This window comes from Macaca fascicularis, chromosome 5, assembly GCF_037993035.2.
Source record: "Macaca fascicularis isolate 582-1 chromosome 5, T2T-MFA8v1.1".
Classification (NCBI taxonomy): Eukaryota; Metazoa; Chordata; class Mammalia; order Primates; family Cercopithecidae; genus Macaca; species Macaca fascicularis.
This window is the reverse complement of record NC_088379.1, coordinates 148,970,475-149,042,563: the sequence shown is the minus strand read 5'-3', so window position 1 is coordinate 149,042,563 and position 72,089 is coordinate 148,970,475. Positions and strand designations below refer to the sequence as shown.

At 38.1% G+C, this 72,089-nt stretch overlaps 1 protein-coding gene across 7 annotated transcripts; it reads left to right on the top strand.

Annotated features, from left to right (window-relative positions):
- The first annotated feature begins 20,041 nt into the window (after positions 1-20,041).
- Positions 20,042-58,951, top strand: GYPA (glycophorin A (MNS blood group)). Of its 7 annotated transcripts, none has more exons than XM_005555994.5 (8): positions 20,042-20,130; positions 38,064-38,187; positions 41,758-41,856; positions 42,560-42,655; positions 43,586-43,624; positions 45,414-45,499; positions 47,577-47,655; positions 57,660-58,951. In XM_005555994.5, the coding sequence occupies exons 2-8, from the start codon at positions 38,178-38,180 to the stop codon at positions 57,710-57,712; spliced, it is 462 nt and encodes a 153-aa protein (XP_005556051.2). In that variant the 5' UTR covers positions 20,042-20,130; positions 38,064-38,177; the 3' UTR covers positions 57,713-58,951. The 7 variants fall into 7 exon arrangements, with proteins under 7 accessions (XP_005556051.2, XP_045248845.1, XP_005556050.2 ...); XM_045392910.3 differs by lacking the exon at positions 38,064-38,187 and adding an exon at positions 32,772-32,866; XM_005555993.5 differs by lacking the exon at positions 38,064-38,187 and having other exon boundaries at positions 57,660-58,889.
- The last annotated feature ends 13,138 nt before the right edge of the window (positions 58,952-72,089 follow it).

Below are 72,089 nucleotides of genomic sequence, written 5' to 3'. Positions count from 1 at the left end.
TCAATGGTATTCCTATCAAACAATAAGTGACATTCTTCACAGAACTAAAAAAAGGATGTATTTTGAAATTCATGTGAAACTACAAAAGAGCCCAAATAGTCAGGGCAATCCTAAGCAAAATGAACAAAGCTGGAGACATCATGCTACCTAACTTCAAACTATACTACAGGGCAACAGTAGTCAAAACAGCATGGTACTGGTACAAAAACAAATGTATAGACCAATGGAACAGTAAAGAGAAGATGGTACTGGTACAAAACAAATGTATAGATCAATGGAACACAAAAGAACAGTGTGGTACTGGTACAAAAACAAATATATAGACCAATGGAACACAGAAATAAGGCTGCACACCCACAACCATCTGATCTTTGACTAAGCTGACAAAAACAAGCAATGGGAAAAGGACACCCTATTGAATAAATAGAGCTGGGATAACTGGCTAGCTGTATGCTGAAGATTAAAACTAGACCCCTTCCTTACACCATATATAAAAATCAACTCAAGATACATTAAAGACTTAAATGTTAAACCCAAAACTATAAAAACCCTGGAAGAAAACCTAGGCAATACCATTCTGAACATAGAAATGGGCAAAGATTTCATTCCAAAAGCAATTGCAACAAATGCAAAAATTGACAAATGGGATCTAATTACACTAAAGAGCTTCTTCACAGCAAAAGGCACTATCAACATAGGGAACAGACAACCTACAGAACGGAAGAAAATTTTACAAGCTATGCATCTGACAAAGGTCTAATATCTAGTACCTACAAGAAACGTAAACAAATTTACAAGAAAAATACAAGTAACCCCATTAAAAAGTGGGCAAAGAACATGACCAGACACTTTTCAAAAGAAGACATACATGTGGCCAACAGGCACATGAAAAGAAAACTGAACATCACTGATTATTAGAGAAATGCAAATAAAAAACACAATGAGATACCATCTCATATCAGTCAGAATGGCTATAATTAAAAAGTCAGCCAGGCACGGTAGTTCATGCCTATAATCCCAGCCCTTTGGGAGGCTGAGGCAGGTGGATCACGAGGTCAGAAGATCGAGACTATCCTGGCTAACATAGTGAAACCCTGTCTACTAAAACTACAAAAAATTAGCCTGGCGCAGTGGTGGGCACCTGTAGCCCCAGCTACTCGGGAGGCTGAGGTATGAGAATGGTGTGAACCCGGGAGGCGGAACTTGCAGTGAGCTGAGATTGCACCACTGCACTCCAGCCTGGGGGACAAAGCGAGACACTGTCTCAAAAAAAACAAAAAAAAAAAAAAAAAGAAAAGAAAAAAAAAGTCAAAAAATAACATGATGGCAAGGTTGTGGAGAAAAGGGAACACTTACACACTGTTAGTGGGAATGTAAATTAGTTCAACCATTGTGGAAGGCAGTGTGGTGATTCTTCAAAAAACTATAAAAATAACTACCATTCAACCCAGCAATCCTATTACTGGGTATATACCCAGAGGAATATAAATCATTCTACCATGAAGATGCATGCACATGGCCAGGCATGGTGACTCACGCCTGTAATCTCAGCACTTTGGGAGGCCGAGGCAGGTGGATCACGAGGTCAGGAGTTCAAGACCAGCCTGACAACATGGTGAAACCCTGTCTCTACTAAAAATACGAAAAAAAAAAAAAAAATTAGCTGGGTGTGGTGGTTTGTGCCTGTAATCTCAGCTACTCAGGAGGCTGAAGCTGGAGAATTGCTTGAACCCAGGAGGCGGAGGTTGCAATGAGCCAAGATTGTGCCATTTTACTCCAGCCTGGGCGACAGAGACTCCATCTCAAAAAATAAAAATAAAAAAGGAATACATGCACATGTATGTTCATTGCAGTACTACTCACAATAGCAAAGACATGGAATCAACCAAAATACCCATTGATGTTGGACTGGATAAAGAAAATTCCATATACACCATGGAATACTATTCAACCATAAAAAAGAACAAGATTGTGTCCTTTGCAGGGACATGGATGTAGCTGGAGGCCATTATCCTTAGCAAACTAATGCAGGAACAGAAAACCAAATAGCACATGTTCTGACTTAAAAGTGGGAGTTAAATGATGAGAACTCATGAACACAAAGAAGGGAACAACACACACTGGGGTCTTCTTGTGGGTGGAGGGTGGGAGGAGGAGAGGAGCAGAAAAGATAACTATTGGGTACTGGGATTAGTACCTGTGTGGCAAAATAATCTGTACAACAAACCCCTGTGACATGACAGGGGTTTGTTATGTGTGACATAAACCTGCACATGTACCCCTGAACCTAAAATAAAAGTTTTTTTTTTTAAAAAAGAAATAGATTATTTAATCAGATCCCATTTGTTTATTTTGGCTTTTGTTGTCATTGCTTTTGGTGTTTTAGTCATGAAGTCTGCCCATGCCAGTGTCCTGAATGGTGTTGCCTAGGTTTTCTTCTAGGGTTTTTATGGTTTTAGGTCTTATGTTTAAGTCTTTAATCCATCTTGTGTTAATTTTTGTATAAAGTGTAAGGAAGGGATCCAGTTTCAGCTTTCTGTATATGGCTAGCCAGTTTTCCCAACACCATTTATTAAATAGATAATCCTTTCCCCATTGCTTGTTTTTGTCAGGTTTGTCAAAGATCAGATGGTTGTAGATGTGTGGCATTATTTCTGAGGCCTCTGTTCTGTTCCATTGGTCTATATATCTGTTTTGGTACCAGTACCATGCTGTTTTGGTTACCGTAGCCTTGTAGTGTAGTTTAAAGTCAGGTAGCCTGATGCCTCCACCTTTGTTCTTTCTGCTTAGGATTGTCTTGGCTACACAGACTCTTTTTTGGTTCCATATGAAATTTAAAGTAGTTTTTTTTCCAATTCTGTGAGGAAAGTCAATGGTAGCTTGATCAGCATAGCATTAAATCTATAAATTACTTTGGGCAGTATGGCCATTTTGATGATACTGATTCTTCCTATCCATGAGCATGGAATATTTTTCCATTTGTTTGTGTCCTGTCTTATTTCCTTGAGCAGTGGTTTGTAGTTCTCCTTGAAGAGGTCCTTCACATCCCTTGTAAGTTGTATTTCTAGGTATTTTATTCTTTTTGTAGGAATTGTGAATGTGAGTTCACTCATGATTTGACTCTCTGTTTGTCTGTTATTGGTGTATAGTAATGCTTGTGATTTTTGCACATTGATTTTGTATCCTGAGACTTTGCTAAAGTTGCTGATCAGCTTAAGGAGATTTTAGGATCAGACAATGGGGTTTTCTAAATATAAAATCACATCACGTCATCTGCAAACAGAGATAATTTGACTTCCTCTTTTCCTACCTGAATACCCTTTATTTCTTTCTCTTTCCTGATTGTCCTGACCAGAACTTCCAATACTATGCACAGCAAAAGAAACTATCATCAGAGTGGACAGGCAACCTACAGAGTGGGAGAAAAATTTAGAAAATCTATCAATCTGACAAAGGACTAATATCCAGCATCTACAAAGAACTTAAACAGATTTACAAGAATAAAACAACCCCATCAAAATATAGGTGAAGGATATGAACAGACACTTCTCAAAAGAAAACATTTATGCAGCCAACAAACATATGAAAAAAAGCTCATCATCACTGATCATTAGAGAAATGCAAATCAAACCACAATGAGATACCATCTCATGCCAGTTAGAATAGCAATCATTAAAAAGTCAGAAAAAAGCAGATGCTGGAGAGAATGTAGAGAAATAGGAACGCTTTTACACCATTGGTGGGAGTGTAAATTAGTTCAACCATTGTGGAAGACAGTGTGGCGATTCCTCAAGGATCTAGAACTAGAAATGCTATTTGACCCAGCAATACCATTACTGGGTATATACCCAAAGGATTATAAATCACTCTATTATGAAGACCTATGCACATGTGTGTTTATTGTGGCACTCTTCACAACAGCAAAGACTTGGAAGAAGCCCAAATGCCCATCAATGATAGATAAAGAAAATGTGGCACATATACACCATGGAATACTATGCAGCCATATAAAAAGGATGAGTTCATGTCCTTTGCAGCAACATGGATGATGCTGGAAACCATCATTCTCAATAAACTAACTCAAGAACAGAAAACCAAACACCGCATGTTCTCACTCATAAGTGGGAGTTGAACAATGAGAACATATGGACACAGGGAGGGGAACATCACACACTCGGGCCTGTCAGGGAGCAGAGGGGGAGGGAAAGGATAGCATTAGGAGAAACACCTAATGTAGATGACGGGTTGATGGGTGCAGCAAACCACCATGGCACATATATACTTACGTAACCTGCACATTCTGCACATGTACCCCAGAACTTAAAGTAAAATTAAAAAAAAAAAAGAAAATTGAATTGTACTTTGATAAAGAAGTTATATCTGTGAAATCCAGTTGAATCCATTATTTAAATAAATTAAAACATTTCTTACAAAGAAAACTTCAGGTCTGAATGATTTTCTTGTAAAGTTTTTCAACATTTAAGAAATAATTAATTTCAATCTTACACAAACTCAGATTATTGAAAAAGCTTTCTATTTATGAATATAATGAAACCTTGCTAACAAAACCTGAAAAGAGTGTAAAAAAGAGAAATAGTCCCAGCGCGGTGGCTCACGCCTGTAAACCCAGCACTTTGGGAGGCTGAGGAGGGCAGATCACGAGGTCAGGAGATGGAGACCATCCTGGCTAACATGATGAAACCCTGTCTCTACCAAAAATACAAAAACAAAATTAGCCAGGCATGGTGGCGGGCGCCTGTAGTCCCAGCTCCTCTGGAGGCTGAGGCAAGAGAATAGCGTGAACCCGGGAGGCAGAGCTTGCAGTGAGCAGAGACCATGCCACTGTACTCCAGCCTGGGCGACAGAGCGAGACTCCATCTCAAAAAAAAAAAAAAAAAAAGAGAGAAATAACAGAGCATTAGATCTTATACATGTAAATTCATAAATCTTAAAATATATGCGTACTGAATCTGACTATATATAAAAACTGATACCTTATGTCTAAATTGGCTTTACTCTAGAATAAAATGTCATTTTAAAATCAAAAATACCTCATCTTAATCTTTTCCAGAAAAAAATAAAAAACAGAACTCAAAAATAGAAGTATGTAAATAATAACATTTATTGATAAAAAGAGGAAAATGATATGATACTTGCAATAGCAGCAGGAAAAGCACTTGATAAAATTTAACAACCTATACCACACATCTACAGCAATCTGATCTTTGACAAACCTGAGAGAAACAAGAAATGGGGAAAGGATTCCTTATTTAATAAATGGTGCTGGGAAAATTGGCTAGCCATAAGTAGAAAGCTGAAACTGGATCCTTTCCTTACTCCTTATACGAAAATTAATTCAAGATGGATTAGAGACTTAAATGTTAGACCTAATACCATAAAAACCCTAGAGGAAAACCTAGGTAGTACCATTCAGGACATAGGCATGGGCAAAGACTTCATGTCTAAAACACCAAAAGCAACGGCAGCAAAAGCCAAAATTGACAAATGGGATCTTATTAAACTAAAGAGCTTCTGCACAGCAAAAGAAACTACCATCAGAGTGAACAGGCAACCTACAGAATGGGAGAAAATTTTTGCAATCTACTCATCTGACAAAGGGCTAATATCCAGAACCTACAAAGAACTCAAACAAATTTACAAGAAAAAAACAAACAGCCCCATCAAAAAGTGGGCAAAGGATATGAACAGACATTTCTCAAAAGAAGACATTCATACAGCCAACAGACACATGAAAAAATGCTCATCATCACTGGCCATCAGAGAAATGCAAATCAAAACCACAATGAGATACCATCTCATATCAGTTAGAATGGCGATCATTAAAAAGTCAGGAAACAACAGGTGCTGGAGAGGATGTGGAGAAATAGGAACACTTTTACACTGTTGGTGGGATTGTAAACTAGTTCAACCATTATGGAAAACAGTATGGCGATTCCTCAAGGATCTAGAACTAGAAGTACCATATGACCCAGCCATCCCATTACTGGGTATATACCCAAAGGATTATAAATCATGCTGCTATAAAGACACATGCACACGTATGTTTATTGCGGCACTATTCACAATAGCAAAGACTTGGAATCAACCCAAATGTCCATCAGTGACAGACTGGATTAAGAAAATGTGGCACATATACACCATGGAATACTATGCAGCCATCAAAAAGGATGAGTTTGTGTCCTTTGTAGGGACATGGATGCAGCTGGAAACCATCATTCTTAGCAAACTATCTCAAGAACAGAAAACCAAACACCACATGTTCTCACTCATAGGTGGGAACTGAACAATGAGATCACTTGGACTCGGGAAGGGGAACATCACGCACCGGGGCCTATCATGGGGAGGGGGGAGGGGGGAGGGATTGCATTGGGAGTTATACCTGATGCAAATGACGAGTTGATGGGTGCTGACGAGTTGATGGGTGCAGCACAGCAACATGGCACAAGTATACATATGTAACAAACCTGCACGTTATGCACATGTACCCTAGAACTTAAAGTATAATAATAATAAAAATAAATTTTAAAAATTTTAAAAAAATAAAATAAAAAAAATTTAACAACCTTTCATGATAACGTTTCTCATAACTAGAAATACAACTGTCTTATTTGATAAAATGTGTCTACTGTTATCACTGTATTAAGCATATTACTGCAGGTTCTACACAGTGCAAAACAAACAAGTGTGTGTGTGTGTGCACGCACATACATGTAACATAAATCTAGCATTGTTTACAGACTAACAGGATTATGTACATTGGGCATGCAAAATAATCCATAAAACTATTAGAATTAATGTGAATTTTAGAAAGATAACTTGATATAAAATCAAAATGAAAACATTGTATTTCTATATAAAAATAAACAATTGAAAATTTAAAGTAAACAAACCACATTCAATAGCATAAGTCTAGCAAATAATGAGGAAGACTTCTGCATAAATAATTACCAAATATTGATGAGAGAAACCAAAAAGGACCAAACTAAATAGAGTAAGGTACTGTGTTAGTGGATTGGAAAATGCAATGTTGTTAAGGTTTCAATTCCTCCCCAAAAGATTTAAGGATTTAATGCAATTCCAGGACATTCTTTTGGTGGAAATTGACAACCTGATTATAAAACTAATAGGTGAGAGGGCATCTCTACCTCCTGCCTCAAAGACGTAAAATATCAAATGCTACCTTGAAAAAACAAAGGTGAAAGAAGTTTTACTCTACAACAAAGATACAAAATCAGAACAACGGTACTGGCACAAAAGAGGAGTAGAAAAGGGGACAGAATAGAGTTCAGCAAGACCCACATACTACATGGTCACTTGATTTGTGACAAAGCTTCCATAGCAATTCAGTGGGCAAAAGGTGGTCTTTTCAATAAAGGGTGCTGAATCAGCCTGATAACCACAGTAATATAAAAGAAAATTCTGCTTTCTATGCAAAAGCAACCTGAATGAACGATTCAGACTTCATGTTGAGTGTGGACGAAAACCAGACACAAAAGAGTTCATACTGTGTCATTTGGTTCATAGGAAGTTCAGGAACAGACAAAACTAATCAATAGTATTAGAAGTCAGAGTAGTCATTACATCAATGCAAAGATAGTTATTAACTGAAAAAGAGCAAGAGAGAAATTACTGAGAGTATTGAAAATGTTCTATTTCCTTTATTTTGTTTTTAGTTTTTAATTTTTTATTTCCATAGGTTATTGGGGAACAGGGGTTGTTTGGTTACATGAGTAAGCTCTTCAGTGGTGATATGTGAGATTTTGGTGCACCCATCACCCAAGCAGTATATACTGCACACAATTGGTAGTCTTTTATCCCTCAACCCCTTCCCACCCTTTCTCCCTGAGTCCCCAAAGTCCACTGTGTCATTCTTATGCCTTTGCATCCTCATAGCTTAGCTCCCACTTATGAGAGAGAACATAAGATGTTTGGTTTTCCATTCTGGAGTTACTTCACGTAGAATAATTGTCTCCCAAACAGATACATGAAAAAATGCTTGTCATCACTGGCCATCAGAGAAATGCAAATCAAAACCAAAATGAGATAGCATCTCACACCAGTTAGAATGGGCGATCATTAAAAAGTCAGGAAACAACAGGTGCTGGAGAGGATGTGGAGAAATAGGAACACTTTTACACTGTTGGTGGGATTGTAAACTGGTTCAAACATTGTGGAAAACAGTATGGCGATTCCTCAAGGATCTAGAACTAGAAGTACCATATGACCCAGCCATCCCATTACTGGGTATATACCCAAAGGATTATAAATCATGCTGCTATGAAGATACATGCACATGTATGTTTATTGTGGCACTATTCACAATAGCAAAAACTTGGAATCAACCCAAATGTCCATCAGTGACAGACTGGATTAAGAAAATGTGGCACATATACACCATGGAATACTATGCAGCCATCAAAAAGGATGAGTTTGTGTCCTTTGTAGGGACATGGATGCAGCTGGAAACCATCATTCTCAGCAAACTATCCCAAGAACAGAAAACCAAACACCACATGTTCTCACTCATAGGTGAGAATTGAACAATGAGATTACTTGGACTCTGGAAGGGGAACATCACACACCGGGGCCTATTATGGGGAGGGGGGAAGGGGGAGGGATGGCATTGGGAGTTATACCTGATGTAAATGACGAGTTGATGGGTGCTGACGAGTTGATGGGTGCAGCACGCCAACATGGCACAGATATACATATGTAACAAACCTGCATGTTGTGCACATGTACCCTAGAACTTAAAGTATAATAAAAAAGAAATAAAAAAGAATAATTGTTTCCAATCTCATCCAGGTTGCTGTGAATGCCATTAATTCATTCCTTTTTATGGGCTGAGTAGTATTTCATCATATACATATACCACAGTTTCTTTATCTACTCATTTATTGATGGGCATTTGGATTGGTTCAACAATTTTGCAATTGTAAATTGTGCTGCTATATACATGTGTGTACATCTTTTTCTTATAATGACTTATTTTCCACTGGGTAGACACCCAGTGGTGGGATTGCTGGATCAAATGGTAGTTTTACTTTTAGTTCCTTAAGGAATCTCCACACTGTTTTCCATAGTGGTTATACTAGTTTACATTGTCACCAGCAGTGTAGAAGTTTTCTCTGTATACTGCATCCACGCCAACATCCATTATTTTTTATTTTTTTATTGTAACCATTCTTGCAGGAGTAAGGTGGTATCATTGTGGTTTTGATTTCCATTTCCCCAATCATTAGTGACGTTAAGCATTTTTTATATGTTTGTTGACCATCTGTATATCTTCTTTTGAGAATTGTCTATTCATGTCCTTAGTCCACTTTTTGATGGGATTGCTTGTTTTTTTCTTGCTAATTTGTTTGAGTTTTTTGTAGAGTCTGGGTATTAGCCCTTTGTCAGATGTATAGATTGTGAAGATGTTCTCCCACTCTGTGGGTTGTCTGTTTACTTTGCTGACTGTTCCTTTTTCTGTGCAAAAGCTCTTTAGTTTAATTAAGTCCCAGCTATTTGTTTGTTTGTTTTCATTGCATTTGCTTTTGGGTTCTTGGTCATGAAATCCTTGCCTAAGCCAATGTCTAGAAGGGTTTTTCCAATGTTGTCCTCTAGAATTTTTAAGTTTCAGGTCTTAGATTTAAGTCCTTGATCCATCTTGAATTGATTTTTGTATGAGGTAAGAGATGAGAATCCAGTTTCATTCTCCTACATGTGGCTTGCCAATTAACCCAGCATCATTTGTTGAATAGGATGTACTTTTCCCACACTATGATTTTGTTTGTTTTGTTGAAGATCAGTTGACCATACATATTGCGGTTTATTTCCGGATTCTCTAGTCTGTTCCATTGGTCTATATGCCTATTTGTTCTTTTTACTTAGACTTGCTTTGGCTATGCCAGCTCTTTTTCTCATTCCACATGAATTTTAGGACTGTTTTTTCTAGTTCTGTGAAGAATGATGTTGGTATTTTGATGGGAATTGCATTGTTTGTAGATTGTTTTTGGCAGCATGGTCATTTTCACAGTATTGATTCTACCCATCCATGAGCATGGGATGTGTTTCCATTTGCTTGCGTTGTCTATGATTTCTTTCAGCAGTGTTTTGTAGTTTTCCTTGTAGAGATATTTCACCTCCTTGGTTAGGTATATTCCTAAGTATTTTATTTTTATTTTATTTTTTTGCAACTGTTGTCAACGGGGTTGAGTTCTTGATTTGATTCTCAGATTGGTCGCTGTTTGTGTATAGAAGAGCTAATGATTTGTGTACATTAATTTTGAATCTAGAAACTTTGCTGACTTCTTTTATTAGTTCTATGCTTTTTCTGGAGGAGTCTTTCGGGTTTTTTGGGAAAATAATAATCAGCAAACAGCGACAGTTTGACTTCCTCTTTATCAATTTGGATGCCCTTTATTTCTTTTTCTTGTCTGATTGCTCTGGCTAGGACTTCCAGTACTGTGTTGAAGAGGAGTGATGAGGGTGGGCATCCTTGTCTTGTTCTAGTTCTCAGAGTGAATGCTTTCACCTTTTCCCCATTCAGTATTATGTTGGCTGTGTGTTTGTCATAGATGGCTTTTATTTTATTACATTGAGGTATGTCCCTTGTATACTGATTTTGCTGAGAGTTTTAATCATAGAGCGATGCTGGATTTTGTTGAATGCTTTTTCTGCATCTATTGAGATGATTATGTAATTTTTGTTTTTAATTATATTTATGTGGTGTACCACATTTATTGGCTTCCATATGTTAAACCATCCCTGCATCCATGGTGTAAAACCCATTTGATCATGGTGGATTATCTTTTTGACATCTTGCTGGATTCAGTTAGCTAGTATTTTGTTAAGGATTTTTGCATCTGTGTTCATCAGGGATATTGGTCTGTAGTTTTCTTTTTTCTATGTCCTTTCAGGTTTTGGTATTAGGGCAATACTGGCTTCATAGAATGATTTAGGGAGGATTCCCTCTTTCTCTATCTTGTGGAATAGTGTCAATAGGATATGTACCAATTCTTCTTTGAATGTCTGGTAGAATTCTGCCATGAATCTGTCTGGTCCTAGACATTTTTTGTTGGTAATTTTTTAATTATTATTTCAATCTCGCTGATTGTTATTGGTCTGTTCATGGTCTCTAATTCTATCTGATTTAAGCTAGGAGGGTTGTATCTTTCCAGGAATTTATCAATCTCCTCTAGGTTTTCTAGTTTATGTATGGACAGGTGTTCATAGTAGCCTTGAATGATCTTTTGTATTTCTGTGATGTCAGTTGTAATATCTCCTGTTTTGTTTCTTATTGAATTTATTCATATTTTCTCTTTTCTTGGTTAATCTTGCTAATGGTCTATCAGTTTTATTTATCGTTTCAAAGAACCAGCTTTTGGTTTCATTTATCTTTTGTATTTTTTTTTGTTTCAATTTTATTTAGTTCTGCTCTGATCTTGATTATTTCCTTTCTTTGGCTGGATTTGGGTTTGGTTTGTTCTTGTTTCTCTAGTTCCTTAATGTCTGACCTTAGATTGTCTGTGCTTTTTCAGACTTTTTGATGTAGGCATTTAGGTCTACGAGCTTTCCCCCTAGCATCACCTTTGCTGTATAACAGAGGTTTTGATAGGTTGTGTCAATATTGTCGTTCAGTTTGAAGAATTTTTTAAATTTTCATTTTGATTTCATTTTTGACCTAATGATCATTTAAGATCAGGTTATTTAATTTCCATGTATTTGCATGGTTTTGAAGGTTCCTTTTGGAGTTGATTTTCAGTTTTAATCCATTGTGGTCTGAGAGAGTGCTTGATATAATTTCAATTTTCTTAAGTTTATTGAGGCTCATTTTGGTGACCTATCATATGTCCTATCTTGAAGAAATTTCTATGTGCTGATGAACAGAATCTATATTCTGTGGTTGTTGGGTAGAATGTTTTGTAAATATCTGTTAAGTCCATTTGTTCCAGGTTATAGCTTAGATCCATTGTTTCTTTGTTGACTTTCTGTCTTGATGACCTGTCTATTGCTCTCAGTGGAGTATTGAAGTCCCCCACTATTATTGTGTTGCTGTCTATCTCATGTATCAGCTTCATTAATAATTGTTTTATAAATTTGGGAGCTCCAGTGTTAGGTGCATATATGTTTAGGATTGTGACATTTTCCTGTTGGACAAGGCCTTTTGTCATTATATAATGTTTCTTTTGTCTTTTTTAACTGCTATTGCTTTAAAGTTTGTTTTGTCTAATATAAGAATAGCTACTCCTGCTTGCTTCTGGTTCCATTTGCATGAAATGTCTTTTTCTACCCCTTTACCCTAAGTTTATGTGAGTCCTTATGTGTTAGGTGAGTCTTATGAAGGGAGCAGATAGTTGGTTTATGAAATCTTATCCATTCTTCAATTCTGTATCTTTTAAGTGGAGCATTTAGGCCATTTATATTCAATGTTAGTATTGAGATGTGAGGTACCATTCCATTCATTGTGCTATTTCTTGCCTGTATACCTTGTGTTGTTGTTGTTGTAGTATATGTCCTGTAATATTTATGCTTTAAAGAGGCTCTGTTTTAATGTTGTTCCAGAATTTATTTCAACGTTTATAGCTCCTTTTAGCAGTTCCTGTAGCGCTGGCTTGGTAGTGGCAAATTCTCTCAGCATTTGTTTGTCTGAAAAAGACTGTATCTTTCCTCCATCTATGAAGCTTTTGTATCTAGTTTCAGTGGATACAAAATTCTTGGCTGATAATTATTTTTTTTAAGGAGGCTGAAGATAGGGCCGAAATCCCTTCTAGCCTATAGCGTTTCTGCTGAAAAATCTGCTGTTAATCTGATAGTTTTTCCTTTATTGGTTACCTGGTCCTTTTACCTCACAGCTCTTAAGATTATTTCCCTCATCTTAACTTTAGATAACTTGATGTCAATGTGCCTGTCCAATGATCTTTTTGCAATGTATTTCCCAGGTGTTCTTTGAGCTTATATTTGGATGTCTAGGTCTCTAGCAAGGTCAGGAAGTTTTCCTTGATTATTCTCCCAAATACGTTTTCCAAACTTAGATTTCTCTTCTTCCTCAAGAACGCTGATTATTCTTAGATTGATTGTTTAACATAATCCCAGATTTCTTGGAGGCTTTGCTTGTATTTTCTTATTCTTTTTTCTTTGTCTTTGTTGGTTTGGGTTAATTTGAAAACCTCATCTTCGAGCTCTGAAGTTCTTTCTTTTGCTGGTTCAGATCTATTGCTGAGACTTTCCAGAGCATTTTCCATTTCTGTAAGTGCATTCGTTTTTACCTGAAGTTTTAATTGTTTGTTATTTATGCTATCCATTTAATTGAAATTTTCTCCCCACATTTCTTGTATCATTTTTTTTCCCTTCCTTAAATTGGGCTTTGCCTTTTCTGGTGCCACCCTGATTAGCTTAATAACTAACCTTCAGAATTCTTTTTCAGGTAAACCAGGGATTTCTTCTTCATTTGGATCCATTGCTGGTGAGCTAGTGTGATTTTTAGGGGGTGTTAAAAAACCTTGTTTTGGCATATTACCGGAGTTGGCTTTCTGGTTCCTTCTCTTTTGGGTAGGCTCTGTCAGAGAGAAAGTCTAGGGCTCAAGGCTGTTGTTCAGATTCTTTTGTCCCACAGGGTATTCCCTTGATATAGTCCTCTTCCCCTTTTCCTAGGGATGTGGCTTCCTGAGAGCAGAGCTGTAGTGATTGCTATCCCTGTCCTGGATCTAGCCACCCAGCAAGTCTACCAGGTGCTGGCTGGTACTGGGGGTTGTCTGCACAGAGTCCTGTGATGTGAACCATCTGTGAGTCTCCCAGCCATGGAGATCAGCACATGCTCCAGTGGAAGTGGCAGAGGGGTGAAATGAACTCTGTGAGGGTCCTTAGATTTGGTTGTTTAATGCACTGTTTTTGTGCTGGTTGGCCTCCTGCCAGGAGGTGGCACTTTCACAAGAGCATCAGCTGTGTTAGTACAGGGAGGAACAGGTGGTAGGCAGGACCCTAGAATTCCCCAGAGTATATACCCTTTGTTTTCAGCTACCAGGGTGGTTAGGGAAGAACCATTAGGTGGGGGCAGGGCTAGGCATGTCTAAGTTCAGATTCTCCTTGGACAGGTCTTGCTGTAGCTGCTGTGGGGGATAGGGATGTGGTTCCCAAGTCAATGGAGTTATGTTCCTGGGAGAATTATGGCTGACTCTACTGTGTCATGCAGGTTGTCAGGGAAGTTGAAGTCACAGGCCTCACCCAGCTCCCATGTAACCCAAAGGGCTGGTCTCACTCCCACCACAGCCCCTACAACAGCACCAAGTCTGTTTCCAGGCAGTGGGTGAGCAGGACTGAGAATTTGCCCCAGGCTACCTGCCTCCCAACTGCAAAAGCAAGTAGGACTTCCGTGCTTCCCCGCCTGTGGCGTTTGCACACTGGATTCACGCCCTCCCCCAAATTCCCCAAGTTCTGGCCAGGAGACTTCTCAATCTGTTCAAATTGTTACAAAGTTCAGCTGGAAGTTTCCTTCTCTTTGTGACCTTTTCCCAGTGCCTCTGGTAGCCCTCCTCAAGGACCTCTATGAGACCAGGCAAAAATGGCTGGCTAGGGAACCCAGTGAGCCCAGAGGGCTTTTCCCACTGCTTCTTCTATCCCTGTATTTCTCTTGGCTCTCTAAATTGACTCAGTTCCAAGTAAGGTCAGAATCTTCTCCTGTGATCTAGACCTTTAGGTTCCCCAGTTAAGGTGTGTTCAGGAGCTGACTATTCCCCTTTCCTACTTCCACAGTTTGCAGTTTGGGCTCTCACATCATTTGGGGTGTCTCCTGAGACCTGCAGGAGCAATCTGCTTCCTTCAGAGGATATGTGGGTTCTCTCAGCTTTCCTGATTTATTCCCGTAGTCAAAGTTCATTATGCAACACTCCACATGCTTCTTTGTCCAAGTGGGAGCTGCAATCTAGTCCTGCCTCCCATCCACCATGATCCCTGGAATACGTCTGGAATGTTCTGTGTCTTGATTTTCTGGTGCTTGTTTCCATTTCTTAGATTATATTCTACTGTGATAAGGCCTCAAAATCTAGTGTCTGGCAGACAGACACTGGGGACAGATCAAAAGTGACAGTTTAATACATATACTCATGTATGTGTGTGTGTGTATATATGTCTGTGTGTGTATATATATATATGAGTTATACACTTACAGTTTGTGTTACATTTTAATAAAAATAAATCTTAGAAATTACTACATATTTGTTCCTTATCTTTTATCAATATACTTCCTCTAGTATTCATATAGAGAACCAGGGTTAAATTCATGTTTACAAAGGTAAACAGCAGAATGAATTGGTATCCTAGACATTGAGAAGAACAAGTGCAATATTAAAATTTCAAACAGTTTTGAAAATGATTACATTGTGTACTCTTGCAATCTCTCTCTCTTTCTTGATATCAGACCATTGCTTTTGCTGTTTTCTCTGCTTAAAATGTTCTTACTTCTCCCGTGACTTGGCTACTCATCCTTTAGGTCTCATTGCTTGCTCTGGAAAACCTTTTCAGAACCCCAAGTCTGAGTTAGGTACCCCCTCTTATGTACTCTTATAACACCCTTGGCTTACTACTGTCATCCACTTGACATGCCAAAATGCAATTCCCTTCTTATTTGTCTCCTAATTAAGCTGTCAGTTCCTGAAGGGAAACGTGAGTTACTGGAGGTTGTGTCTTCAACACTTGTCACGGTGCCTGGTAGGTGCTCACAAATCATTTGTTGAATTATTATTTGGATGTAGAACAAGCTGGACCTATCAATTCTCAGGAGAAAGATTGTGTATGATACCTGATTCCAGCAGTATAGCACAATGAACTTAGAGGCAACTGGGAACAGTTTTTCACTGCCTATGTCACCGTTGTCGTGATGAGAGTTTCTCACTTCTGGGGTCTATTCAACACGCATCACATCTCATTATAATTTTAAGGAAAGGAAACTGAAAACTGTGTTAAAGAAATCTCATCACTAGAAGGTGTTGAAGAAGGCTCCTAAATAAATTTGATTTCCAAAACCAAATGCCAAAAGCTTAGAAAGAGTACAAATGAATGTGATGGATTGTGTTTTTGCTCCCAATTATTAGTGCCCTTCTTGTAAGTGTTTTATATATCCTCACTATTGACATATGACTTGCAGGACTTCCATTTGGAAGAAATATATTTACTTGTCCCATTGAAGTCAGCTTGGCTAGTGATTTACTTTGGCCAACAGAATGTGAGAGGAAAAAAAATAATATGTACCATGTCTGAGAGGAAACATTAAAAGCCATTCCTTATTTGGCCTTTTCTCCCCTCCTTTGCAACGAGAACAGTATGTTCCAAATGGAGGTGGCTCCTTCAGTCTGGATCCTGGAACTTGTCACCATCATAGACCAAATGTAATGTGAGCAGGAAATGAACCAGTGTTGCTGCAAGACACTGAGATTTTGAGGCCTTAGCACGGTAGAACCTAATCTAAGAAATGGAAGCAAGCATCAGGTGGAGCACTTACCAGACTCAAGAAAGCCTGTTTGTCCCAAGAGATAGTCAGTCCCTAGCTCTCATGGATTGTCACAATGTAGAACTGCATGCTAACTCTTGCCAGATCTTCCTGTAAGAGGAGCTGAATTTTTAATTAAATCCTTTCCTGATTTTTAATTAAAATATACCTTCTTTTTAAATGTTGGCAGCTAAATCCATATGTTTAAAAAACACTTAGGGCAAATCAAATCAAGTAATACAGTCATAATCTCTTTTCCATTCTATAGTTTGCTTATATATAAAATAAGAATGCTAATATCTGTTCTGCCTCTCTAACAGGGTTATTTTGAGTGTTAGATTTATCTTACCTTGTAGTTTTTTTAAATTTTTTTTTTAATTTTGAAATGATAAACATCACAAAAGTCAGGGAAAGCTCTTAGAGTACTCTGGCAAAGCAGGCTGGACAATTCTAAGGTGACGAGGTACCAAGGAGGCTAGTAGTACAAACGACTGTGCCTCAACTTTCCTGCCCGTCTCCTGTTCTCCACCCTTCCATGCAAAACATGAAAAGCAGACTTTTCCACTGGCAGATAAGACTAGCATGCAACCATCTTCAGGAATAATCTAAGCCTGAAATAGTTGAGAGACAAGTAATTCACAAAAATGAATGGTTCTCTGTCATGAAACAAGTAAGGTACAAGTTTGTGTTGATCAATCCAAGTTGACTTTCCTAGGTTATGACACTGAACTTCATCCTTCTTAACTACGTCATAGAAATGACTCAGGCAATTAAAAAATAGCCTAAACACACACAATATCAATAAAATTTGATAAATTTTTTATGTTTGATCAAAGGTCTCAGAAGTACTTGTTTTATTTATGCAAAGAGTCAAAATTCTTAAAAGATGTGGAGTTGTCTAATAATTTGCATGATATAGCTCATAGGTAGAATTTTATGATAACTCTGAATGTGTATTTAAGTAAAAATATTTTTGAAAAATTTAAAGAAGATTGGGGAATGCCTGAAAGAGAAAAATGTAATCTGATGTATATTTTTTTCTGTTGCATTTTCAGGGCTCACATTTTTCCTTCCATTATGCAGATATGCCACTAGAGGGCACTGTAAGGCGCTGCTTCCTTACACCCTGTGTGAGATGCTGAATCTGACCTCTAATTTCCCCATTGAGAACCCTCCAGGTTTTGCCTTACTTTAATAGGGCCAGGTACTCTGTAGGGCATTGTGCCAGGTGCTGGAAACAGAACAACAGAGACAGGACCCACAAATACAAAGGAACGGATTGTTCAGAACAACCTGAGACAGGTGTTAATAAACAGGCATGTGTCAGCACTATAGGAATTTAGAGAATAGCGTTATAGCGATGTGATTCTGCAGAAAGGGAAAGTGGGAGGTCATAGAAGAGAAAGCACTCTCAGACTCTGACCAGTTCAGGCTGAAGAAGGTATGAAAGCTGAATTTTAGGCTGAGTTTCCTTTTCCTTTTCCCCTTCCTGCCTTAGCAAGGGACCTCCATACTGGAGGGAACCTGAAGTTAGGATATGACGTAGGTTACCCACAGTATATATAAAAAATGATCAGCCTATACACCCCAGGACTGCCATGGGAAGTTGCTTTCCTCTGCACTGCAATATTCATTTATCATTTATTGATTTGAGAAATATTTATTGCCAAGTGTGCCCCAAGCACTCATTGGGAAACAAGATAGCCATAGTCAGAGTGTGCCCACTTAGAAACTGTAGTCCAGTGGAGACACAATGATTGCAATGTAGTGTAACAAGTCCTGTGATAAGGGAAGAAGACGGAACCATACACGTATAGAGCAGGGGCACCTGACAAAGACAGGAAGTCAGGGAAGGCTTCGTGGAGGTAGTACTATTCAATTGAGACCCTAAGCAGAATTGGAGGCCACCTAAAAAGGAGTGGGTGTAATCCAGGTGAAGGTAGCACAACCCAGAGGAAAAAAGAATCAAATAGGATTTTATTTGTGTATATACAATTTTGAGATCTTGCTGTTTTCCACTTATCCATTTTATCCTGAGTTTCCATATCTTTAACTATTTTTGAAAATATGGTTTTAATAGTTGCTCCAATAGTCCATTGTAAGAATGGTGACATTTATTTACCCATTTTTAGAAATAGCATTTTTAAGACTCATGCTAATTGCTCTCCCTTTGTCAATATAAAACCATATGAAATAATTCTTACTGCTTATATGAATATCAACAACATTCCTTTAGTTGGCTGACTCTTGAGCACAATTCCTGCAACACAACCTGATATCCAGCCATAACAAACACTGAATTTATGGAAGGTATTAATTTATTGCCTATTGTGTAATTTTAACTTTTTTATAAAATGTGCTGCAGTTGTTTTACATGAATTGGCAGGGCTTTGAGAGGCACTCTGGATCCTTGTCCTGCTTCTCAGATTACCCCCTCTGTGTCATTCATTGTTCCGTCTCCCCCAAGTCTGCATCTCCGCTCCCTCCATCCACTAGTCCCTCAACCTCAGGCTCCTCCCTCTCTGGGATGCTCTGCAGATACTTATCTCCATCTTTTCTCCAGTAAATAATTTTTTTTTTTCCTCTGTGGCCCAGTTTCCTGAAGCTGCAAACATTAACTTCCTAAATGATTTTTTTAAACCACACTTTGGGTAAATATGTATGATATACGTGGCAAATTGCTCACATAGCAAATTGATTTTCTGGGTCAGGCAGGAAAGACTTTCACAAAAATCTTACAGGAAGTAAGATGATTTAGATGGAGTATCCAATCACCTTCTGTTGAACCATTTCAGACCTAATTTATATTTTTTGTTCTGCCTCCCTTTAAAATTGAGCTTCCTCACATTTCCATAGCCTTCACTTTAACCTACTTTAATGATAGGGTTTTTGGTGTGTTGGGTTTTGTTTCTGACTGTTTGCATTTATTGTCTTGGTATTCACTTATGCTTACTTAGCAAGGTATATTTCAGAGAGAAACAGCTCACTGGCTTCATAGCTGTGCAGGCACTAGCTCTTCAGTTCAAATTCTATTTTCAAGGAAAGATTTGTTGCATCTCACATCTCTTACATTGCTGTGTGACTCACCATGAGTTTGGGAGTCTTTCAGAACCTCAGAACACTCAAATGATTTAAATTTCTCAAACATGTTCATTTCACATATAGGAAGTTTTGTTTGGATCACAGGGTCTCGACATTAGAAATGAGAAGCTCCATGGCTCCACAACAGCTGCCTCAGCCTGGCACGTGCCCTGGCCTCAGAGATTCACAGTCCAGTTCTTTGTCCAGTTGGGTGGCACCTGTCTACCACCTTGCCATGCCCACTTAACTTATGCAAAGTTAATAGCACAAGTAGAAGCCTGTTCCTTGCAGTGAAAATTTTACTTGCCACTTTCATAGCCCCAAGATATCCGTGTATCTTTATTAACAGGCGCTTAACAACTTGCGTCATTTAAAATGCCTCCCCTGCCTATCAGCTGATGATGGCCGCAGGAAGGTGGGCCTGGAAGATAACAGCTAGCAGGCTAAGGCCAGACACTGACACTTGCAGTTGTCTTTGGTAGTTTTTTTGCACTAACTTTAGGAGCCAGCTCATGATCTCAGGATGTACGGAAAAATAATCTTTGTATTACTATTGTCAGGTAAGTGACTTTATTTCATCTTGGTTCTGTTATATTGGGTATAAGATCATAGAATAAAAATATAAACTAGCCTATTTTAGTTCTATCTTATTTAAATGAATAAATGAGTAGTATCTCCTATTCCAGTCTGGTGGATGGATTTTACTGGAACTCAGCTACCAATGTGGGGAAAATGACACAAGGGAGCCCGGTATTTACGGCTGAATCCAGTTTTCTAGTATGAGAAGTTTACTTCAATTCTAAGTCTAGCTAGAATTAAAATAATTTTATCAAATGCTTTGAGAAATACCTCTGTGTGAATAAATGTATTGCTTTGTTTGAGTTATAAGGAGATTCATTTCCAAACTAAAGAGTTATTAATGAAGGTGTTGGTTGCTATATGGCTTTTAGTTTTCAAAAGGTATAATTTCCTCCTTCTGCCCAATGGTGAGAAGCCAAAAGCATGAACACTGAAACCATGGGGAATTGTTCGCTTCTCTGTGGGTCCATTACTAAAGTGTCACATAGGAAGAAAAACAAAAACAAAAACAATTCTTACTGGCTTAGGTGTCACGTGAGTTTTGGGAGAATTCTAAATCCATTAAAATAAATATCATAGGGTTATTATTAAATTGTATTAATTCAATAATTTGAATTTAATTTAAATTTAATTATTAATTTAGTGTATTAAATTAACATGATTTGGGCCTCTTTCTGAGAATATTATAGTTAAACCTCCTCTCAAGTGCAGTGTTTATGTGTTAGCAATACTAGTGCCCACCCAGCGCACAGGGGTCAGGCAGTTGCTTGAAACATTCTGAGTCTATTAGACATTGTTGTAACCCAAGTTAGAGCAAGCATCAAGGATCTACTGAGCGCTCTGTAGCATACAGGGTAGAGAGGTCGGCATTTTCTCAGATACCCTAGGGGAGGATAAAATAGTGTAATAGTTAAGAGCACAGGCATGAGGAACAGACAGAACTGGGTTCAAATCTAGTTTTACTTCTCAAGGCTGGGGAACATTAAGGCAAATGATATGCCCTCATTTTTATGTGTCCTCATCTGTAAAATGCAGGCAATGCTGGTACTTGCCTCATAGTAATAAAGACTAAACAAAGTATTTAATGGAATACACTTACTGATGCCTGAAACAAAGTAAAATGTTAAGCTTACTGTGCATTTTCTATGATTAGAATTAACTATCATGATTAGTAAGTATTAATAATATAAATGTTATTAAAATAAGTAGTAGCTACCAATAATTATAGACTAGGGAACAAACCTACATACGTGATTGGTGATTTTTGAAAAGTCAGAGAGAAAAGAAAATTACAGAAAAAAAAAAAACAGAAAACAAACATAGTTACTCTAATTTTTTAATCAGAAAAGTATGAAAATATTTAGTTTGAAGAAAAGAAAACAAGTGAAAGGGATGTAGTATAATATTTGCATATATATTCATATATTTATAGCGCTATTACACTAGCACTCTAAAAGAGATGTATTCTTTGTGTTGCTCCATGGGGCAAACCATACTGGGTGTAACTCAAACAAAATTGAACACTGCATACTCTACTGGGGGTGTGCCCAGTATTTGGGAAAATTCTGTGTGACTTACAAGTGCCCTAAATTTGGAAAGGGTTCCTGGCAAAGAAATGATTTTTTTTTTTTTTAATTTCTACAACTACGCAAGCAGATAGTGTGAATTAAAGCCTTAAATGGCACTTGATGAAGAAGTCATTGGGGCAAGATGACCCTAAAGGCTACAGTGGTCTCCAGTACCCAAGCTGTTATCATCTTCGTAGCGTCGGAAACCCTCCAAGGAAACTCTCTTGATGTGGCTACTTTATAGTATAACAGAAAGGTCTAAGAGCAAGTTTTTCCCCCATACTCATTAGCTGAAGAGAAAACATACATGGTGAAGTCTTTTTCCTTTTTTTTTTTTCTTTCTTTCTTTTTTTTTTGCTATGAAAAAAAGATGATTGCCTTGCTTTCTCTAGGAATCTTAAGAATAAAGCCGATATTTCTAATTCTAAACTTACCAGAGATCTTCTTCCAAATGGAGAATCCATTTTTTCTAATATGACTTGATTCCCAGTCCCTGAATTCCTGCACTCATTTGATGATTCAGTCATTACATGTCAGATTGTGAACCAGGCACTGAGCCCACAGCAGGAAGACAAATGGGCTCCGATGGAGGATACTTGGAGGGTGGGCACAGTGGGTGGTGGGAGGGAACACAGATAATAAACAGAACAACAACTATCTTATTAAAATAAGATAAAAACAGTCAAAAATAACACAAAGCATATAAAAGCAGGTAAGATGATAAACATGAATGCCGAAAACTGCTTAAGAAAAGGGTAGCAGGGAATTATTTTCTGAGTAGGTGATATTTATGCTAAATGTAGAACAAGGAGACAGAGCTAATCCCGAAAATTCTGGGAAAAGAGGACAGATGGCAGAGGGAAGAGCAAGAGCAAAAATTCTGAGACAGGAGATAAGTTAGTGTTTTCAAGGAAAAGCTGGAGCTTTTATCTGAAAATCAGATTCTGAAGCTAAGAACCAATTTGAAAATACAGTACTATATCACTTCAACTAGGAAATTATGGCATAAACCAGGAGTCTCCAAAAGTTTTGGTTTTACTTAAAAATTCATACAAAATTTGCATTCTAGATCATAATATACTAATTTAATGGGAGGAAACAAAGGGACTGGTATGATATCATCATGCCTACTTTATTCATCCGTGTATCCCCAGAATCTAGCACAGTTCCCGATTAGGACTTATAGTAGCATATTGGTTGAGTAAGCAAGGAAGGAAGTGAAGGGAGGGAGAAGGAGAGATAAGCAGAGAGGGAGAGGAAGGAAGAAAGAAAAGAAGGAAAAAAAGAAGGAAGGAAAGAAGAGAGGAGGGAGAGAGAGAGGGAGGCAAGAAGGGAGAAGAGAGAAGGGAAGGGAAGAGACAGAAGGAAGGGGAGGAGGAAAGGAAAGAGGAAATACTTGTTTTCATCTGGTTAGACACAGTGAGTGCTCCGCACAGACAGATCATTATTACCCTGTGCATCTGATTCACACCCCTGCAGGTACATCAGTCTAAAAAGCACATGTTAAGTGAAGAAACAAGGTGTCTCTCTTTTTTTTTTTTTTTTTTTTTTTTCAGGGATCCAAGAAGAGAGCCTTGCTAGCCTGTCTAATTGGTACAGGAAAGAGTTACAGGAACTGTATGCCAGGGAATACATGACTATAAATTCTTTAAAAGAAAAACCTGTGTCTTCACTTATGTGTCCCACACATTGTCAGCCACATAGTAGACAGTCAATATCAACTACTCAAAATGACAAATGGCAAATGACCAGAATTTTGTGGCAGACTAGCTTGGCCATGAAAAATCATTTAACACTTGTGGACCTCAGTTTTCTTATGCCTATTTTATAAAGCACCGAGTAGATGGTATCTGCAATCATTTTTCATCTGTAAACCCCAACAAATCCCCAAAATTCAGCCTGAGATGAGCTGGACTAGTTGCCAAACCTATAAATATCTTTTGTATGGTGTGAAATAGGGTTTTTAGAAAGAAACGGACACCCACTGTGAACTCCTTTGCAGACAAGGTCTGAATAGAGGAGAAAGTAGGGATGGCATCTCAAACTTACTTTACAGTTATTTTAAATTAGGAAATTTAGCTTAACATTCTTGTGATAAATTTCTTTTCACCTTGGTTTCTAGAAGATTATTCAAAACAGCTGTGAGCCTATTTGAGAAGTATATTTTTGAGGAATTTCCCCCAAGTTATCTTTGTAGGTTATATTTTGACACCAACTGCAAATGTAATATCTTTTGCCCAAAAAAACCCCCAAACCTACTTACATGGTGCTGACAAAATCAGGCTGGACCTACCTTTTTACATCATAGATTTCCAGCCATTATTATCATATCCACATCTTTAGTAAGTACCTATCTGTGTAGTTTTCTGTGATAAATGAGCTAGACTAAAACTAAGCAAAAATGTTGAAAAAAAATATTCCGGGTTTATCTCTGGGTGTTGGGATTGTAAGGTATTTTTTTCTTACTTTAAATACTTCCTAAATTTTCTGCAAAGAGAACCATACAATATAATCAGGACAAGTTTCAATATGTTTTAAAAAGTAAACTGAACAAACACAATCTCTGCTTTCTAAGAAGTCTTTAATTTTTGTACATTGGTCATAGACTATGACCTATACAATTTATTTGGGATATTTATTAAAATTTCTGTCTAACCCAAATTATTATATGTAAGCACTAGAAAAATGATGTCATCTTTGTTTGTAGTGTACAAAGTTCTATAAATAGCTATTTAATCAACTTTGGTATTTCCATCCCTAGATTTATATACAGCAGGTTGGGTTCCATACAGAGGCAAGTTCTGAATAATAATAACCAACACTGATATAGCACTTACTTTGTGCCATGCACTGTTCTAAGTAATGTACATACACTTAATTTTTAAAACTGGAGTAAAATACACATAATATAAATTTACCATTTGAACCATTTTGAAGTGTACAATCGGTAGCATTTAATGCATTCAAAATGATGCACACCCATCATCATTATCTAGTTCCAGAACATTTTCATCACTCCAAAAGGAAACCTCTTACCCATTAGCAGCCACTTCCTCCAGCCCTTGGAAACCACTAATTTGTTTTCTACCTCTACAGATTTATCAATTTTAGATATTTCATATAAATGGAATCATATAATAGGTAACCTTTTGTGTATGGCTTCTTTCACTTAAAATAATGTGTTTAAAGTTCATCCATATTGTAGCGTGTATCAGTATTTCATTCCTTTTATAATGAATATTATTCCATTGTGTTGGTATATCACATTTTGCTTATCCATCCATTATTTGATTAAAATTTGTGTTTTTCCACCTTTTGGCTATTGTGAATAGTGCTGCTGTAAATATTCCTGTACTAGTTTTGTTTGAAAGCATTTTTAATACTCAAAGATGTATAGGGGTAGAATTGCTGGGTCACAGTAATTTTATGTTTAACTTATTAAGGAACTGCTAAACTCTTTTCCACAGGAGCCACACCTTTTCACCTTTTCACCAGGGTGTATGAGGTGCCAGTTTCTCCACAATCTTGCAGAAATTGTACTTTGTCATCTTTTTAATTATAGCCATTTCAGAGGGTATAAAACGGTTTTTCACTGTGGTTTGTTGCATTTTCCTAATAACTAATGATGCTGAGAATATTCTCATGTAGCTGTTGGTAATTTGCATTTTGCATATCTTTGGAGAAATGTTGGTTCTAGTCCTTCACCCATTTTTAAATTTATTTTTGTCTTTTTGTTGCTAAGTTTTAAGAGTTTTTTCTGTGTTCTGGATATAGAGTTTTATCAGATATACTATTTGTAAATATTTTCCTTCATTCTGTGGATTTTTGTTTTTACTTTTGATAGTGTCCTTTGATGCACAAATGTTTTTCATTTTCAAGTCCAATTTATTTTTTTCTTTTGTTGCTTACGCTTTTGATATCATATCTAAAAAAATTGCCAAATTTAAAGTCATAAAAATTTCTCCCTATGTTTTCTTCTAAGAGTTTTGTAGTTCTTCTCTTATGTTTAGATCTTTGGTTTATTATCAGTTAATTTTTCTATATGATGTATGATAAGAGTCCACCTTTGTTATTTTCAGTTGTCCCAGCACTATTGGTTGAAGAGACTATCCTTTTCCCATTGAAGGGTCTTGACACCCTTCTTGAAAGTTAATTGGCCATGGATATATGAGTTTATTTCCGGAGTCTCAATTCTATCCTAAGAATATGTCTGTTCTTGGAGCAAAATCACACAGTTTTTATTGCTGTTGCTTGGCTATAAGTTTTGAATTCATGAAGTGTGATTCACCAAACTTTGTTCTTCTTCAAGATTGTTTTGGCTATTAAGATCCCTAACAATTTCTTAGAAATTTTAGGATTAGGTTTTCCATTCTTGCAAAAAGCAAATTATGTGCATTTTAACTTAATTAATCTGTTCAACAACTCTGTAAGGTAGAGACTAGCCCATTATATAACAGTGGAACAAAAATATAAAGATTAAGTCAATTTTGCAAGGTCTCAGGCAGTTGCTAGAGGAATTAGTTTGAGTCTAGGCAGTTCCACTGCAGAATATGTGCACTTAGAGAATACATTCTGTTGCCTGTACCATACCTAGTGATGTTCCAGGATTGACTCCGTTACTCTTACAATATTGTCACTCAGTGTTCTGCTTGTGCTTTTACCAAGCTGAAGACCTGAATGAAGGTTGATGGTCTGTCTTCCTCATGTGGTGCAGCTAAGGAACTCTGTTTGGCTGTCATGTTAGCCTTTTGCTCCTTTTTATACAGGCTATGGAAAATGTTTTTAAATTCTGGAGGCCTCCTTTTGATGTTATCATTTATTTCCCAGTCATAATTATATTTTTAGAAACCAAAATAGAAGGAAATAAATAAAAAACATAAAACATGAATAGTCAGCTATTTGAGGCAACCGAGAATGTAGATCATGGCACTGAAATTGCATTTTGCTAGGAAAAAGACCACAAAAGTTCTCCCCTTGCTACCTTTCCTGAACTATTCTGTTAGATTCAGACCTCAAAAACATTTTATCAGGAAATACAGAAATGTTCTTTCAAAATGAGTATATGGGAATGTGAGAATGTGGGAATGCCTAATAAAATCTGTCCTCATTGGTTTGTTAGCAAAACATCATATAAATCAATAGCTTGTGATTGCAGGAAGATATATTTCAGATCCTTTCTGTGTTTGTTTTTTGCTTTCTTGATGTACCACAATTGGAGAAAACTTAAAATTTCTCAGTGGCATTGTATTCTTGCCAATTCGTTATTCTGCTTTGTATTTCTCGTTGCTATGTTATTGGGTCATAATGGTCCATAATTACTTAAGAATCATTGTGAAATATATTGCTTATGACACAAGTAAATCTTTTTCATTGTTTGTAACGTTTTAGCTCTTAATTCTACTTTGCCTAAGATTAATGCTGTTATTCCTGTTGAGTTTTATATGTATTTATTTATTTATTTTGAAGATGGAGTCTCATTCTGTTGCCCAAGCTGGAGTGCAGTGGCAGGATCTCAACTCATTGCAACCTCCGCCTCCTGGGCTCAAGCAATTCTCCTGCCTCAGCCTCCCGAGTAGCTGGGACTACAGGTGCACAACGCCATGCCCGGTTACTTTTTTGTATTTTTGGGTAGAGACAGGGTTTCACCGTGTTTCCCAGGCTGGTGAGCTCAGGCAATCTACCTGCCTCAGCCTCCCAAAGTGTTGGGATTACAGGCGTCAGCCATTGCACCACTCCTAACCTATCTCTTTTGACTCAATCTAAAAGTCTTTGTATTTTAATACAAAACCATAATCCATATGCATTCACAGCTGACATTTAGTATCTTATTTCTGTTGTCTTATTTCATATTTTATTATATGATTCCTTGTTTCTGCTCTTTTGATATATATACTATGTTTTATTTGCCCTTATCTTCTTATGTGTTTCTAAAGGTATATAGTCTACTTGTAAGTGTCCCATTAGCTAACTTTATGTTTTTGAAAGCATTTTCTTTCAGAATTCCCATTTTAGTGGCGCAGCACACATAGAAAGTCTAAGTGCTTTCTGGAGCTAGATAAGCTGGATAAAGGTGTGCATGAGCCACTGGTCAATGGCTTGTGCAGGCCGTGAGTGCATTTCAGGTATGTCATAGGCTATTGATTGCCTCAGCCGCTCTGGCTGCCAGGTATTCAGATAGGGTATAACCTGGTTCATCAGGCTCAAAACATACTCAAGTATTATTGAGACATAGTTAATGTGTACTACCACTCACAGCACACAGACTCACACACACATTTGTCTGAAATAAAATTTCACAAAATAATAACTTCGCTTATTATGTGTGATGTACTTTGATATATTCTCTTCCATTTTATACAACTTAGTGTTTTTTTAGAGACAAGATTTTGCTCTATGGCGTAAGCTGGACTGCAGTGGCACAGTCATAGCTTACTTCAGTCTTGAACTGCTGGATTCAATGTTTCTCCAACTTCTGCCTCTCAAGTAGCTGAGACTCCAGGTGCGCACAACCACACCTGACTAACTTTTTTGTTATTTAATTTTTAAATATGGGGTCTTGCTATGTTGCCCGGGCTGGCCTCGAGCTCCTGGCCTCAAGTGATCCTCCTGCCTTGGCCTCCCAAAGCACTGGGATGACAGGCATGAGCCACCACACCCAAACTACAACATAATTTTTTAGTGCCAGTGACAACCCACTGGACTGATTTCATAGCCCATTAGTAGAGGAATGCACCATCTTGACTGCATGTTGGAATTGTCTCAGAGAATCTATGTAGCACTGATGATTGGGTTTCACATCCAATGTTTCACATCCATAACATTCTAATTATGTTAATACATGGGCCAAGCAAACTATAGCCTGTGAACGGCTGGCCCCCTAGTTTTGTACACCTTACAAGTTAAGAATGATTTTTACTTTTTTAAGTGCTTAAAAAAATCAAAATAGGCTGGGCGTGGTGGCTCAAGCCTGTAATCCCATCACTTTGGGAGGCTGAGGCGGGCGGATCACGAGGTCAGGAGATCGAGACCATCCTGGCTAACACGGTGAAACCCCGCCTCTACTAAAAATACAAAAAATTAGCTGGGCATGGTGGCAGGCACCTGTAGTCCCAGCTACTTGGGAGGCTGAGGCAGGAGAATGGCGTGAACCCGGGAGGCAGAGCTTTCAGTGAGCAGAGATCACGCCACTGCACTCCAGCCTGGGCAACAGCGCAAGACTCTGTCTCAATAAAATACAAAAGAAAAGAATCAAAATAATAATAATATGTGAATATTTTATGAAATTCAAATTCTGCTGTCCACAAATCATTATTGGAACATAGTCATACTCATTTATTCATGCTTTGGTTTACATATTGTCTGTGGCTGCTTTTGCACAGTGACAGAGCTGAATATTTACAATAGATGGTCCACAAAGCCTACAGTAGTTATGGTCCACAAATCCTAAAGTAGTTACTCTCTCTCCCTTTACACAGGAAGTTTACTAACACTTGTGCTAAGGGATCCCCACAGACAATTTGAAAAACTTAAGTTTTAGACTAAAGGTTTCCAATCTAAATTCCTGTGGAGCTTTCTGAAGCTGCCAGGTGGAGATGGGCACAGGATGTGAGGCTCCAGGCCAAACACTCAGGCTGGCTTCCACCAAGCAGTTCAACTCTGTCTGTTTCACACACTGATGAGCTTATCCTTGGAAAGTGATTAAAGTAAAATTAAATGCGATGTGAGAGAGGAAGTGAGGGGGATTGTGGCTCTAAAACAAAACTCTAAGAAACACCAACATTTAAGATGGCAAATGATGTTATTTCTAAACTCGTTTAGGCTAATATCCCATACTATAGCTGTTCATGTTATAGATAAAGGTGACACTAGAACCATAGAAAATGTAAGAATGCACCTCAAAACTCAGGAAAATGAAGTTTACGTATATTAATCATATTACCAACTGGAGCAGTTGTTCTCATTGCTGGCTGCACATCAGAATCCAATGCCTGGATACCACAGATGATTCTATCATGCAGTCAAGGATGAGAACGAACTAGTTTCGTTTCTGCAGTTTTTTATTATTCAACCAGTGAAAGGAAGTACCAGTGGTGTGAGAACTTTTGATAAGGTTTTTGTTTTTAATTAAAATTATTTTCATCCCGCCCAACTTCCTTAAGCACAAAGTTAATGTATGTGAAGTTCAGCTACAGAAATACCAATATCTTAGACTAAAGTGGACACAGGTAAAGTATGTGAAACCCCCTTTTGTTCTGAGGATTCTTTAGTAGGCAGGAGTGACCAGATTGGAATATGCTTGGCTGGAAAAATTACGATTCAAGTTAACAAACTGTTAATAACCAGAACCATCTGCTCTTCCGTAATGTAGATTTGCCACTGCAGGTCACCCTACAATGCTATGTTAGACGTACAACACTCCTACCCTCAGGCTATGAACAAGGTGAATTATTATTTTTATAGATCTTCATTTAGCCCTGATTTGTTGAAGTGAAGGCTTGCTTGAGAGTTAGTTGCATCATAATTTGGTGAGAATTTAATCTCTCGATGACACTTATTTGATTCTCTCATTCTCTTTCTGCTACATAGATCACAGTAGACCTTGGCAGACAGTTCTGTAGTTACACAGGTCTGAATTCAAACTCCAGGTCTGCCACTTAGCGGCTGTGTGAACTTGGGCAAGTTAGGCAATGTTTCTGATGTTTTTTTGTTCCTCTTCCACAAAGAATAATTAATATATAACAATAGGGTCTCAGCTAGTTGTTTTAAAAATGGTTAGAGAGATGTGTGGAATGAAGTAGGTGTACAGTAAGTGTTAACTACAAATATTATTATCTTAGACATACAGATTTCCATGATTCATGAATGGTGAAGCATTTTAGAAGACATCTATTCCAGGCCAGGCATGGCAGTGAGCACCTGTAGTCCCAGTTGCTCAAGAGAATGAGGCAGGAGAATTGCCTGAGCCTAGGAGTTTGAGGCTAGTATGGGCAATATGGTGAGACCCTATCTCAAGAAAAACATAAAACTTTTTTTAAAGTTTAAAAAGAGAAACATCTATTCCAGTACTCTCATCTTCGAGGCCAGAAAACTGAGGCTCAGATAATTTCAGAGACTTGTACAGATCCCCCAACCATTTGGTGGCAAAGCCAGGAATAGAACTCTGCTCTCGTCTCCCAGCAGGACAGTGGACAGAAATTCATCTTGCTTTCCATCTGTCCAGGCTGAAGAATGTGCACTGGCCGGGATGACAGAGTGACTGATATTTTTCTCCACCTCTGCTGTCTCAGCAATGGTTTGATACAGTGTGGATGACCAGAAGCTGGATAGTACAGAGCCAGGCTAAAAAGTTCAGGCTTCCTGAAGGGAAGCTGCAGCCTCCTAGGTCACGACACCTTTGAGACAGAATAGATAAAGCACCCTTCTCTACCAAGTTAGGAAAGGAAGAATTGTAACCAATTAGCTGCATGGGGACTGCCAAAGCACGCCAGTCTGAAGATGAGCAGAGACTGCGTCATTCCATTTGGCACCGAGCACACTAACTGTACCAGTTAATAGGCCATGCTTTTCTCCAGAGCCATTGGCTGAAGAGTTCAAACAAAAAGTATTGAGAATAGGCTATCCAAAACAGTAGTCTCAGATGCTATCACACAAAGCACTTTATCCTTAAGTTCAATTTTTCTAAATTGTAGTTGGCTGCTTTGGCTTAATAAAAACCTTCCAAAAAAGGAAAATGAATGGCCACAGACAGTATGGGTGTCTAACTATATTATCACAACTTGACCAAGATTGAACTTGTCAATCCTTTGGTTCAAGAGCAAAACAAAATCGTTCCCTTAAAATATTGCCTCGTGGGAACCGTCTTCTTCAAACATCTTTTAGCACAGGCAAGATTCCCATTTATACATTCATTCTGTCCAAGACAGTGAGATCTGGCAGACAAGGCATTGAGTTGGAAGTCAATGGATATGAGTTTTTGTCCCAGTTTTACCACAAATTAGCTGAGCATAACTTCTACAGATGCATTTATCAAGCAGTTTTCATGGTCATTGCAATGCCAAAAAACTGTAGCATTTGGAAAATTTAGTTTTCAGACTTGGAAACTATTTAAGGCATTGCATATGAAGGGTGTGTCCTTGTAAGAGTTTGCTTATGCAAGATAAGGATTCTTTCAGCTGCAAGTCAGGAGGGAACCAAAACTCAAACCAGCAGCTGCATGAACTGACTTTATCACATCTTGACAAGAGCTCAGCCACTGGAAGTTTTGGCATACAGAAAAACTCAAGGGTACTTGTACAATATCACGTTTTATTTTTATTGTGTCTAATAGCATTTCATGTTAGAAATGTTATTTATTTGGAAAAACTGAGTGGTTTGATGGATAAAGCATAAAGCAGAGAGCTAGGAGGCTGGCTATTTCCAGTTGTATTCCTAACATGTCTTGGGACCCCACGTCACCCCACCTTTTTGGTACAATGGGAACAGTGACAGAAGTCCATGCTCTCTCCCCCAACACATGGGGATAAAAGACAAGAGAGGTGAAATGTTCTGGAACATATCCAATGTTATACAAGTATAAGCTGTGAGATGATCCAAACACAAATTTTGCGTATTTCATTTTCTAGAAAGTATACCAATTCATTCCACCCCTCAAACCTAAATTATACAATTCAATTCAGGTCACACAGACCTACTTTGTACTAAGTACCATAGCAAATGCCATTTCAGTGCCTGAAAACTGAAAAACATTTAAAGCAGGAGTTTGAGGCCTTGCTAATATGACAAAAAATACTATTATATTTTATTTTGCACTAATTTGCCACTTAAACATTAAACTCTTTTCAATCTGAGAGATTTGCCAACACTTGCCTGCTAGGTGCCCTAAGCCTCCACATCAATGCACGTTATACTCCCCTTTCTCCATATGTTAGCCCATGCTATTTCTTTATCCCTCCTCCTCTGCATCTTCACCTAAAACTCTGCCCATCCTTCAGGGTTCATCCAGTGATTCATTTGCAAGTAGGCATGGAGTAAGGTCTTGACAGTATGTTTTTCAGAGGCCCATGCAGCTGAGAAAATGTGCAGTACTAGCACAAGGTCTGTCCATTCCTGGGTAGCCAGATGCTGGACACATCTTTCCTACCACCACAAGGTAAATATGCTTCACTTGGAGAGAGCGCGGAAATTTTTCAGGTATAGACTGGATGTGTTCCTGCCAGAAGATGTGAAGGGATTAAGAAACTGACTCTCATCCCAGTTTTGCTAGAGCAAAACACAGTTTCTCTCAGTGGCTACAGTATAAGGACAGTGAGGGCTAACAGATATAATCTACGTAATATAATAAATTAGTGTGGAAAAAATCATCAAAATGAAGACTACATGGTTTTTTATTAAAATTCTAGCTTTTAGGATATCCAGGGAGCTCAGGAATTTAGTTGTCCTTTGTTGTATATACAATGTGCCCCAATGCTTGCTGACTAATGTAATAAAACATCAGAGAAATCTCGCCAGATCTCAACCAAGCAGTGAGATCTGGAAGGTGAGAATAACATTGGGGGTTAGCAGAATTAAGTCTCAGTTCTGTCTCTTACCAGATATGCTCATCTGAGCTAGTCATTTAATTTTTGTGAGACCAAATGTCTTATCTGTAAAGTCGGCAAGTTGGATTAGATGTTCTATAAGCGGTTTTCTAGCTTAAATGTACCTGAACTCAACAGGACAATACTTAAACTGGCCTTTAATCTAGGAATGACACAAGTAGATTTTTGAAAGCTAATTTAGCTATAGAAAGCTGAGAGCTCCAAAGGCAAAGAGATAAAAATAACTGGAGAGCCATCTCTGAATCCAGTCCCTAAGCAGTTTTGGCAAACTAAAGTTTGCTGTTCAATGGTTACGAGTTTGCTTAAACGCTTTCTACCCAGTTTACTGAACTAAATATGCTATAGTAAAAAGTCCTATTCAAACACCATCTTCTTGCAGATATTTTGCAGGTTTTCAGAATTGAATATGTCCACAGATATCTATTAGCTGGTTAGGGTCTTAGGAATCTAGGAGAGCCAAGTAGCTGTACAAGCTGTTACTATCAAGTGTAGTTTTGAACATTCTTGGTGACTTTAAGGGATCGTATTGTGGAAATTTGGTTTCCTTACCTTGAATTTTGAATGAAGCTTTAGCATTTGAGGATGTTTCTTTTGTTTCTCCTTCCAGGTAAGTGATTTTTTTTTTCAACCAGATACTGGTTTATTTAATTTGAAGCTATTGATGAAATTCTTTAAAATGCCCCCATGTGATTCTACTCCGGAATAACTAACAAATTATTTAAAAGTTAATTAATACTAGAAAATATGAAAAGTCATTTTTTATGAGAATTATTGTTCTTTCAAGATGACACTGTTTTGTAAACGATAGACTTCCAATAACAAGACCCTGTGCCTTCCTCTTACCACTAAGCAAGCATGGGTATTAATTCCTATTGAAAGGCTTATGTTATCTTTTTTCCAGAAATGGAAGAAAAATGAACTATTAAAAAGGTCATTTTATAGATCAGCTACCATTATTAGATTGTTGAGGAAATGAGATTAAAAAACAATTTTTATCAAATTATCTTTAGGGCATTTATATGTTTATTTTCTTATTGTGTTGACTTAAGTGACTATGAGAAGTTGTATCAGAGCAACTGATTCTGGAGAATTAAAGCGAATATTTCTAAGAACATAAGTGGCAACTTTCAGTCTCAAATCAATTTGGCCACCAATCAGTTTTTGTAAGGGTACAAATAGGACATAACATGCTCAGATGGGACGTGGATAAAGTGTATACAATTTTACATTGAGGAAAGTGTGTCAATGTGATACTTTCAATGTTAGAAATTCCCAAGTTCTGACAGTAGTTCAGAGCCTTGTTAAAAGCCAGAGTGGAGGCATATAGATCCAGCTGGAAAGAGAGGCATTGTGGTCTAACTTAGGACAAATTTTAAAGCCAGTGTTAGGGTCTGAGTCCAGCTTTGTAAACTTGAGTACAGTATTTGATCTCTGGGGTTTCAGCCTTGACTTCAGAACAAAATTTCCACCAAGTGCTCTTTTACCGTGAGGAGTGGCTGTTGAAGAAGAAAGAAGTCTAGCTATTTGCTAGAGTGTTAAAATTGTTTTCATTAAGCTCAAAACTTATGTAAATAAGTTCTCTCTCCCTAAGCATGTTTTCATTTTTATAAAAAAGTTACATATACTTTGCTTGTCAATTTAAAATACTTTTCACCTTCTCTGACTTCATTTAAAATTAAAATAATTAAAGTGCCAATTTTAAGAGATGTTAGCTCCCATTGCTCGTTCTTTGCCATGTTCTTTTCACAGCCTGCTATAATTTTCTGCCCTCTTTAAAGCCTCAGGCTATAGGCCTTCTCCACCAAAGGAATGTTAAGGAGTGATAAGGACCTTCTGTGAGCAGGAGTGGCTTGTTTGCAAAGGGATTGCTTATCTTGGCCACTCTTGAACACAAGATGGGACCCTCTACTGCAAAGCTCCGGCATGTTTTCTTCCCCCAAGTTATCCTCCATACTACTGACAGTGATTTTCCCCAAGTAAAAAACTGCTTCAAACCCTTCATTGTCTTTCCACTGCCTTAAAGATAAAGTCCAAATTCTAGAGTGTGACTCACAACATTTGGTGCCTCACCACCTCTTCAACCTCTCATTTGCTGTTCACCCATTTCTCTATCCATCTCCTTCTCACACCTTGTGCTGCAGCCACATAGATAACCTGCAGTTTTTCTAACTTGCAATGATGTCTCAAATTCCAAGGCCTTGCTGGTACCACACAGCATGCCTGGTAAAATCCTAGACTTCTTTCCAGATAAATTCAAAAACACCTCCATGAGGTCTTTCTACCTCTCCAAGTAGAATTGACCACTGTCTCCTTTGTGCCCCCACTTCCACCACCATCCTAAAATACCTATTATACTTAGATTAATAAATGTCACTCTTACTGTACTGGAATTTCCCTGAAAGGAAAAGCCATGAAGTACTTATCATTATATTCCTAGTACATAGTCCACAGCACATACCCCTCACCCCAAAAAAAACCTTTTGTAAATAATTGAATAAATTAATAAACACCCAAGGCCCCCAGTAAACATCAAGGCCTAAGGAATGCATATCTGGATTCTAAACAATCATAAGGTTTTACAACACCATGTTAAGCACCAGGGACTTCAGAGAGCTTTTAGTCTAAATGTTATTAGAGAGGCCAACGAAGACCTCCCAAAGGAAGTGGCATTGAACTGAGACTTGACAAGCCAGTACTTAGGCAAGATAGGGAGGGAAATATTTCAGATGAAGGGAGGAGCTGGCACAAGGTTTAGGACATGGAAAAGGTTATGGTGCATTCATAGAGTGAAGAGATATGCAGAATGGCTGGAGCCTCAAGAGGGAAGGGAAGGGTGAAGCTATAAAGATGGGAGGCAAGCAGGACTGGACCATGCAGAGTCTTGCAGGTGTTCACAAAGAAAATTACAGCACCCTCCCATAGACTGAACACACCTCTCTACCTGAACCCCTGGAATTCTGACTCAGGCAGTTCCTAACATCCTGCTGAACAGTTGGGAAACTTGTACTCATAGTCAAAACTACTAGATGGCATTTACAGACTAAGTTTTGTGTAATTTTTTTTTTACTTTTTTTTTTCTTCTTTTAGCAAAAGTATGCTTGCTATTGAAATGTTGAAAACATTTTGTTGATCTTAAAATGATGCTTATTTTTCCAGATGCTTGCATTCATTCTGCATGTGCTGTTTTGTCATTTGGCTTGTTTAATTTATTATGTTCACATTCAGATGCAATCTGAAAACCCATTGTGTTAGTTTGTTTTCACACTGCTATAAAGAAATAACTGAGGCTGGGTAATTTATAAAGAAAAGAGGTTTAATTGCCTCATGGTTCTGCAGGCTATACAAGCAGCATAGTGCTTCTGCTTCTGGGGAGGCCTCAGGAAACAATCATGGCAAAAGGGAAAGTAGTCATGTCTTACATGGTTGGAACAAGAGCAAGAGAAAGAGTGGGGAGAGAGAGAGTTGGAGCAAGAGCAAGAACAAGAGAGAGTGGGGAGGTGCCACACACTTTTAAACAACCAGATCTCATGAGAAATCACTGTCTCCACAACAGCATCAAAGGGGATGGTGTTAAGCAATGAGAAACCAGCCCCATGATCCAATGACCTACCTCCAACATTGGGGATTACATTTCCATATGAGATTTGGATGATGACACAGATCCAAACCATACCACTCACCTAATTCTTTCTCTGTAAGAATATGACCAAGCATTTATAACAATTAACATTTCATTTAACATCTTTTATGAACAAAGCACACTTCTCGTGCTGAGAAGATTCAAAATAATGGGATATTGAAGTCCTAGGAACAAGTTTTATGTTTCAGAAGAGCCCATTCGGTATCCACAGGGATAAGAAATGTGCACCCTAAATGTAAGTGGATTACACCGAACTGAAAAGTGTAAAGAAGGAGTGGAGGATTAAAGGGAGAAGTGTGGAGAGGACGAAAGTTAGGAATGGAAGTGATGAGCACACCTGAGTGAAGGATGAGAGCTCTAGCTGCCTTTTCCAGTTGTATTCCCGTGCAGCTGAGCCAAAGGCTGATCTCACATTTATTGGTACATGCCCATTTAAGGCTTCTGGCCATTAACACTTTTGATTTTTTTGGCTTGTTATTTTGTTAGCTATTTTCATAACAGTTTCATAGCTAAACCTATTTTACTCAGATTGTATGCCTTTTCAAAAATACAATAGATGGTCCATATTCCATTATCTAGGAATAAGCTGAAGCTCATGTCTAACATTTATTAAGAGAGATGGATTATTTTTGCTCATGAATTATCTTTGTAAATAATTTTTACATACTTTCATTGACTCATAAAGATGTTTCTTTCTGTAATTTTAATCTTAATATTTGTTGAACTTCAAAATCCCTATCACCAGGTTATTGTTTAAAAGCATTGGTTTTTATGTTATCTTAAAAGCCATTATGACCGAGTGCTGAACAACTTAGAAACATTCAGTAATTGTTTTGCATGCTATTTAGTGAATTCATATGGCAGTCGTTTATACACACATGACGGAATCAGGTGGCAGGCCAAGTTAAAGAGCAAGGCCAGAAAAGGACTTAAAAGAGAGGAGAAAACATAGACAGTTTGGGAACAATAGATCATGTCTTCTCCATGATTTGGGGGTAAACTGATTACCTATCAGCTGATAAACAGAGGCAGGTTTTAGAAGTCTTCCCTCCGGTAGACTAATGAGAGGTGTCAAAGAAGATGTTTTCTGTTGTTTGTGGGTTCTCCAGGAAACTTTGAGCATTCAGCTGAGAGGCCAAGTTGGCTGCCTCTGAGAAGAAGCCCTTCCACCTCCACTGCATTGCACTTGGGTGCCATTCCCCTCATTTGAATGTCTCAAAGAGATGAGCAAAGGTACATCTACAGAGTTCAGGGTACTGACGTTTATCATAATGATTTGTAACTCTGAGAAGAGTGAAAAATACATGAATGCACAGAATAGCAGATTGAAATATAAACCACAGAACACTCCTACAATAGAATACTATGCAGTCATTAAAAATCTTCTCATAGAAGAATATTTGACAGGATAGGGGTATCTGTGGCATATTAAGTAGAAAGTCATACTTGTAAACATTATATACATATTCATGTATATTTAAACACCATGATCCCAGATTTAGATATAACAACTAAAAGTTCAGATGGCTATATATCAAAATGTGTCAAATGTTCAACCTTGCATAGGCTGACTGTAGATGAATTTTATATTATTCTTTGTGCTTTCTTGTAGTTCCCAAATTTTCTTTATTGAATCTATATTACTTTTGCAAATTAAAGAATCTAATTAATAAAATTTTATAAAATAACTTATTTGAAATGTATTGCATTTAAGAATAAAAACAGTGTTTAATTACAAAAATAATTCGCAATTTATCTAATGAGATTTTAAAAGGATTTATGTGAGTCTACATTCTGATTTCATGTTTGTGTGCATGTTTTTATAATAGAGAGCGGCAGTGACCTAGAATTCATTCCATTGCCTGGTTATCTGACTCTTTAGTCAATATCTTAGGCTGGAGCCAGCATTGCCTATAATTCCATCACAACTCTGAGCATCCACTTTCGAAAGAAGAAAAAAAAAAGGCATGGGAGGGGAAACTTAGAATTGACTCAACCTCTATTGAACTATAAGAACATTAAATGCAATAGTGTTTTATTATTGTTTCAATTTTTACTGAAGAGGTAAGATTGTCCCTAGCAGATGGAGACACTGAGACATGGGATAGAACTTTTGTTCTATATAATTATTATGTGCTTCCACCTTTCTTAGCATAGACAGTTTTCCAAATGCATCTTCAAGTTACCCCTTTATAAGCATTGTAACAATAATACCCAACGTATATGTAATTCTCTTTATGTGTAACTGCTATACTAACATGTACATACACATACATATCACATACAAAGACACCACATATGCACACATACCACATACGCACATATACACATCACATACACACACATACCACATACGCACACATACAACATACACACACATACACATCACATACACACACATACCATATACACACACATACCACATACACACACATCACATACACACACACCACGTACGCACACATACACATCACATACACACACAGCATATACACACAAATACCACATACACACACGTACACATCACATACACACACATAACACATACATATACATGTCACACACATACCACATAGGCACACATACACACCACATACACACACACCACACACACACACCACATACGCACACATACACATCACATACACACACACCACATACGCACACATACCACATATGCACACGTATCACATACACACACATAACAAATATGCACACATACCACATACGCACACATACACATCACATACACACCACATATGCACACATACCACATACGCACACATACACATCACATACACACAAACCACATATGTACACATACCACATATGCACACATACCACATACGCACACATAAACATCACATACACATCACATACACACCACATACGCACAAATACCAAATACACACACATACACATCACATACGCACACACCACACACACACACCACATATGCACACATACACATATGCACACATACCACATACACACACATACACATCACATACACACACACCACATATGCACACATACCACATACGCACACATACACATCACATACGCATACGCACACATACACATCCCACATGCACACATACCACATATGCACACATACCACATACACACACATACACATCACATACACACACCACAAACATACACATACCACATACGCACACAACACATCACATGCACACGCATACCACATATGCACACGTACCACATACACACACATGTACACACACACCAAATATGCACAAATACCACATACGCACACATACACACACCACACACACACACCACATAAGCACACATACACATCACATACACACCACACACACACCACATACGCACATGTACACATCATGTATGCACACATACACATCACACACAAACACATACCACATACGCACACATATCACATACACATCATATACACACACACCACATACGCACACATACCACATACACATACACATCACATACACATACACCACACAGGCACACACTACATACGCACACATGCACATCAGATACACACACACCACACACACACACATAACCGCATACACACACATACTCATTACTTACATACACATACCACATATGCACGCTTACCATGTACACACACATACCCATCACATACACACACATACCATATGCACACCCATACCACATACACACACATACACATCACATGCACACACACCACATACACACAAATACCACATACACGTACACATCACATACACACACATACCACATACACACACATACACATCACAGATGCACACATACCACATACGCACACACATCACATGTGCACACATACACACCACATATGCACACGTACCATATACGCACACATGCACATCACATATGCACACACCACACATGCACACATACCACATATGCACACATACACATCACATACATACACATACCACATATGCACACATACCAGATATGCACACATACACATCACACACACACACATCCCACATACACACAAATACCACATACACACACACCACCTATGCACACATACCACATACACACACATATCACACACACACACACCACATACACACAAATACCACATACACACACCACATATGCACACATACCACACACCACATATGCACACATACCACATACACACACATACACATCACATACACACACATACCACATACACACACGTGCACATCGCATATGCACATATACACATCACATACACACACATACCACATACGCACACATACCACATATGCACACATACCACATATGCACACATACCACATATACACACATACACAACACATACACATACATACCACATACGCACACATACCACATACGCACACACACCACATATGCACACATACCACATATGCACACATACACATCACATACACACACATACCACATATGCACCCATACCACATACGCACACATACCACATACACACACATATTTAAACTAATTTCGTTCTCACAATGACATTTCAAGGCAGGAATTATTATTGTACAGAGGAGAAAACCAAGGTACACTTTATTTATCTGTAAACCTCTGCTATGCAGAAATTCTGGAGGAGCTTCCGGACCCTTAATTTTAAAATAAGGCCAATAATACAATACTTACCACATAGCAATTCTCTAAAGATTATGTAAGATGTATACAAAAGCGCTTAGCTCAGGCACTGGAGGGATGTGAGAGAAATCTGTCCTTCGTGGTATGCTTTATGGTCCGCTCAGTCACCTCATTCTTAATCCCTTTCTCAACTTCTATTTTACACAGAAATTGTGAGAATATCAGCATCAAGTACCACTGTTCCGGCAACGCACACTTCCACCTCTTCTTTGGGCCCGGAGAGTTATGTCTCATCACAGTCAAATGGTTTGTTTCTATTTTTTATTTTTAAATGGTGGCTCCACAATCATTTTTGTGATGTAACCCTATTTTAGGGGACCTGTCACTGCAGGGAAACGGACAAACACTGAGAAATGCGAGCTAAGTAGACACAGCCTACTAAGTAGACACAATTCCTACTGCAGAGGAATTCTTGCCTCTGAAATATCTTACAGAAATAATACTGTGAGTTAAAGAAATTAAAACAATGTGGCAAAGCACAGAAATGATGTGTGTGACCATGACATCGTGGACCAGTAAAGGGGACCTAATAGTGCAGCGTCACGGAGGGTCTGCGGGCAAACTGAGTTCAGCTCAGACCTGGGCTCAGCTCTATCCCAGCTGCTGACCCAGGGTGAGTTGCCCTGCAGGGTTTCTATCCCATTAATTTTAAAATGGGGCCAGTAACACAGTACTTATCTCACAGCGTTTCTCTAAAGGCTAAATAAGAAGATGTATCTAAAAGTGCTTAGATCAGAGCCTCACACATTCTCAGTGGCTGATAAACAATAAGCAAAGCTGGGTGCTGGGATAAGAGGAATCTGGTGGCAGTCTCTCTTGTTAGTTTTCAGGGGAGAAGAAATTCTGGAGCTGCTGGCAGGGATGTGGAAGAATTTGTCTTTCATGATACGCTTTATGTCCACGTGGTCGCCTCATTCTTGATCCCTTTCTCAACTTATCTTGTATGCAGATAAGCACACATCGGACACACATCCAACCACTCCTAGTGCTCATGAAGTTTCGGAATTTTCTGGTAGAACCCATTACCCTCCAGAAGAGGACAACAGTAGGTTCTTAGTTTTAAATAGTTGCTCTGGAATCATTGTTGTGATTGAACTATATTTTCACAAGCTGTAACTCATGAAAGTTCTCAAACTTTTGTGACAGAAAACCCATCTGTTTTACCCCAATAGCACCCACAACTATTAACTGTGACCAAGAAAGAGAAGGCAAGCCCCAATTAACCTTTGTACATAAAGCCTAAAGAATAAAAAAAAAATACCTGAATCCTCAATCATGTGATACAACATAGTATATACTATGTAATTTGTAATAATTAAACTCTAGAAAATTGTGTGGCTTTGGGAGTAAGAGAGCTTCAAGACATAAAATGGCAAGTGGAGACAGAGACAAAAGTAAGATGTGGACTGACAGGGAAGGTTAGCACAGGTGGAACAGTAAGGCAACTGTATTATCCATTGCTACTGACATAGAATCGAGAGAGACTATTGGCAAAAGCTCAGATGAGATACAGTAACAGTTTAGATTCAGACAGTGGCTGTGGCATAAATCTGGAAAATTGATAGCCACACGACCCCTCTTTGCATGGGACTGGCATCCGTGTGGAGTAATGGCTCCATATGTCTCCTTTCTTCTCATTATTCTTACATTTTTTAAAAAAATATGTTGCTGCTTGTGTAAGTCAATAAGTGATTCTTCCAATACTTTCTCATTCCTTTCCCCTCAGTTATGAGATAATTTGCTTATTTCTCATCCATGAATACTTGCTGGGTCATTAAAAGTAGATACTGAAATTATTAATGGTAAGACTGACACATTACATCATAAAATTTACTAACTAGATGTTGAAAGTTGACCAACAACTCTCAAAATGTGATTAAGAAAAGGAAACCCACAAAACAGTTTAATTCCAAAATGATTTTTTTTGGCACATACCTTACTTGTTTGGACTTAACATTGAAATTTTGCTTTATAGGAGAACGGGTACAACTTGTCCATGAATTCTCTGAACTAGGTATGTTAATATTTGACAAATAATAAAAGTTATTCCATTTTAAACTATCCATTGCTTGTTTCAAATGCCTAAGAAAATGTGTCAATCTTAAAACAGAAGAGCGTATGTTGTTTACTTTATTCATACAAAATTGTAAAGGCAAAGAAAATATTCTCTTTTTAAAATTAAATTAGGCATTTCTTATTTTTAAAAACATTTGGGGGGCCAGGAGCAGTGGCTCATGCCTGTAATCCCAGAGCTTTGGGAGGCCGAGCCTGGCTAATCACTTGAGCCCAGGAATTTGAGAACCGCCTGGGCAATATGGCAAAATCCGTCTCTACAAAAAATACAAAATTAGCTGGGATGGGGCATGCACCTGTAGTCCCAGCTACTTGGGAGGCTGGCTGAGATGGGAGGATCGATTGCCTGAGCCTGGGAGTTTGAGGCTGCAGTGAGCTCTGACTGTACCACTCTACTCTAGTCTTGGTGACCGAGTAAGACCCTGTCTCAGAAACAAATACATAAGTAAATAAAAATAAATAAAAACATTTTGGAAATAGAAATACATAATTTGGTAATAGTTTTTCTCTTAAGTTAGATGTTTTACCTCTCTAACCAACCCTGAGTACTTGAAAAAAGCCTCATAAGAGTTTATAAAACAAATGAACTTCCCTCTTCCTTACCGTAAAGAGCCAGGCATTTAAAATCATCTAATTAACTGGTACTGTATTTCAAAGTTAAATCTCAGCCTTGATTCATTTTTGGCCCAATGCAACCACTTAGGGGCCATCTTGACAACCTCTGCTGAAGGGACATCCCTTCCCCTCACTTGAGTATCACTGTGTGTGCTCATTTGCTATTCTGCATTCTAACCCTCCCTTGACACTTGGCTGTGTCCACAGCTCACAGGGTAAAAAGCACATCATAGAACTTCATCACTATCACATACATTCAAGCTAAGTGGTCAAGAAAGCTGGGCAACACCCGCAAGAGGAAATGCTACTTTTACTTTTTATCAATAATAGGGCTTTTAAATATTAATTAGGCAAATAAATGAGCCATTTTACCTTTGTGTCTAGCCTTCCATTCTATTTACTTCATCGGGAAGCACTACAAATATGCTATAAATATGGAACTATCTCTAAACTAATTTATTTCAATTGTTTCATTCCCAAATATAAAAGACTGAAAAAGCATTTTAGCGACTATATTAGAGACTATGCATAAGAATACTGTGGAAGGAATAAAGCTTAGAATATAGATGACCTGCATTATAGTTATAATTCTAGTTTTAACTAGTTGTCTGACCAAGGCTAAGTTAACCTTATTCAGCTTCTTTTCTTCATTTGTAAACTGTTTATACCAGTTTCTTTCCAAAAGTATGATTCTATGATCTGTTCAATGTTCTTTTATACATCAAGACATTATTTTCTCTCATAACTTCCAAATTATGAGAGAATTTGTGTTTTTTTCCCCCATATCTGAGTAGAAGGTCCACTGAGTTCTTATCTACAGTTACACTAGTGAAGAACGCTGGGTCTGGAATCAGAAGCCTCAGGTCTTAGTTCTGTCATCAACTAGTTGTGCGACCTTCAAAAGACTTGATCACTCACAGTCCCAGTTTCCCACATAGTTACTGTAAAGCACACAATTTTTAAAAAGAAAAAATATACATAATAGTATATTAATTGTACTTTCTATTAAAAGGCAAGGTGAAGTTACCCTGATTTTATCTGTCTTATTTTTCAATTGCTATGTGGTCATTTATTTCAGGCTTTCATAATTTTGCTGCTCTCTTTATCTCCTGTAGTGATAGCACTCATTATTTTTGGGGTGATGGCTGGTGTCATTGGAACGATCCTCTTTATTTCTTACTGTATTCGCCGACTGAGAAAGGTGAGAATTCAGTTTTTAATGTTGCTCTAAATACCAGTGTGAACAGCTCTAAGAGGGTTTATTCCTCTGAGTTCAGTTAAACTCAAAAGAGAAACAGAACTGCATAAAATTCCATCTTTTTCAACTGGACACATAGAAGTCACTGTGTTACTCTAGCAGAATTTATTTTTTTATGCATTTGCCCAATTAAAGGGAACCTCTAAATATAAATCTATCCCCAATTTTCCCAATGAAAGTTCTCCCTAAGTTTTTGTCTAACTTACTTTCACGTATTTTGATGGATATTGAGGAAATATTAAGATTCTACTTATAGTATTTACCCTATTTGTGTATAAAATATTTAAAAGAATATATTTACATATGTTTAAAACTTTGGGGGAGGTTAAGGCAGGAGGATTGCTTAAGCTCAGGAGTTTGAGACCAGCCTGAGCAACAAGGTGAAACCTAGTCTATACAAAAAATATGAAAATTGAAAGGCGTGGTGGTGCACATGTGTAGTATCGGCTACTCAGGGGACTGAAGTGGGAGGATTCGTTGAGCCTGGGAAATCAAGGCTGCAGTGAGCTGTGATCATGCTACTGCACTCCAGCCTGGGCAACACAGTGAGACCCTGTCTCAATAAATAAATAAATAAATAAATAAATAAAAATAAACAAAATAAAACTTTTGCTTTTCTTAATTCTCACGTACTCTGAAACAAATTTTTCAAATTTCCACCCATGAATTCTTAACATCAGTGATTTATTTTGAATCACTAATGCTTTTTTCTAAATACATATTTTTTTGAGACAGAGTTTCCCTCTGTCACCCAGGCTCGAGGGCAAAGTAGCGCAATCTCTGCTCACTGCAGCCTCTGCCTCCCGGGATCAAGTGATTCTCGTGCTTCAGCCTCTGCAGTAGTTGGGACTACAGTTGCAGGCCACCATGCCTGGTTAATTTTTGTATTTTTTTAATAGTAGAGATGGGGTTTCACTGTGTTAGCCACACTGGTTTCAAACTCCTGACTTCAAGTGATCCACCTGCCTTGGTCTCCAAAGTGCTGGGATTACAGGCACGAGCCACCACGCCCAGCCCACTAATGCTATTTTTAAATACATACAACATAGCTTATCGAAGTGTATAACTTTTGCTATCACTTTCTATTCACAATATTTAAGACACAATGTGTGTGTGTATTTATGATGCTGTCACTGTCTCTGTAATCCTAGATCAGAAGTACTTAAGTCACATAAGATTGGTACAGTTGTGTTTTCATTCATCTTCTATTCTTAATCTCTCTTTGTGACTTTTGAGACCATAACCACTATATAATTCTTTTAAAAGGCTGAGAGGTGTAACAACACTGCAATTGTGGGGCCATCAGAAGAATGATAGTAATACCTACATTAAGTTCCTTTGCCTCTTTTCTTTTTTTAACTGCTTCTAACAGTTAACTTCTACAATCATCCAATCCTATAATTGATTTTCATTGCTATATGTAAATACATCTTCCTTAAATAATGCTTTTTGTTAATCAAAGAAAAATAACTGAGAACGCCTACTCTTGTATGAGATTTTTCGTAAGGACTTTAATATAAGATAACTTCTCTTGCCTGGAATATAAAAGAGAAAAATCATCTTCTTACATGGGCATGTATGGCAAAGTGGGTTGTCTTCTCTCTTGGTCAATGTTCTAAAACCTGAAAAAGTCAAGGAAATATTTAGTTGAGAAAATTCAGAGAATTTTCTAAATGTATATGGATGAATTTTGTCCTGGTCAACGTGATGCAAAGATCACACACTTTATTTTTAGTTTCACTTTCACTATTTATTACAACAGGGAAATCTGTAGTATCAGTGTTTGAGGTGATATTTCTCCTACTGAAATACCAAATACCATAGAAGAAACAAATACAAGTTTAAATCAATGCTTATAAATACTAGTAACTAGTAACAACAACAAAATATCTGCAAAGGGGATTTCAACCAAAAGAAAAAAAATTTAGAAAAAAATATTTTTAAGCTGAAGCATTTTACTTTTTACTGTCTTAAGGTGAGAAAATTGTGTTATTAATATTTTTCTGGTATTTCTTCATAGAAAAGCCAATCTGATGTACAACCTCTCCCCCCACCTGACGCAGAGGTGCCTTTAAGCTCTGTTGAAATAGAAAATCCAGGTTGGTGTTAATATTTGCAGTTCCTTTTGCCTTTTAGGAAAAACAAACAAACTAGTGAGTTACTTCTTTCTGATTTGAGGGAGGGGAAAACTAGTTATGATTCATTTCTATTCTATTTCATTAATTCTACTTCTGATTTTTTAGAAATGTAAGAGTTTGTCTGCAGCATAGTGAGATTCTCTTTTAGACACATGTTTTGTTTTGTGTTTTTTTTTTAAAAAAAGACTCAATCAAATAGTAAAAGCAAAAGAGAAAACCAAGTGTACTTCTTATTTCCCAAACTGCAAAGTTCTGTGTGTAGGAGACTCTATGGTCAGTATGGTGTAGTGTAGTGTAATAGCCCCAGATCTGAAATCAGACTTGGATTTGAATCCATGCTCCAACACCTATTAGCTGTGTAACCCTGAGCAAGCTACTAAACCTCTGTTAATATGGAGATAATGATAGTGTCAATCTCACAGAGTTTAATGAGAATTAAATGAGCTACAACCGGTAAAGCATTTAAAACCATTCATGGTGGCCATGATAAGTCCTCACGCCTGTTAGCTGTTATCAATATAGCAGGTGTCATTCCCAAATGACCTCCTGTGCACACTGGCAAGCCATCTGGCACATGCTTTCATCTCCACTCCCAGGTGCTAAGTAGATACAAAACGTGTGAAAGGCTGTAGATATATTTTGTTTATCCAGAACAGTACTGAACCACATAGAGCTTTTTGAAAAGAACATTTATTGTCAACCTTTAAAAGTGGGAAATTGTTACATTTTATTTTATTTATTATACTTTAAGTTCTAGGGTACATGTGCACAACATGCAGGTTTGTTACATATGTATACATGTGCCATGTTGGTGTGCTGCACCCATTAACTCATCATTTACATTAGGTATATCTCCTAATGCTATCCCTCACCCCTCCCCCCAGCCCACGAGAGGCGCCATTGTGTGATGTTCCCCACCCTGTGTCCAAGTGTTCTCATTGTTCAATTCCTACCTGCGAGTGAGAACATGTGGTGTTTGATTTTCTGTCCTTGTGACAGTTTGCTCAGAATGATGGTTTCCAGCTGCATCCACATCCCTACAAAGGACATGAGCTCATCCTTTTTTATGGCTGCATAGTATTCCATGGTGTATATGTACCACATTTTCTTCATCCAATCTGTCACTGATAGACATTTGGGTTGGTTCCAAGTCTTTGCTATTGTGAATAGTGCTGCGATAAACATACGTGTGCATGTGTCTTTATAGCAGCATGATTTATAATCCTTTGGGTATATACCCAGTAATAGGATGGCTGGATCAAATGGTATTTCTAGTTCTAGATCCTTGAGGAATCGCCACACTGTCTTCCACAATAGTTGAACTAGTTTACGGTTGCACCAATAGTGTAAAAGTGTACCTATTTCTCCACATCCTCTCCAGCACCTATTGTTTCCTTTTTAATGATCGCCATTCTAAAGGTGTGAGATGGTATCTCATTGTGGTTTTGATTTACATTTCTCTGATGGCCAGTGATGATGAGCATTTTTTCATGTGTCTGTTGGCTGCATAAATGTCTTCTTTTGAGAAATGTCTGTTCATATCCTTTGCCCACTTTTTGATGGGGTTGTTTGATTTTTTCTTGTAAATTTAAGTTCTTTGTAGATTCTGGATATTAGTCCTTTGTCAGATGGATACGTTGTAAAAATTTTCTCCCGTTCTGTAGGCTGCCTGTTCACTCTGATGGTAGTTTCTTTTGCTGTGCAGAAGCTCTTTAGTTTAATTAGATCCCATTTGTCAATTTTGACTTTTGTTGCCATTGCTTTTTGTGTTTTAGTCATGAAGTCCTTGGCCATGCCTATGTCCTGAATGGTATTGCCTAAGTTTTCTTCTAGGGTTTTTATGATTTTAGGTCTAACATTTAAGTCTCTAATCGATCTTGAATTAATTTTTATATGGTATAAGGAAGGGATCCAGTTTCAGCTTTCTACTTATGGCTAGCCAGTTTTCCCAGCACCATTTGTTATATAGGGAATCCTTTTCCCATTGCTTGTTTTTGTCAGGTTTGTCAAAGATCAGATGGTTGTAGATGTGTGGTGGTATTTCTGAGGCTTCTGTTCTGTTCCATTGGTCTCTATCTCTGTTTTGGTACCAGTACCATGCTGTTTTGGTTACCGTAGCCTTACAGTATAATTTGAAGTCATGTAGCCATGATGTCTCCAGCTTTGTTCTTTTGGGTTAGGATTGTCTTGGCAATGCAGGATCTTTTTTTGTTCCATATGAACTTTAAAGTAGTTTTTCCAATTCTGTGAAGAAAGTCATTGGTAGCTTGACGGGGATGGCAGCGGATCTATAAATTACCTTGGGCAGTATGGCCATTTTCACAATATTGATTCTTCCTATCCATGAGCATGGTATGTTCTTCCATTTGTTTGTGTCCTCTTTTATTTCACTGAGCAGTGGTTTGTAGTTCTCCTTGAAGAGGTCCTTCACATCCCTTGTGAGTGGGATTCCTAGGTATTTTATTCTCGTTGAAGCAATTGTGAATGGAAGTACACTCATAATTTGGCTCTCTGTTTGCCTGTTATTGGTGTAGAGAATGCTTGTGATTTTTGCACATTGATTTTGTATCCTGAGACTTTGCTGAAGTTGCTCATCAGCTTAGGAGATTTTGGGCTGAGATGATGGGGTTTTCTAAATATATAATCATGTCATCTGCAAACAGGGACAGTTTGACTTCCTCTTTTCCTAACTGAATACCCTTTATTTCTTTCTCCTGCCTCATTGCCCTGGCCAGAACTTCCAATACCATGTTGAATAGGAGTGGTGAGAGAGGGCATCCCTGTCTTGTGCCAGTTTTCAAAGGGAATGCTTCCAGTTTTTGCCCATTCAGTATGATATTGGCTGTGGGTTTGTCATAAATAGCTCTTATGATTTTGAGATACGTCCCATCAATTAGTAGTTTATCAAGAGTTTTCAGCATGAAGGGCTGTTGAATTTTGTCAAAGGCGTTTTTTGCATCTATTGAGATAATCATATGGTTTTTGTCTTTGGTTCTGTTTATATGATGGATTACGTTTATTGATTTGCCAATATTGGACCAGTCTTGCATTCCAGCCATGATGCCAACTTGATCATAGTGGATAAGCTTTTTGATGTGCTGCTGGATTTGGTTTGTCAGTGTATTGAGGATTTTTGCATCAATGTTCATCAGGGTTATTGGTCTAAAATTCTGTTTTGTGTATGTGTGTGTCTTTGTTACCAGGCTTTGGTATCAGGATGATGCTGGCCTCATCAAATGAGTTAGGGAGGATTCCCTCTTTTTCTATTGATTGGAATAGTTTCAGAAGGAATGCTACCAGCTCCTCTTTGTACCACTGGTAGAATTCCACTGTGAATCTGTCTGGTCCTGGATGGATTAATTATTAATTAGGCTATTAGTTATTAATTATTGCCTCAATTTCAGAGCCTGCTATTGGTCTATTCAGGGATTCAACTTCTTCCTGGTTTGGTCTTGGAAGGGTGTATGTGTCCATGAATTTATCCATTTCTTCTAGATTTTCTAGTTTATTTGCATATAGGTGTTTATAGTATTCTCTGATGGTAGTTTGTATTTTTGTGAGATCGGTGGTGATATCCCCTTTATCATTTTTTATTGCGTCTGTTTGATTCTTCTCTCTTTTCTTCTTTATTAGTCTTGCTAGTGGTCTATCCATTTTGCTGATCTTTTCAAAAAACCAGTTCCTGGATTCACTGATTTTTTTGAAGTGTTTTTTGTCTCTATCTCCTTCAATTCTACTCTGATCTTAGTTATTTCTTGCCTTCTGCTAGCTTTCGAATGTGTTTGCTCTTGCTTCTCTAGTTCTTTTAATTGTGATGTTAGGATGTCAATTTTAGATCTTTCCTGCTTTCTCTTGTGGGCATTTAGTGCTATAAATTTCCCTCTACACACTGCTTTAAATGTGTCCCAGAGATTCTGGTATGTTGTGTCTTTGTTCTCATTGATTTCAAAGAACATCTTTATTTCTGCCTTCATTTCATTATGTACCCAGTAGTCATTCAGGAGCAGGTTGTTCAGTTTCCATGTAGTTGAGCAGTTTTGAGTGAGTTTCTTAATCCTGAGCTCTAGTTTGATTGCACTGTGGTCTGAGAGACAGTCTGTTACAATCTCTGTTCTTTTACATTTGCTGGAGAGTGCTTTACTTCCAACTATGTGGTCAATTTTGGAATAAGTGCAATATGGTGCTGAGAAGAATGTATATTCTGTTGATTTGTCTATCTGTTGATAGACATCTATTAGGTCCACTTGGTACAGAGCTGACGTCAATTCCTGGATATCCTTGTTAACTTTCTGTCTCGTTGATCTGTCTAATGTTGACAGTGGGGTGTTATAGTCTCTCATTATTATTGTGTGGGAGTCTAAATCTCTTTGGAGGTCTCTAAGGACTTGCTTTATGAATCTGGGTGATCCTGTATTAGGTGCATATATATTTAGAATAGTTAGCTCTTCTTGTTGAATTGATCCCTTTACCATTATGTAATGGCCTTCTATGTCTCTTTTGATCTTTGTTGGTTTAAAGTCTGTTTTATCAGAGACTAGGATTGCAACCCCTGCTTTTTGTTTTCCATTTGCTTGGTAGATCTTCCTCCATCCCTTTATTTTGAGCCTATGTGTGTCTCGGCACATGAGATGGGTCTCCTGAATACAGCACACTGATGGATCTTGACTCTATCCAATTTGCCAGTCTGAGTCTTTTAATTGGAGTATTTAGCCCATTTACATTTAAGGTTAATATTGTTATGTTTGAATTTGATCCTGTCATTATGATGTTAGCTCATTATTTTGCTTGTTACTTGATGCAGTTTCTTCCTAGCATTGATGGTCTTTACAATTTGACATGTTTTTTACAGTGGCTGGTACCGGTTGTTCCTTTCCATGTTTAGTGCTTCCTTCAGGAGCTCTTGTAAGGCAGGCCTGGTGGTGACAAAATCTCTCAGCATTTGTTTGTCTGTACAGGATTTTATTTTTTCTTCTCTTATGAAGCTTAGTTTGGCTGGATATGAAATTCTGAGTTGAAAATTATTTTAAGAATGTTGAATATTGGCCCCCACTCTCTTCTGGTTTGTAGAGTTTCTGCCTAGAGATTTGCTGTTAGTCTGATGGGCTTCCCTTTGTGGGTAACCCGACCTTTCTCTCTGGCTCCTCTTAACATTTTTTTCTTCTTTTCAACTTGGGTGAATCTGACAATTATGCGTCTTAGAGTTGCTCTTCTCAAGGAGTATCTTTGTGGTGTCTTCTGTATTTCCTGAACTTCTGTATAGCCTGCCTTGCTAGGTTAGGGAAGTTCTCCTGGATAATATCCTGAAGAGTGCTTTCCAACTTAGTTCCATTCTCCCCATCACTTTCAGGTACACCAATCAGACGTAGATTTGGTCTTTTCACATAGTCCCCTATTTCTTGGAGGATTTGTTCATTTCTTTTTACTCTTTTTCCACTAAACTTCTCTTCTCACTTGATTTCATTCATTTGATCTTCAATCACTGATACCCTTTCTTGCACTTGATCAAATCGGCTACTGAAGCTTGTGCATGCATCGCGTAGTTCTCGTGGCATGGTTTTCAGCTCCATCAGGTCATTTAAGGTCTTCTCTACACCATTTATTCTAGTTAGCCATATGTCTAATCTTTTTTTCAAGGTTTTTAGCTTCTTTGTGATGGGTTCGAACATCTTCCTTTAGCTAGGAAAAGTTTGTTATTACTAATCATCTGAAGCCTTCTTCTCTCAACTCGTCAAAGTCATTCTTCATCCAGCTTTCTTCCATTGCTGGCAAGGAGCTGCATTCCTTTGGAGGAGAAGAGGCACTCTGATTTTTAGAATTTTCAGCTTTTCTGCCCTGGTTTCTCCCCATCTTTGTGGTTTTATCTACCTTTGGTCTTTGATGATGGTGTTTTGGTGTGGATGTCCTTTCTGTTTGTTAGTTTTCCTTCTAACAGTCAGGACCCTCAGCTGCAGGTCTGTTTGAGTTTGCTGGAGGTCCACTCCAGACCATGTTTGCATGGGTATCACCAGCAGAAGCTGCAGAACAGCAAATATTGCAGAATAGCAAATGTTGCTGCCTGATCCTTCCTCTGGAAGCTTTGTCTCAGAGGGGCACCCAGTTGTATGAGGTGTCTCCCAGTTAGGCTACTCGGGGGTCAGGGACCCACTTAAGGAGACAGTCTGTCTGTTCTCAAATCTCAAACTCCATGCTAGGAGAACCACTACTCTCTTCAAAGCTCTCAGACAGGGACATTTAAGTCTGCAGAAGTTTCTGCTGCCTTTTGTTCAGCTATGCCCTGCCCCCAGAGGTGGAGTCTACAGAGGCACGCAGGCCTCCTTGAGCTGTGGTGGGCTCCACCCAGTTCAAGCTTCCCAGCTGCTTTGTTTACCTACTCAAGCCTCAGCAATGGAGGACGCCCCTCCCTCTGCCTCACTACTGCTTTGCAGTTCGATCTCAGACTGCTGTGCTAGCAGTGAGCAATGCTCCGTGGGTGTGGGACCCTCGGAGCCAGGTGTGGGATATAATCTCCTGGGGTGCTGTTTGCTAAGACCATTGGAAAAGCACAGTATTAGGGTGGGAGTGTCCCGATTTTCCAGGTACCATCTGTCATGGCTTCCCTTGGCTAGGAAAGGGAATTCCCTTACCCCTTGTGCTTCCCAGGTGAAGGGATGCCCACCCTGCTCCATGGGTTGCACCCACTGCCCTACAAGCCCCAGTGAGATAAACCCGGTACCTCAGTTGGAAATGCAGAAATCACCCATCTTCTGCATCACTCAGGCTGGGAGCTGCAGACTGGAGCTCTTCCTATTCGGCCATCTTGGAACCTCCCTCCTGAAATTGTTACATTTTAAAAATCAGGTATTACTATTCCTTTGGGGAAAAATGTAACTCCCAAAATGCTGAGAGCCTTCACACCATCATGAGACCAATTCCTAAGAGCTGAGTAGTGGCTGCTACCTCTACTGTTGGCTAAATACCTAGCCAATTGCATTTGTTTTATTCACTATGGCCCCTAGTATTAAATATATACAGAAAGTATATAGTTCCTATTGAACTTTGCCAGAAGCATAAATCCAAATGACATCTATTTTGGGAGATAGTCACCAAGAACAAGTCTCTGTAATGAGCTTTATTCCTTAAGCAAAAGAGATTTCATTCTGCCTTCTACAAAATCAATTGGTTTTCTCCCATAATTTTCAAAACTCATGACAGATCAGAGGTCCTGTACACTTCTGGATTTCAATTTTAACCCTGGACCAGTCTAGGTTTTCTAGACTTTAAAGAGTCACAGAACACAGAGTTTTAAAGATTCATCACAGCTACACAGGTTATATGCAGGATTTGCCACATCACATTATCATGTGAATTCTTAAAGCTTAACAATAATTGTTACATAAGTTTATAATCCTAAGAAGTTCCTGCTACGTGGAAATGAATGACATAGATATGATTCTCAGGCAAAAGGATTAATAAAATCCAATCTGCAGGTACTTGAAACAACAAAAGTTTTTAAGTCATATACCAGATTCACTTCATTTACTAAGGTTATCTTGTTATTGGACTGGCAGCTGGAACAAGTATCTATAAAATATTCATTTTATCTGCATTCTGTCTGTTCCACAAAAAAAGTCTTGATGCAGTTTTTTAAATGGAGCAATTACAACCTAAAGCCTATTTTTTTAAACTTAAATTTATATACATTTTTTTGCTAGTTATTTATTCTAGTGACAAATTTAGTGTTTAGTGTTTCCCCTGCCATTTTTTTTTCACACAATCTTAAGCATCTCAAATGTTGGGGACAATTTAATACACCACAGTGCATTAAGATATCCTTGTAGTTAGAACAGAAAACCAAACACCACATGTTCTCACTCATAGGTGGGAATCGAACAATGAGATCACTTGGACTTGTGAAGGGGAACATCACACACTGGGGTCTATTATGGGGAGGGGGGGGCGAGAGGGATGGCATTGGGAGTTACACCTGATGTAAATAATGAGTTGATGGGTGCTGACGAGTTGATGGGTGCAACACACCAATATGGCACAAGTATACATATGTAACAAACCTGCACATTGGGCACATGTACCCTAGAATTTAAAGTATAATAATAAAAACATTAAAAAATAAAAATAAAAAATAAAATAAACCTAAAAGATATCCTTGTAGATTAATTCAGTTAAGTAAAACAAACATTTGCTAAATGCATACGGTGGGGTAGGCACCACACTCACATTAGATATACCAATGTGAGTCTCCGTCCTTTAGAAGCTGAGAGACTAATGGAAAAACAGAATGTCATTGCAGTGAACAAGTTCTACAGTAGTGGAGGCAATAGCTCTACTTGTCCCAGAGATTGAGACAGGTATCAAAGGCTTCTGGAGATGAAATCACCTGGGATTAGCCTTAAAAGACAGATGAGGCCGGGTGTGGTGGCTCATGCCTGTAATCCCAGCACTTTGGGAGGCCGAGGCGGGCAGATCACAAGGTCAGGAGATTGAGACCATCCTGGCTAACACAGTGAAACCCCGTCTCTACTAAAAATACAAAAAATTAGCCTGGCGTGATGGTGGGTGCCTGTAGTCCCAGCTACTCTGGAGGCAGAGGCAGGAGAATGGCGTGAACCCCAGAGGCGGAACTTGCAGTGAGCCGAGGTCACACCACTGCACTCCAGCCTGGGAGACAGAGCGGAACTCCATCTCAAAAAAAAAAACAAAAAACAAAAAAACAAAAAAAAAAAAACAGACAGATGAATATTACCTAGGGCAGGGTTTTAGCAGAAGGACAGCCTGAGCGAGTACAGGCATGGAAGACAGAATATGTTTACTTAAAGAATTGTATGCATTTCCACATTAGCAGGATTGCTGCTTTGATTCTCTGTTCATGTTTCAAATATGTGTAATGACAGTGGAAAGTCTGAAGAACCAAACTTTAGGCTCACTTTATTTCCCTACATTTGTGCAAGTGAAGTTATTAAATGTCTTAGTATGTTAGTGAAACAGGTTATGAAATCTGCCTGCACCTCACAGCAAACATAGGAAAACACATTATTAAAGATTATTTAAAATGCTTTAGTCCTACTTTTATAGAATACGGCTCTAAATTAGTTTATAAGCCAAAGGCATAAGAGGTTAAAATGACAGTGCCATCTCAACAAGAACTAATGATGTTAAGGAGTAATTAAAGTATAAATTGTTTTAACCTTCTAAAAGTGCACGTGATCTGTGATTGGCGAAAAATGAGAATAAGCGAATCTGGGTCAGCTGCCGACTGTGGCATCCACATGTGACCCACCAGCCTATTTCTCACAGGAGGATGTTTGAGATGCACAGTTCCCATGGTGCCCAAATAGAAGAAGACTGGAAAAGCTCTGCTTCTGTAAGAGCAAGGGCTCCCCCCTCCCTTTCATGCACTTTCTAGGAACAACATAAATTCAACTTTCCAACCAGGAAAAGTGGAGCATCGGGTTTACTGGAGAAAACTAGCCCAGTGCCCTTCTTTCATACCCTAGAACCAGAGAGTAACTTGACGATAAACCTTTGTGCAGACTTCTCCTTGGGTGGGGGGGGGGGGAAGTAATTATTAAAAAAGACATGACAGACTTAGAAACATACCTTAAATTTTAACATGCATATGTGATTCAACTTATCATTTACTGGCTTCACATTACATTTTACCTCTATACAAGTTTGGCTATTAGTTTCTTATCTCTGTAGAAACTAGGAGCAGAGCAATTATATTTATTCTTTACCTAAGTCTTTTAGAATAGATATTCTAAGAAATTCTGTATTTTTCTTTACACGAAACTTCAATAGAGCTAATATTAAGGAGAGTCCTTTCGTTTCCTACTAATTACACTCAAAGACAACTCTGCAAGAATGTAGAATCCTAAAATTTATACTGTGCATTAATTTCCTATTGTGCTTAAACATAACTATGTCTCATATTTCGGTCTTGTATTTTTTTTTTACTATAATCCTTCTAGAGGAAACTGATCAATCGAATCTGTTCACCAAACCAAATGAGGAAAGAACATAAAGAAGACATAAGACTTCAGTCAAGTGAAAAATTAACATGTGGATTGGACACTCCAATAAATTATATACCTGCCTAAGTTGTACAATTTCAGAATGCAATTTTCATTATAATGAGTTCCAATGACTCAATGATGGGGAAAAAAATCTCTGCTCATTAATATTTCAAGGTAAAGAACAAATGTTCCTTTGAATGCTTGCTTTTGTGTGTTAGTATAATTTTTAGAATTGATTGAGAATTCTGTTCCAAAACTTTAGTTGAATTCATCTACATTTGTTTAATACTAACTTAATCTATTCTATTGTATTATAATGATGGTTCTGTCAAATGAAAGGGTGAAATACCTAGATGAAGTTTAGGTTTTCTTCCTATTGTAAACTTTTGAATCTGGTTTCATTGTTTTAAATAAATTAAGGGGACACTAAAGTCCTATCATTCATTTGCTTCATTGCTGAACAGGTAAGATATAATGTTACATGAATGATTACTATATTTTGTTCACACTAATAAAGCTTGTGCTCAGAAATGCCATACACACACACATACACACCTGCACACAAACACACACATTATCATTTAATGCATAAATCAATGCAAAAGGTTTTCCCATTAATATGAAATGTTACATATATATAAATGCCATATTTAAAATAATTTGTCTAACAGTAGAACTTTGTCAGAGCACTCACTGAAGCTTGCATTCCACTGAAAGAGTTATTTGTGTAAGTAGAGTATCCTGAGAAGGAAAAGAACTTACGACCTTTCTTTATAACAGAAACTCAACTCTAAATTCAATAAGATGTGCAAACTGGACATGCAGGTGAATATTTTAATAGGTTACTATATGTTCTCAATTAAATTCTTTAATCTGTCCAGTCCCAGTTTCTCTTATTAATAAAACTTTGGAAATTTCTTTAAACCATTTACAGGAAATTTCTAGATATAGAGACTAAGGACTGTGACTATACAGCTGTCACTCTTAAGTTTAGTGAAACTTAAACAGCAAAAACAAAAAACAAAAAAGACCTTCCTGTGATACTTTATTTCCAAACTAATAAAAATCTATATGACTTTTTATTGTTGTGTGATAACAAAGTAAGTTTTTTGTATTTTGTATACTTTCAGGCCTGGCAACTGAAATTTGCCTTTTAATAAATTTAAAAATCTAAATTTTAACCTACTTGTATGCTCAGAGAGTGTTTTTGTATTAAAGTGACTACTTAAAATAAAGAACAAGACTAAGAAGGGAACATTTCTGTTTATACATGTGTTTTAAAAGTAATTTTAAGAGCATTATTAGGTTAATTTAATCCAATTAATGACCCAAATGCCAAGGTTATTTTAAATTTACATTTTTAATAAAAGCAACGTGTTGAAACAAGAGAGGGTGAGATTAACCTTTTCGCTCAAGTAATTTACAAGTCAAAGACAAGAAGAGATCAGAGTGAATGTGCCGTCTTAATCAGAGCTACAGAATTTAGTGAATAATTAAAGTACAAATTGCTTTAACCTCCTTGAACTTTTCCAAGCAATTTCTCTGTACTTCTATATATGAATGTCTTCGTTAATTTTCTGCTACTATAACAGAATACCACAGACTGGGTAATTTAGAAGAAAAGAAATTTATTTTCTTCCTAGTTCTGGAGGCTGGGAAGGCCAAGGGCATGGCATTGACATCTGCCTTGTATCTGATGAGGACCTTCTTACTGCATGATAACAAAGCAGAAAGGCAAGCAAAAGTGTAAGATGAAGAGAGAGGAAACAAAACCAAACATATCCTTTCATCAGAAGCCCATTCCCTCTATAAGGCATTATTCCATTTATGAGAATGGAGCCCTCATGACCTAATCATGACCTTAAAGGCCCCTCCCAACACTGTTACAATGGCAATTAAATCTCAACAACGTTTCCAGAGATGACATTCGAATCATAGCAATGAATTTTTCATAGTTATATTTGGTATTCGTGAGGGAAGAAATGACCATTTCCCTTGTATTTTTATAATTAAATCAGCAAAATATTGTAGTAAAGAAATCTTACCTGTGAAGATACCATGACCCCATGGATGGCTCATGTTGGATTTCTTGAAATTGGGGCTGGGATGGGAAGGTGTGATGAGGCTGATTATGGAATTTAACTCTCCAGCCCTGGGTGTTCGCTTGTGTAGTTGTGAGCAAAAGGTCTAAATGAGGGACAAAATGAATGGAGAAGGCTGAGAGTCATTGTAAAGAAAGAATGACCTTTTCTTGCAATAGAAATTTAATTCTGAAAACAACTCTGAATGGAGAGCCCAAGAACAGCATGGGCAAAGGGGTATTTTGGTGATATTGATATACAGTGATTGAAGAATAGCATTCTGGTTTATTCTAAATATTTATCCTATCAAATGTAGCAAGTTTCTTAGAAGAAATTCCCAAAAGCCAAATGTTATTTAAATAAAAATAAATAAATAATTTGACCCACCGTGATGCACAGACCTGTTATTGTGTCAACCAGTTCTAATGCATTTATGCCCTCAGATGTATTTAGGGGGTATGTGCATTGCCACCTGCTAACCCACTTTCAGCATCTAGATGTAAACATGTCCTCTGAATGCTCACAGCACTTATACATATTTTGTAGCATTACTATGATCTGAATTCCATACCCTACTTGACTATGATTCATTAAGATCAAGAACTTTAATTCGTTTTTGTACCTCCTGAGAGGCTTAACAAAATTTGCTTCTATTTCATGAAGCTTTTATGAATATTTAAAATGGCATGATACACAGTGACATCTTAAAGGTTGAGTCTGGCATGGCGTGGTCAGAGAATCAGGTTTGGAGCCAGATTTTGAACTCTCACTATTTATTCATATAACTTTGATTTCTTTATCTGAAATATGAATATTAGAATAACTGCCTTGTGGAAATGTCACAAGATTTATATATTTATATATATTTATACAGAAAAATGAAAAACAAGGAGAAACTATTAATGTCAATACAAAAGGAAAAAAATGTACTACATCTCTCATGTAGTGAGAGATAATCCTCATGTTAGTCATGTGCAACTTTTGCAATTCTCTCCCATATCTTCTTAAACCTGAAAAGTGTCTGGTTTATTCACATGTTGATGTAATGCATAGAGTGATATTCTCCACAACTGTTTCCCTCAAACGAAAGCCCCTGGATTTTTTTAAATTTTGCATAGAAACTAAATCAAGATTAACGCATAAGGAGGAAGCGCACAAATGTTTTTTGATGGAAAGAGGAATATTACAGCAAAAGATGACTCAAACATGATTATAAACACAATCTGCTTTTGTATGGGAAAATAAGCAGCTTTTCAGAATTAGTCCTAGTTTATCTTTAAAGAATGTGAAAGTGCTTATATTGAATTTGTATATAGCTGTAGAGCTTAGTATTAAGCCATAATTAATATAAGAGAAAGAAAAATAAAAGGATAAGCACAGTTACATTTTATGAGTTTACCTCCAAGGAACTATATTACTTGTCTGCAAAAGACACAACAGGTAGATTCTCAAAACAGAAAATAAATCCAGCCGGGCGCAGTGGCTCATACCTGTAATCCCAGCACTCTGGTAAGCTGAGGAGGGTAGATCATCTGAGTTCCAGACCAGTCTGGCCAACATGGTGAAACCCCATCTCTACTAAAAATACAAAAATTAGCTGGGCGTGGTGGCGCACACCTGTAATCCTAGCTGCTCAGGAGGCTGAGGCAGAAGAATTGTTTGAACCTGGGAGGCGGAGGTTGCCGTGAGCCAAGATCGTGCCACGAACTCCAGCCTGTGTGCCAGAGCAGGACTCTGACTCAAAAAAAAAAAAAAAAAAGAGAGAAAGAAAATAAATCCAATTATGGAAAAAAATACAGTCATAGTTTTGTACCCTGAGTTGTGATTATTCATTTTTAAAAATATATTTATTATTTCCTAATATCTTATTTACCCATGAAAAGAATGAATTCTTAAGAGGTCTGATAATATTTCTTCTTAAATCTACACTTAAAATGTCAAAAGTGTGACCATAGAATGAGGGATCTTAGAATTGACAACTGGTGGCCGGGCGCGGTGGCTCAAGCCTGTAATCCCAGCACTTTGGGAGGCCGAGACGGGCGGATCACGAGGTCAGGAGATCGAGACCATCCTGGCTAACACAATGAAACCCCGTCTCCACTAAAAATACAAAAAAAAAAAAATTAGCCGGGCGTGGTGGCGGCGCCTGTAGTCCCAGCTACTCGGGAGGCCGAGGCAGGAGAATGGCATGAACCCAGGAGGCGGAGCTTGCAGTGAGCCGAGATCGCGCCACTGCACTCCAGCCTGGGCGACAGAGCGAGACTCCGCCTCAAAAAAAAAAAAAAAGAATTGACAACTGGCTGAGCAGCCTGGAGTGAGAATGGTGTAAAATTCTTGGGCACTGGTATCACAGCCAGGCCAGGGAATCATGGGAAAGGGAAGGTGAGAGTGCTCATCATCTGACTGATTATGGAATTTATTATGCTTATGGTTCCAAATTTGAACACTGGAAAGTGATGTAGACCACCTGGGACCATTTGGAAGACGGAAAGCAGACTAGGCTGGATGCATCAACATACCCTATCTGAACATACAGTCAGCACATGAAGGACAGCTGGAGGAGAGAGGGAGAGGAATGGAAGAAGAATGAGAAAGTGAGCTAGGTCCTGAAGAGCTGCGCATCCAGCTGTGCCTAAGCAGACACAACCTCTTCTCAGTTATAGGAGCCAATAAGTCCCCTCTTTGCTTAAGCTGATTTTTAAAAATTAGGCTTTTTGTCATTTATAACAGAAAGTCTTAACTAAAGTAACAGAAACTTAAATTAGATGATTGGGCTGACACCTTATATCCAATAAAGACTGCATTCCAGGTATAAGACTTAATACAGAATTTACGAAGGAAATGTCTAAAGATTGCACAATTCTAAAACTCTCACCAACAGCAAAGGTATAAAAGTGTAAGGAGGCCGGACGTGGTGGCTCAAGCCTGTAATCCCAGCACTTTGGGAGGCCGAGACGGGCGGATCACGAGGTCAGGAGATCGAGACCATCCTGGCTAATATGGTGAAACTCCATCTCTACTAAAAAATACAAAAAACTAGCCAGGCGAGGTGGCGGGCGCCTGTAGTCCCAGCTACTCGGGAGGCTGAGACAGGAGAATGGCGTAAACCTGGGAAGCGGAGCTTGCAGTCAGCTGAGATCCGGCCACTGCACTCCAGCCTGGGCGACAGAGCGAGACTCCGTCTCAAAAACAAACAAAAAAAAAATGTAAGGAGTTGGTGACTGAAAGGGAGTGTAGAGAAGAGAGCTGTTTGTGTGTCTTCAATATCTCTCCTAAGGAGGAGAGGTGAGGGGTTCTCCTCTCTTCACTTTGTCAAGAGCTCTAGAGGGTCTTGGGAGAACTTGAATGTGTCCTTGGAATGTCATAGAATTATGACTCTCACTTGAGAAATCTAAAGGGCAAACAAATGGCCCCAGTGCTGCCTTGAAAGTATATTGAGGAGAGATTGGCAAACTAGGGATGACAAGCATTCCTACAGTTTTAAGAGGCAGTGAAAAATGAGTTTCTTGTGGGCTGTATACACACCAACTGGAAAAAAAATGTTCCTGTGGGTTATCTTTGGTCATGTTGGAAATGACTTCCTAGAGAGGCCAAAGCTTTTAAGAGAAAGAAAGTGGAAGTGTTGCCAGACATCTGATACTTTGTTTGCCCATGAGGGAGGGAAGAAGGATGCAGGCAAACAACTAAAACAGACATGGATTTATACAAGCCAAGAGAATAGTAGATGAAAAGTCCCAAGTGATGGGAAAATTCTGAAGAACCCACAAGGGCACATACAAGAGAAAGGTTCCAATGTAAATCTCTGCCAAGAGAAAATGTGGGACCACTGTGAAATACTAGTCTAGTCAGAACTTTCCTACTCCTTTACCTCGGTTTTTCCTTCCTGTTTTCCAATGCTAGAGGGTTTGGAAACTGAGTAGCAAGATGGAAGAAAAGCAATAAATGCTCCAGTTTGGGGTTGGTGAGGAGAAGTTGACCACATCATTCCTTTCCTGAATCCAGGGAAGAAAAGGAATATAAACATTAATTTTAAATCAGAAAGGAAATGTCGATTACTGCATCAGTATAGATATTTTGATTACAAACTGGAGAGCCATTTGTATTACCTAATGGTGACCAGAAGAGTAATAGAATGTTTGGCCAGAGTAAGAGTGCAAGGACCAATTCTACAGAAGACATTTAAAAGGACACAGGAGACACGACTCAAATCATTTCTCATTGAATTCTATGAGTCTTGTTTACTTAACACAACCATTATACAGATAGAAGTATTAATGTAGCAAAAGCATTTGTTGATGACTTAGATAAGGCATAATGGGAAAAAAGACTTCTACATTATTAGTAACTAAATTGACTCAGAAACAATAGAGCAATGTATTCCAAAATTCACAAATTTGCCTATATATTTTTGACCCAGTATTTCCATTTTGAAGAATGTGCTCCAGTAAAATTACAAAAAAGTATAAATTATTATTTTGTAATTAACTTTACATATTAATTGCATCAACGAATAGCAAAAAGAAAATAGCCCAAATGTTCACTAACTTAGTAATGTCTGTGTCAGTCATAATTTACATATTAGCATATTAACAAAATAATTATGTAGCCAATTAAAAAGTACGTGTACACTTTTTCTACAAGTGAAAATGGGTGTAGAATTTTTAATGAAAAAATAGAAAACATAGTATGATTATTCTGAACTAAAAAAATATGTGGTGCATACATTTTAAAGCTCAAAAAGAAAAACTTCAACACTCAGTAGTTTCTTTCTTGTTTTTCTTTTTTTTTAAATTATTATTATACTTTAAGTTCTAGGGTACATGTGCATAACGTGCAGGTTTGTTACATATGTATACTTGTGCCATGTTGCTGTGCTGCACCCATCAACTCGTCAGCACCCAACAACTCGTCATTTACATCAGGTATAACTCCCAATGCCATCCCTCCCCCCTCCCCCCTCCCCATGATTCTTGTTTTTGTTCAAGAGCTAGTGGTACTGATTTCCAATGCAGTACTAACATTTCTGGCTCCTGTGGAATGTTTTTCTAAGTTAGAGCTCTACTTCAAAACTGAAGACCAAAGACATCTTGGGTCTGCCCCATGTTCATATCTCATGAAACATGTTTTTTGGGGTGTGCTTAAACTGTGCCATGACTCTGCAAAAATAAGCCTTGAAAGCTGAAGGAGAAATGTTTCAAAGAGAAGGAAAGCCAGAAATATCTCTATTTCCTAACTCAACAATCAGATAACTTAGTTTCTATACCTTGGAAGGAATGTGATTCCATTTTTTAAATGTGAAGTGTTTCTAAAACTTTTTTTATATTAAAACATATTAGAAAGACAAATATCACATGTTCTCACTCATATGTGGGAGCTAAACATGTGGATTTCATGAAGAAAGAAAGTAGATTGGGTAGATAGGCAGTCACCAGAGGGTGGGAAGGAGAGTGGGGAGGGGATGATGAAGGCAAAATAAAGAACACAATTGTGTTTATTACCACTGAGGTGTATATGTAAAATGGTAAAGATGGCAAATTATACACATATATTTTACCTCAATAAAAATATAAACGGGGTTTAAAACCTAGATGACGGGTTGATAGGGGCAGCAAACCACCATGGCACATGTATACCTATGTAACAAACCAGCACATTCTGCACATGTGTCCTGGAACTCAAAGTAAATAAATTAATTAATTAAATAAAATAAAACAGACATATATGTATGTCAAATATATCAGTTTGACATAATATTAGGAGCAAGTGTGTATATAATCCTTCATCAGGTTAATACATTTTAATTCATCATTCAAATCCTAGTTTGAAAAATCGGGCTACTTCTCCATTTTAGCGCCTAAGGAAGCAACAAGAGAGTACACTCCTAGCAACAGAAGGCAGAAAATTGTGCCTCTGTTGTTTCTCCCTCAAAATAAGTCTGCTCTAGGAAAGAGTTTACTTCTAGAACTGTAGTAGTCATCCTATATAGCAATGACCACGGTTCCCACCAGGGCTTACGATGTGGTTTGGCTATGTCCTCACTCAAATCTCATCTTGAATTGTAGTTCCCATAATCCCCATATGTCGTGGAAGGGACCCTGTGGGAGGTAATTTAGTCATGAAGGTGGTTACCCTCATGCTCCTCATGCTGTTCTCATAATAGTGAGTTCTCACAAGATCTGCTGGTTTTATAAGTGGCTTCTTCCTTCGCTTGGCACTCATTCTCTCTCCTGCCACCCTGTGAAGAGGTGACTTCTGCCATGATTGTAAGTTTTCTGAAGCCTCCCCAGCCATGGGGAACGGTAAGTCAATTAAACCTATTTCCTTTCTAAACTACCCAGTCTCAGGCAGTTCTTTATAGCAGCGTGAGAATGGATTAATACAACTTACAAAGAAAACCTGAAAGAAAAGCAAATGAAGCCCTCATCTCTCACTGGGACCATCTGAGCAAAAGACATAGGACCTATAAGTTGCCCACATTTTCTGACACATATAGCTCTTCACTTCTAAAGCCAAACAGAATCCTCTAAAACATGATAACCATGTAATCAATTGTTTTTTTGAAAAACCTTTAAGAATTCGTTTTTATTTACTTACCTCAAAGTTTTTACAAAACTTCCAATATATGGAAGATCCAGGTTCCCAGCTTTCTTCCCTTATTCTTGTTAAATACAGGTACACAGCACGACCTCAAGTATCACGCAATTTGTTCACGCTTCTCTTTCTTCCAGTGTACCATGAAAGCCTTGACTGAGGCGGTGACAGAACACCTTCACATCTCACTCCTTCACTGTGTCTAGAATAGAGTCCACTGAAGTGATTATTGCATAGACCAGTTTACTCCTTTTGAAACCAAAACTAGGACAGACCTAGAGTTTTTTCTCAAGGATTTTGCAGACAGGGAAGTAAAAATAGTTTTCTTGATACTTTGAAGTTTCTTGAAGCAAAGTGATCAATGTTGATTTTTGCATTTCTAGGAATGACTTTTCCCACAATTTCTCTACCAGGGTTGAAAACTGGACTCGAAACCTAACTCTTCTATCTGGTTTCTAGTCACTTGGCTAGCCCTGTTCTTGTAAGCAGATACTTTGCTGTATCCTCAAGCCTTGATTTGCTCCCGATTCCACACCTACCCAGCCTATTTGCTGCTACCCATTTGAGTTTGAATATTTTCACAACCTGAGATTATTATTACTTTATCCCACCTAATTGATTGTATATAGTATTAACTAGGGCAATGTAAGACCAAAGTATAATTTTGCTTACACACAAGAAGTTTATTTCTTTCTCAGGTAATGGTACAGGAATAGTACACTAGACCTGTGGGAAAAGTGATTATCCTTTATATCATCATTTATGGATCTAAACTGATAGCATGTAGCCCAAAGCCAAGAATTTTGGGGGATGTACTGTTTTCTCACTAGGTTGAAATGCAGTTTCCTATGGCCAGACAACCAATAAACTAAGAAAAGTAAAGTAATCTGCCCACTACCATACCCAAAACACATTGGTAGAGCTGGGTTAAGACATGGGCAATAAAAATTACCATTCAAAAGAGAGATTAATGTGAAACCCACATCAGTCATAGGTCCATAGCAATGAGAGAATCTACTGGGCAAACATTGTGAAGACTCCTTCCCAGGAAGTAGAAGAAATGTCATTGTTCACCATGGCTCTTGGCTTTGCACTTGGAAAGTTTCTTCCTTGGTCATTTAATACTATGGCCACATTTAAGTGAGTGTTAGGAAGTGTGGGCTCACTGCAAGCTGTTCAGATTTCACAACACGTTGTCTTATGATGCTAGGTTTATTTTAGAGAGGAAATAGGCAAAGGCTTTTCAAGCCAGTCTCATGGTTACTTTGGCAATACTCTTCCCTTAGAAACCTGTGATTTCTAATCAATTTGCTGATTTCCAATCAATTTCACTGAGCTCCATTTGCCTGACTGCACCCAAAATTATTTCAGAGACATAGTTTTAAATCTCTTTATTTTTCTGAGCACTTGCCTTTAACTTAATGGCAGCTTCTTTGATGCATGTGAAATAATGGGCGAAGATGAAAGTCATATTCTTGTTGTGATCTTAGCCACAGGGCTGAGTTCCTTTGGTTAATGAGAAGCATTGATACGTATTTTGCCTCTAAGCCTTTTTCAGTCTTATCTCCTACAGTTTTAGGACTGGAAGTATCTGGCTTTTCTAACACTTTGAAATCTTTAGTTTTTCTAACACTTTGAAATCTTTAATTTCTTCTGGAAAATCAGCCAACACCTTCCTGAACTTATTTTTTCTTACAATATTGCTAAAAGCAGTAACAGTCAACAAACAATAAAATGTGGGCTCTTTCTAAGCTCTCCTAAACTACAGATACAGAAGATACATAGTATTTTTTTAGTTATTGTAACAAAACTTATTAAATAGCTTACCTCAGCATAGCATAAATATGCTGCTTTCTAGCATTTATTATCTAATTCTTTATCTCCTGACACCCAAATACTAACTTAATGCCATATATGTCAGGATTTTGTTACGACACCTGATTTCAAACTGCATGTTCTTTTTCCACTGCAAAAGGATCTGCTAATACTCATAAGAAGCATCTTGGGGAGCGAAGGCAGGAGGATCAGTTGAGCCAAGGAGTTCGAGACCAGTCTGGGCAACATGGCGAAACCCCATCTCTACTACAAATACAAAAATTAGCAAGGCATGGTGGCATATGCCGGTAGTCCCAGCTGTGTCGGAGGCTGAGGTGGGAAAGACCATCTGAGCCAGGGAAGTGGAGGTTGCAGTGAGGTGAAATTATACCACTGAACTCCAGCCTGGACCACCCAGTGAGACCATGTCTCAAAAAATAAATAAATAAATAGAAATTATTATAATAAAACAGAAAACATGATACACATCACTGGTTAGGTACCACCCAGTCCTCTAGCAGTTGAGCTGAGGAAAAGAGATCATATTCAGCTATGGGTTTCAGGAGGACTTAAAGGGTTAGAGATTAGAGGGAAGCACTCAGACCCAGGGAAATGTGAAGTGTACACTAGAAACATACATTAAAACATATGGGGCTCAAAAGTAGGAGCCAAGTTTGAGAAAGCAGGCTCAGGTCAGGTCACAAGTCACACCTGATGGACTCTAGGGCAAATCATACTCCTCTACATCTGGAGTATCTCCCTTTTAGATCAAGATGGCAAAATGATCATGTGAGTTTATATTCTCTCTTTTCTAAGACTCCATCTAAATTACAAAAACAAAATGAAATTAACAGAAGGGAAAATAACAACAGATGAGTAATTTTAATAAATATTTTGAAAACTGAAAGCAAATGAAAGAATTCTGACTGATGAAGTAGAAAGGGGCAAAAAGATGATTTGTACAATAAGGTTTCCCCCCAAGATTGAATGAGCTACCTGGAAAACACCAAGACCGCCTGTGTGAGTGTTAGCTCCTAGGGCATAAGATGAACAGTGGGGAGAGGTTGGAAGAGAAAATTGTTGCAGAATATCATAGTGGTTAAAAGCATAGTTTTTATGCCAGAGTACATGGGTGTAATCCAAGTTCTGCCACTTACTAGTTGTGAGGTCTTGGACTAGTTAATTAATCTCTCTGGGACTTTTCTTATGTGTAAAATGTACTGACGATAACACTTGTACCTTCTGAAAGAGCAATAGTGAGGACTGAGTTAATACCAATCATTTAGAATGGTACTTGGTGCACTGTTAGTGATTAATTAATGTTCGTTAATAATTTTTATTATAATTGCTTATAACTTTGATTTCACAAATATTTACAAATTTCCTTTCCCCATCTACCCTACCCCAGCAGCCTCTGGTAACCACTGTTATCCGATAGAGTTGTCCAGGTTCTTGGCGTGTTGAACAAAGAATTGAACAAAATGCACAAAGTAACAAAAGAACAAAGCAATGAAAGACAAAGCAACAGAAGAATGGAGTAAGGAAAGCACAGATTTGTTGAAGACCATTCACAGACTGGAAGCGGGCTTAAGCAAGGGGTTCAAAGCCTCTCCAATTGGGGTTTTCTGGTTTTGGGGAATTTTTTTTTTTTTTTTTTAGAAAAAGTCTCTCTCATTCAGGCTGGAGTGCAATGGCATGATCTCTGCTCACTGCAACCTCTGCCTCTGGGGTTCAAGCAATTCTCCTGTCTCAGTCTCTCAAGTAGCTAGGATTACAGGCGCCCACCACCATGCCCAGCTAATTTTTGTTTGTTTGTTTGTTAGATTTTTAATAGAGATGGAGTTTCGCCATGTTGGCCAGGCTGGTCTCAAACTCCCAACCTCAAGTGATCCACCTGCCTCAGCCTCCCAGAGTGCTGGGATTACAGGTGTGAGCCACTGCGCCTGGCCCCAGTTAGGGTTTTTATGAAGCCAAGAGAACCTGGCAATGCTCCTCGGTACCCTTTAGAAGCCTCCAATTGGCTACACCCTATGAAGGATTAGCCTGCAACCAATCAAAGGCTGAAGTGGAGGCTTAGCTCATGGTCAAGCAGAGGCTGAAGTGGAAACTTCTGTCTTTTTATCACAGGAGTGAGGATGTGGCCTGCATGCTGCCCAGTCTTGCCTAGAACTCACTGCACCTGCTGTTCTCTTGCTTATGCAAACTGACTGCACCTGCTATTCCTTTGCTTATGCCCCAACCCTTGGCTATCGTAATTCCCTATTCTCCTGCCTCACTATTACTGCATTCTCTACTTCTAAATAAAAATAAAATAAAATACAAACCATTTGCATGTATTATAGTCATGATTTGTTATTTCAAGCTATGTTTAAAACGTAAAGCCCATTACAGTAGGATAGATGAGAAGAAAGAAGGGTCTGAACAAAGCCAACAGCAGAGAACATGCAGAAGGGGAATGAAGACTTCAGCCTGGACTCTCATTAGGTGGTTGTCCAGGATAACATGAAGTCTCGTGTGAAATATATTGGAAAAGAACAAGATTCAGTCAAGTACCCAAGGTGCCTGACTGCTGAAACTGCACTGTAATTTACAAAGCAAAGACAAGTTTATCATACTGTGAGATCCTTGAAGGCAAGGACCAAGTTCTATTCAAATCTTTGTCAAAAACCAGATTTTTGATAGGCTTACTTTAGTGTCCATTGATCTTAACTATAGTTCACCTGTCAGGAGTTAAGGTCCCTCCTCAACAGCAAAGAGAATGATAGGCACAGGGATAGGAGCACATAGAGAAGGGCCTGACTTTCAAATGAACTCCAGAGAGCACTCGTAACCTCCAGGACACAGCAGATCCTACTGAAATGGCTGGGTCAGAAATCTCTGAGGGACTGCAGGATGCCCACACCTCAGAAAGGACAGGTAAAACCAAAGGACCTGGGGCCCCAATGTGCAGCATGTTTCCTCTTCTGGTACACACCAGACACATTCTGACTGCCTTACCCTTGGAGTCAGAAGGAGTGTCTGAGGTCTGTTTTCTCTCATCCTGAAAACAGAGAGTACAGCAGGCCTTGGCCATATGCTGTATGCCTCCCCTAAGTGAGCATTAAGACACATTCTGACTGCCTTACCCTTGGAGTCAGAAGGAGGAGTGTCTGAGGTCTCTTTTCTCCCATCCTAAAAACAGGGAGTACAGCAGGCCTTGGCCATATGCTATATGCCTCCCCTAAGTGAGCATTAAGAAGATTGTCACAAATCTGCTATGGTCAGCATCTGCATTTGAATAAATGAATGTTATTACCTCTCAAGGTGACTGCTTTGAATGTATAAATTCTAAAGTATTTCAGAAACCTCAGACATTACTTTACAGTCACACCATGATAAAATCTGGTAGGTCTGATGACAAGGAATGGTGTTTGTTGCATATTTTAAAGATTACAGACAGTTCTATATTAAAAGTTCTTTCTGTGGGTGAGGGGGCTGTGGGATGGGGGAGATGCCAGGATATTTATAGAGCTTAATTTCACTTGGTGGGATTATAGCTAATTTTTGTCTCTTTCTTCATACTTTTTTTCTAGCTTCTTAATTTTCTGTAACAAAACTATATTACATTTTTAAAGAGACAATAACAAAAGCCATTAACTTTTTCAAAATTAAATATATATACACATATATACATATAGTTATATATTTACATATATACATATAGTCATACACACATACACACACACACACACACACATAGTGACAAGACAGTTGCTAGTACACATCCCCCTAACAGAGTTACATTAGTCTGTATGGGGTTTTACTTATAATTGACATAAATAGTTATCCTAAGCTATGAGTCCTTTGACTATGTTGCATGTCTAACATGTTCCAGTGACCATTCAATTGTGGATTACAG

Bases quoted from the DNA above. Each gene is read 5' to 3' on its own strand.
- GYPA (XM_005555993.5), top strand. From the start codon at position 20,094: ATGTACGGAAAAATAATCTTTGTATTACTATTGTCAG. The intron at 45,500-47,576 runs GTGAGAATTCAG...ATTTCTTCATAG, and splicing joins GTATTCGCCGACTGAGAAAG to AAAAGCCAATCTGATGTACA. The intron at 47,656-57,659 runs GTTGGTGTTAAT...TAATCCTTCTAG, and splicing joins TGTTGAAATAGAAAATCCAG to AGGAAACTGATCAATCGAAT.